Genomic DNA, 61742 nt, shown 5'->3' on the forward strand with positions numbered 1-61742 from the left:
GACCTGGTCTTCAAAGGACCCGGCGGGCTTCGCTGAGACCCTCTTAGCGGGACCGATTTCCCCGCTGGGGACTACACTTCCCAGCGGGCCTTGCGTGCAAGCAAAGTCCACTTCCGGTGCGTTCAGGCTGAACAGCCAAAGAGTCAGATCCTTCAGGGCGAGGTTAGGCAGGGCGAGGGCGTGGCCGTTGGGGCGTGGCCTGTCGGGTGCGGGCGTGGCCGGGGGTGTGTCGGTCTTCAGTGGCCTGGGAGGGCGTCTGCGGCCTGGCAGGGAGAGCGTGCGCCCCTCGCGTGACATGCGGGGGGTGGCTGGTGCGGGGCCACGCGAGCCCCGGGCCCTCCTGGGGCGTGGCGCTCTCTGCACAAAGCCCGGGCCTGGGGGACGTCCGGCGGCAGGGACTCCAGCTGCTCGTGGGCGCCCTGCCCGGGGAAGGCCGCGCTCCAGGAATGGCCTGGCCTCCCAGGGCGGCCAAGGAGGGGTGACCTCACGGCCAGGGCACAAAGGTGAGTGACATGTGTCCGAGCTGAGTGGACAAAGATGGATCTGTTTTGAGTGTGAGGGAAGGCTAAGGTCCGAGGGTTCTAGAGGCCTTGCTGCTGGAGATGGCGTTTCTGAGCTCTGAGAGTCATGGTTAAGTGGGAGTCAATCCTTGAAAGCTCAACTTGAGCCAGCAGTCAAGCAAGAGTTTCTGGAAGGATCTGGAAGTCTCCAGGATCAACTTAGTTTAGACTTGTCTCCGTGTCCATGCTTCAAGAGATTGGGGGCGGGGTGGGGGACTAGAGATGGCGCAGCCCTTGAGAGCATTTTGTTGAGGACCCAGATTTGGTTCCTAGCACCCACTTGGTGGGTCACACCCATCCCTGACTCCTAATTGCGGGGATAGAACATCTTCTGGACTTCATGGGCACTAGGCACACACGTGGTACACATATATACATGCAAGCAAGACAGAAAAAAGAGACACCGTCTTCCCCAACCCCCACGTCCCAACCCACCGTCAACGTACTCCCGCACAAGGTTACTAGGGCATCTCATCTCTCTTTTTAAAATAGTCCCACTCAGCTCACTCTGGGTGCAGTCTTGGGTAGACTTGGCGTCCAGCCCTTCCTTTTCCCCAGCTCTGCTTTCCAGAGAAACCAACTTCCTCCAGGAGCTAAGCCGCAGACAGGAAGCTGCCCCTACAGGGACTAAACCTAAAGCCAAGTCTCAGGTGAGTCCATTTCCACTCTGCCTCGTGAAATAAGCCTTGCTTTTTCAACACTTAATGATGTTTATTTTCTCTGACAAGTTTTCAGTTTAAGAGACCTGTCCTGGGTGCTGTTTCCTCATACTTCGGTGAGTGATGGGCTACAGAGATAGCCTCAAACTAATCAGGCCTCCTCTTCTTCCTTTTTCATCCCAACTATTCTTTCGGGCTTGAAGAAATCATTCACTTCCCTTGATTGTTCCACTTATCTCAGAAGGATTGTTTGTGTTTGTTTGTTTGTTTGTTTGGGGGAAAGGTCTATCTACAAAGCCCTGTGGGCACTGGAACTCACAGAGATCTGCCTGCCTCTCCTGAGTGCTGGGCTTAAAAATGTGTATGTCACCACCATGCCCTGTTTCAAAAGGCTTCTTAGGTTCAGAAATGCAGCCAGTTCTTCTGCCTGGTTTCTATGATGCCCAACAATGTAGGAGAACTATATTGTGGCTAAGCCTTGTTTAGGGAGTTGAGGAGAGGGCTCAGTGGGTAAGAGCACTTGATCGGTAAGCATGAGTACCTGAGTTCGAATCCCCAGTACCTATGTAAGGAGGCAAGTGTGTTCCTGTAGACTGGACTTTCCAGGCAGAGTCAGATATAATTCTAGAACTCTCTGGCCAGTCAGCCTAGCCAAAAAGGTCAGCTTCTTATTGAAGGAGAAAATGTATCTCAAAGCAATAAAGGAAGAAGCTAGCTCGGGCTGGGGCACAGGAACCTGGACACTCAAGGGCATGTAACACGCACGCACGCGCGCACACACACACACACACACACACACACACACACACACACACACAATGTTTAACTGGGTTGGTGAGATGGCTCAGTAAGTAAAGGTACTTTTGCTGCTAAGCCTGACCTGGGAGCCACAGGAAGGAGGGAGGAAACCTGAAAAAGTTGTCTTCTGACATTCACATGTGTGCTCGTACATAAACACATAAGTGTAATAAAATGTTTTAAAAAATAATTTTAGATTAAAAAACATTTCTTGATCTCTAGGAGCTCACGACCTGTTGACCGGAAGTCAAGGAAGCGAGAGTGCAAGCGTCCAGATTCCCTACCTTGAGTCAGGGACACCCCCTTTCTCTTATTGCTTTGATTTTGAGACACGGTCTCGCAATGTAGCCTTGGCTAAGCAGGAAACTCGCTGTGTAGACAGCCTTGAACTCATGGAGATCCTGCTTGCCCCTGCCTCCTGAATGACAGGATTAAGCCTGTACACAGACACGCCTGGCCTTAACCTTCTCTCTCACTCTTGGCCTCATGGCTCTGTGCTTCTGTGGCCTCTGCTTCTGCCCCTTTCTCTTCTGAATGCCAGAGAGTTCTCTGCGTGTCAGCTCCTGCCACGCTCTGCTCTGAACTCTCTAAGGCGTCAGGAAGAAAAGCCTTTTACCTAACTAAGGTGACTGAGAAGATGTCAGAGACATGGGTCCTCATTACCTCCTACGTCAGCTCATCACCTTCACTCTCTTTGTTTCTGGAAAAGTGCCTTCTCATTTCATGGCCGGACCCTGTGAAAAATCTCAGGTCTTGGGGGCTGGAGAGATAGGTCAGTGGTTAAGAGCACTTCCTGGTCTACCAGAGGACCAGAGTTTGGAGCTCAACACGGAAATCAGGAAGCTCAAAGCTACCCTGTAATTCCAGGGGATCCGATGCCTAGCATACTAAGCCTTACACACACACACACACACACAAACACACCACACCCCCCCCCACACACACATACACACACACACACACATACACACACACACACACACACATACACACACACACACACACATACACACACACACACACACACACACACACACACACACACCCCACACACACACATACACACACACACACACACACATACACACACACACACACATACACACACACACACACACACATACACACACACACACACACACACACCCCACACACACACATACACACACACACACACACACACACATACACACACACACACACATACACACACACACACACACACATACACACAAACACCCCACACCCCACACACACACACACACACACATACACACACACACACACACACACACACAAACACACCACACCCCCCCCCACACACACACACATACACACACACACCCCCCCCCCCCCCCACACACACACACACACGGCAGAGGTGGGGGCGGGGAGAGGATGAGAAGGAAGGAATGTAAAGGAATGACAAGGGAGGAAGGAGGGACCAGGGGTGGTGGCATGCTCTTGTCACTTCAGGTACTCAGGATGCTGCCGTATGTTTTCTCAGCACCGTCCCAAGCCCAGGAGTCTGAGATAAGCCAGGGGCATCAGACTGAGATTTTGTTTCAAAAAGTCAAAACAAGTTATTGCCAGTTATAAGAGAACATCTGAGTGCTTTCCTTTCTTTTGGGAGTCTCCAAAGTGTAGTCTCCTCAGTGGTGACAAGGTAGTAACAAACGAATGCAGCAGGATTTGGACATGACTAGACACCGAGCATATTTGTCACATTGGCCCACTTAGAAAAAGGGATTTTTAAAAATTTGTTTTAGGAGGAGTTTCCTTTTTTTTTTTCTTTTTAAATTTCTGTTTTAAAACTATAAAACCATTCAATTGTGGTTCCACTTAATACGTAAACTATGTTGTATACATAATATGGTTTTTTTCATAGTCTGAAAAGTAGGCATTACTTTCTTCACATTCAAAAAATTTTTTTAAATGTACAGATTTTAAAAACATAAACTTGATTTGGTTTGGTTAGAAAAGCATATCAGAAAAATGTATGAAAATCTGAAGAGAAAAAAATAAGTGTAAGACTGAGCATCCAGAGTCGTGAAGTTGGAACTCCAGGACTGGGCCCTGTAAAAAGCCTGTGGGAGCCAGGCGAGGTAGCACACACCTTTAGTCCCAGCACTCGGGAGGCAGAGGCAGGCGGATCGCTGTGAGTTCGAGGCCAGCCTGGTCTACAAAGTGAGTCCAGGACAGCCAAGGCTACACAAAGAAACTCTTGTCTTGAAAAACCAAACAAAGACCAAAAAGCTTCTGGGGGATGCTGGGAGACTGTCCCTGTACAAAGTCAGATGGTCTGAGAACCGTAATCTGTCTTGCTTTCTTTCTCTAGTTTGAGAGAGATTATCTTTTACTTATTCTTTGTCAATTGTGTGTGTGTAAACAATGCATCTTTGATGACAGGGACCTCGGCTCCTTCCTCCCACTCTCCCCACAGGCATCTCTCACACACCCTCTCCCCACTTCTGGTTATTTCCTTTTTGATGTGAATAACCCACTGAATCCAGTTACTGCGGGAGTGCTGACTGCTCTTCTCTGCGTGATCTGTGCAGGTGACCTCAGCTGCTGTAGGCCATGAATGTAACAGCCACGTCCCGTCCAGTAGGCAGCACGTCTGCCTATAGCACTTCTCCCTGTCCTCTGGCTTTTACACTCTTTCCACCTCCCTTTTCATGATGTCCCCTGAGCCTTTGCGGTATGGGACTGATGTAGATGTCCCATATTGGGCTAAGCACTGCACACTCAATTATTCTCAGCACTTAGATTAGTTATGGGTCTTTTTCTTAGCTGCTGCCCACTAATTCTCTCTCCACACTATTTGAAATACTGTGTCTGCACTGAAAGGTTTGGATATTAGGATACTTGAGGCTTTCTATTGCCGAATCCTGCTGAGTTCTCAGAATTCAAGGCGTTAGCTTCTGATCAGCTGACGAGACTACAGTTGATCCTTTCTGGCTAGATGAAGCTGCCTACCTAAAAGCAGTCCGTCCTGCTCTTTGTGATAGGATTCAGGCAGAATGTTGAGAGCCGAGCAGCATTCGTTTTTTAGGCCAGATGGCTCAGGCAGGCATGCTAGGTCAAGTTTAAGCTCAGGGGGCAGTTCTCAGCTCTGCAAGCGCTGCCGGGTGAGGTTCACTGCCTAGGCCCTTTCAGTCTTCTGCTTAGGAAAGCTCCCCATCGGGGGCTTACTAACACTGGGGCTGGGGAGGGGGCTCAGTCGGTAAAGTGTTTGCTGGGTAAGCTCGAGGCCCTGAGTTCACGCCAATACACACACACACACACACACACACACACACACACACACACACACACACAGAGTCACACTTAAGATTCATTTGGTCTTGGCTTTCCATGATTGGCCTAACGCGCCTGCAGAGTTTGGCTGCAGGCTAAAGTTACGAATGTGCCTCACTCACCGGCTGTGCCGCTCAATGGGAACTCGGGTTTCTGGCACGCAGACCTTCTCGCAGAAGAGCTCAGCTGTTGGTCACTCTTGTGATCTGCTGAGGGAGTGTTTAGGTTTGTTGTCATCAGCCTTGGTACAGTGAGGGGTGCTCAGATCAGATGGCGGAAAAGATTGCTTTATCTATCCTTCTGGGGTCGTGTGTGTGTGTGTGTGTGTGTGTGTGTGTGTGTGTGTGTGTTCCACACTAGCCTCAAAATTGGAGTCGTCCTGTTTCTGCCTCCCAAGTGCTGGAATAATAGGCCTGCACTACCACGCCAGCACCTGAAGAAGGCATTATATTAATTAAAGAATAAACTGATAATGGATTTCATTCTTCTTGCACACTTATGGGTTTCTTTGTTTTGTTTTGTTTGTTTTTTGTTTTTTTAATGGTAATTCTTGTTTTCATATTACTGAACCTCCAATGAAGATGGTAGGCAATAGCAACCCTCAGACCCCAGCTGGGGCATGGGCTATTTGGATCTTTGCATCCTGGTTTCTCTCCTGGTCCTTGGGCTGGTCCAGGCTGCCCATGTGAAACAAGGTTGAGACAGTAAGGACCTGTTTTATTTAGGACAAGTCAGTTTTCGTTATGTATTGTTAGAAATTGACGACAAATATTTTATATGATTACGTGCCTAGTTTTATGTCAACTTGACACAAGCGGTAGTCATCTGAGAGGAGGGAACCTCAAGAAAATGTCTCTCTAAGATCAGGCTGTATGCAAGCCTGTAGGTTTTCTTAACCTACTGATGGATGAGGGAGGGCCCATAGTAAGTGTGGTCATTCTTGGGCAAGTGGTCCTGGGTTCTATAAGAAAACTGAGTAAGCCATGAGAAGCAAGCCAGCAAGTAAGCAGCATCTCTCGATGGCCTCTGCATCAGCTCCTGCCTCTGGGTACCTGCCCTACTTGAGTTCCTGTCCTGACTCCCTTCAGTGATGGACTACAGTGTGGAAGTGTAAACCAAGTAAACCTTTTCTTCCCAACCTGCTTTTGGTCATGGTGTTTCATCATAGCAGTGGCAACCCTAACTATCGCAGTCCCCAAATGCATCTCCACTCTAAGGGACTAGGGTGAGGACGTGAACACAGGGTGGGAGGACACAGTTTGTTTAAGAATCCCCTGGTTACCTGTGCCGGCTGAGCGACAGTGTGTTTTTGTCATTGCAGGGCCTGGTGACATTTGGGGATGTGGCTGTAGTTTTCTCCCAGGAGGAGTGGGAATGGCTGAACCCGGAGCAGAGGAGCCTGTACTGGAAGGTGATGCTGGACAATTACAGGAACCTGGCATCGCTGGGTGAGGAAATCCCTACTCCTGCCCTGCCTCTCCTCCCAACTAAGCCTGCGGTGGTGGTGCACTCTTTCATTCGGTCTCCCTGGATCCCTGCAGCGCCCCCTTCTGTGACCCAAGGGAGCTGCAGCCCATGTCAAACCTGGCCCCCCAGCTTGACCACATCCTCTTTTTCTTTTTTCTATTTTCCTTGTGGATCTAGGACTCTGTACTTCTAAGCCAGACATGATAGCCTTGTTGGAACAAGGGAAAGATCCCTTCATGATGAAAAGAAAGATGACCAGAGGCCGGTGCGCAGGTGAGTGTGAGGAAGTGGCTCTCACAGGGAGGCTCGGTCCCTCAGACGCAGAATCTCTTCAGCAGGTGCTGTGGCCTCTTAAGCATGGCCTTTGCTGTTGTCTCACCCGCTCTTCTCTCCAGCATGGCTCCATGCCCTCTAGATAGATTCCTTTCCTCGGCATCCCTCCTTTGCCTTTCAGCCTTACAGACTCATCTTTGGTTTATATTATTTTTTAATGTATATATGGGGTATATACATATGTGTTTATATGTATGCACACATGTGTGTGTTTAGGTGAACATATCCATCAGCCAGAGGTCAGAGGCTGATGTTGGATGCCTTCCTTTAATCACTCTAGGTCTTTTTTTTTTTTCTTCTTTATATAACTTCATTTTATGTATGTGGATTTTTGCCTGTGCATATGTCTGGGTGACTGCAGCATATCATGCCTGCTGCCTAAAAAGGCTATAAGAGGAGGTAGATTTCCTGGAACTGTAGTTAAACAGTTGTGAGCCATCATTCAGGTATTGGGAATTGAACCTGCGTCCCCTGGAAGAGCAGCAAGTGCTCTTAACAGCTGAGCCCTCTTTCCTGCTCCATCTACCTTATTTTTAGTTTTTAAAAATTATCTTGTGTGTATGGGTATTTTGCCTGTATATGTGCAACCCCCCCCCATGCAACACATAATAAGAGCCATTTGCTTTGTTAATATCTTTTAGACTTAAAGGCTGCACAGGACACCAAGGAGTTCCCTCCAAAGGAAGAAAAGTTATCCCAGGCAGTGCTGAGAAAACAGCTCCTGCATTACAGACCCAAGTGTTCCACGTTAGCGGAAAACTGGGATGGTGATGCTGTGTTTGAGCCACAGAGGGTGAGTTGAGGTAAACTTCAGGCAGCATTCATGACTCCTGGGACAGTGGAGAAATTCCTGTGGACAGATTGTGACTCAGGAGCAAAGAGTTACCTGGGTAACTGGAGACGCACAGTGGAAGTGTGTGGGGGCTGAGGGGGGGGGTGTAGAGGGAGGTGGAGGTGTGAGTCACAAACAAGTTGTTAAGGTGTCGATAGCTGACCTAGAGTGAATGTCTGAAAACGCTGAGCAGGACTGTAGTAGTTCCTCCTGCTGCTTCGCTGAGAAGATGAACACATTTACCCCTCCTCACAAGGTCCTTATGGCCACATGTCTTCCTTAGGTTTCCTTTGATGTAATGAAACATCATGACCAAAAGCAATGTGAGGAGGAAAGGGTTTATTCCATACAACACACTATAGCCCATCATCCAAGGAAGTCAGGGCAGGCACTCAGGCGAGCCAGGGAACCCGGAGGCAGGAGCTGATGCAGAGGACATAGAGAAATGCTGCTTATTGGCTTGTTCCTCGTGGCTTGGTCAGCCTGTCTTTTTATATCTAGGACCAACGGGTCCAGGGGTGGCACCACTCACAGTGGGTTGGGCCTTCTTCCATCCATCCCTAATTAAGAAAACACCCTGTAGGTTTGCCTATAGGCCAGTCTGGTGGGAGTATTTTCTCAACTGAGGCTCACGCTTCTCAAATGACTCCAGCCGCTATCAGCTTGATATAAAACTAGCCAGCACGTGAAAGTACAGTTCATCCAGGGGAACTGAGCCCAATAAGCATTTTTTTTTTACTCCCTGAAACTCACGCACATGCACATGCACATGCACGCGCGCACACGCATGCAAAGGCCATTCACAATATAACCTCAACTGCTGAGCATCCAAGCAGCACAGAGTACTGTTACCGTGTGTGGACACATTCCAGCCATCCTGGCCACCCAGGTTCATGAGTGTGTTTGTACCTTTTCAGGGCGTGAAGACCATCATAGGTATGGCCAGAGACAATCCTCCACAGCTTGTGTCAGCTCAGAAGGGTTTCTGTGAGCATGTGACATGGAAGCACTGTGGTGACCTGGAGCCCTTGGGTAAGGCGCCTCCATCCCAGATCTGAGTCTGTTTTCAAGAGCCCTTACTTTTTGGGGTTTTGTTTGTTTGATATATGTATGTATGTATGTATGTATGTATATGTATATGTATATATATTTATATATTATTGAGATAATATATATATTTCAAAGTGTGTGTGTGTGTGTTTGTTTGTTTGTTACCACGCATGTACGCACACACATGAAATGAAGTTTGAAAATTGTGACTCAGATATTGCAGAGAAACAAAGCTCTTATTCCCAGTGGCTCCTTTGCACTAGCAGGGCAGGGTAAACAGAGGTTACAGTGCAGGAGATAGAAGCATGACTCTACCTCTTGATCCGTAATGTAACGTCTTTGTGATCTGTTTCAGGCCAGCACGAAGCCCAGGGTTTGTTTCCAAAGCACGACTCAGCTGCCGAAAGGCTAACAGACAGAACTTCGAGCACTAAGCTTGAATGCTGCTCTACCTTCAGAGGAGATTGGGATTCCGAGTGTGTGTTTGAAAGAAGTGGTCAAGCCACACCATTTGAGCAAGGGTCAGTTACTCAGAACAAAGCCTTCTCAGAGGAGAGAGATGGTGTGTATGTCAAATCTGGAAGATGGTTTCATTTGAACAGTTTAGAAGAAAGAAATCTCAACTGTGACTCAGGTCAAAGTTTTCCCCCAAATTCAATAGTCCTAAAAGAAACAGGAATCTATGCAGGAAAAAAACTTTTCAAATGTAACGAATGTAAGAAAACTTTTACGCAGAGCTCATCCCTTACTGTTCACCAGAGAATTCATACTGGAGAGAAGCCTTACAAATGCGATGAGTGTGGGAAGGCCTTCAGCGACGGTTCCTCTTTCGCACGACACCAGAGGTGCCACACAGGCAAGAAGCCATATGAGTGCACGGAGTGTGGCAAAGCATTCATACAGAACACCTCCCTTGTCCGTCACTGGAGGTACTATCACACTGGGGAGAAGCCCTTTGACTGTGTCGACTGTGGTAAAGCCTTCAGTGACCACATAGGCCTTAACCAACATAGGAGGATTCACACTGGAGAGAAACCCTACAAGTGCGAAGTGTGTCACAAGTCCTTCAGATATGGCTCATCCCTCACGGTGCACCAGCGAATTCATACTGGAGAGAAACCATACGAGTGTGATGTTTGCAGAAAGGCTTTCAGCCACCATGCATCCCTCACTCAGCATCAAAGGGTGCATTCGGGAGAAAAGCCCTTTAAGTGTAAAGAATGCGGGAAAGCCTTTAGGCAGAACATACACCTTGCCAGTCATTTGAGGATCCATACCGGGGAGAAGCCCTTTGAGTGTGGGCAATGTGGGAAATCTTTCAGCATCAGCTCACAGCTTGCCACGCACCAGAGAATTCATACAGGAGAGAAGCCCTATGGCTGTGAGGTTTGTAATAAAGCCTTTACTCAGAAGGCTCACCTCGCACAACATCAAAAAACTCACACGGGAGAGAAGCCGTACGAGTGTAAGGAATGCGGCAAGGCCTTCAGCCAGACCACTCACCTCATTCAGCACCAGAGGGTCCATACTGGGGAGAAGCCCTATAAGTGTGTGGAATGTGGCAAGGCCTTTGGCGACAACTCATCCTGCGCTCAACACCAGAGGCTTCACACTGGCCAGAGGCCTTACGAGTGTGTGCAGTGTGGGAAGGCATTCAAGACCAAGTCATCCCTCATTTGTCATCGCAGGTGTCACACTGGGGAGAAACCCTACGAGTGTAGTGCCTGTGGCAAAGCCTTCAGCCATCGGCAGTCCCTCAGTGTGCATCAGAGAATTCATTCTGGGAAGAAGCCGTATGAATGTAAGGAATGTCGGAAGACCTTCATCCAGATTGGACACCTTAACCAACATAAGAGAGTCCATACTGGAGAGAGGACGTGTAACTACAAGAAAGGCAGAAGGGCCTTCAGGCCGACTGCACACCTGGCTCACCATCAGCGGATTCATCCCGGAGAGGCATCCACTCACCCTCCTTTGCCCTCCACGTCGTCGAATCCTGTGGATTTCTTCTCCAAACTCGCCTGGAGCGCACCCCCACTTTCATCATCATCATAATCTCTAAACATTGCTGTTTCCGCTACACTCGTTTAACAGCTCATCTCTCTGCCCCTTTATGAATTTTTTTGTCCCTCACAAGGTCTTCATGTTACAATCAGGTTGGGTTGTTTCTGGAGTGGAAATGTAATTAATATTCTCATATAAAATTTATATTCTTTGGTTAATGCCTAAGATGTGCCTGGTCCATACCGAGTGCTCAGCAGACTTGGGTCTTTTAAAAGTTTCTTTTTGAAAGTGGAGTGGAACATTTATTGTAGTCAGCTCTGATGAAGACGATGCAGTAGAATGGGGTTCGGGGAAGCCAGGTTTTAGAACAGGAAGTGCTCTGAGTTGTTGATGCGGCTTGCTGCTTTGCCTTGAAAACTTGGTACAGTAGGCTCACCTGTAACCCTATCGTTCATGAATTCAAGGCTAGCCCTGGGCAACTTAGTGAGACTCTATCTCAGAATCAAAACAAAACAGTCGATCCTAAACTGCTGATTTGTACCACGGCTTTGAATCTGAACTAGGGAACGTAAGGAAATAGAATGTTTAGTGAGGAAGCTCTACAATACGCTTGACAGTAGCCTTAGTATAGCCTAAGTGTGTAGCTACCTGGAGCAAATGAATTAGATTAATTGGAGAAGTGCATGAAGTTAAAACTCCCAACAAGTAAGAATGAGAAAAATCTGGAGGATTTGATCTATTTAAAGTCACTGGTTTATGAATGTATTCTTGGTAAAACTTCCAAGGAAGTATTAACGCTGGGGTAAACCGATGTCCAGTAGGGGGCAGCAAACTGACATAGAATCAGTCTCACTGAGTATTTTTGTAGGGCTCATCATCTAAATTTCTGAAAATATGTACAAGTGTTTTTAAACACCGGACGAATATTTTCAATGGGATAATTATGTGAGATTTACATTTCAGGGTGTGAAGGTGAAGTGTTCACACGAAGCCACATGCTCACCTTCATACTGTTTGTGGTGCTTCTGTCTACAAAGGGAAAATTGTTCCGTGATGAAGACTGTTTGACTCAGAGAGGAAAACAACAAATGATGCCAGAACCTTTATAGAAGAAGTTTGCTCAATTGTGCAAAAACAGTTGAGCTGGATTTTTTTGTAAATAGAGTTTTATTGAGCCACAGCCGTGGTCATTGGTTGATCTTCGGCTGTTTTTTTTTTTTTAAACAGGGGCAGAATTGAGTAGCTGCACTGGAGACTGTATGGCCCCATTAAGCCACAGATATTTACAACTGAGGAGGAGAGGAGAACATAAAAAAGTCTCTAACCTTATGGCAATAATAAACCCTGACCAAAACCAAAACAACAACAACAAGCCAAAGAATATTGGGCCAGGGTGATGACCCAGCAGGTGTCTGTTGTCAGTCCTGAGGACCCGAGTTTGATCTTTGGAGCTCCTGTGGCAGATGGAGAGGGCTCACTGGAGAGAATTCTCCAACCTTCGCACAAGTGCTATCACATGCGTACCTCAAACACAAACAGTAGTTTTTTTGGGTTTTGTTTGTTTTTTCAAGACAGGGTTTCTCTGTGTAGCCTTGGCTGTCTTGAACTCACTTTGTAGATCTGCCTGCCTCTGCCTCCCTGAGTGCTGGGATTACGGGCATGTGCCAGAGCACCTGGATAACAATTAGATATTTTAAAAATACAACTTATAATTTAATGAAGAGATGAAATTATCAAGTGAAATAAAAGTCTATAAAAGAGAAATATATTTAGAGAAAGTATTATTAAAATGCTTACGGATTATCTTTCCAAAACAGTCTTATGAGGCTATGTGAAAAACCCCAGGAAACAATTAGACAAGAATATGAAGGTTTGGTTTTGTTTGTTTTTAGATTTGTTGGTTTTGAGGCAGGGTCTCTCTGTGTAGCCTTGGGTGTCCTGGAATTTGCTATGTGGACTAGGCTATCTTTGAATTCACAGAGATCTGTCTGCCTGCCTCCCAAGTACTAGGATTAAAGGTATGTGTGCCATGTGTGTTCGTGTACCCACAGAAGCTAGAAGAGAGCACCAGGTCCCCAAATGAGCAGCTCAGATTAGGAGTCAAATGAATACATACATACATACATACATACATACATACATACATACATACATACTAATTTGATACATGCTGAGGAATGAGGGAGGAAAATATTCAAAGTCTCATTTCATGCGACTTTTAAGAGCAGCAAGGTTTGTATCTGTAGTATAGTCACTGCAGTACGTAACGTAAAGGTCTCGGATCTCAGTTGAGGTGATCCAGGGGACCTTTGTTGGCACCCACATGGTGTAGCAACACCCACAGAAAGAAGTACACAAGTTACGTTTTCAAAGCCAGGGCTGCAGTGGAGCCATGCGATGCATGGGAGGTTGCTGCCAGAGAGGCCTCTGTTAGTTACATGTTGAATTCTGAGCTTTTAGTTGTGTATTCAGAAGCCTATTGTTGCTTTCAGCTTTTTCAGTGTTTACATTCAGTTATGAAACGTAAGAAGCTGGGATTTAGAGTTCCCTGAGGCTGGTGGCATGGAGTGTATGTGCCTTTAGGGACCAGAGAAGTCACCTACCATAACTGAACACTTGAAGGATGCTTATGAGTGTTCAAAATGGCCCACGTTTGCACAAAGGAACTCTATTTGGCTGTTTTGACTGGCAGTCCTTTTGCTTAAAGTAGCCAGGCAGCAAGAAAGAGTCCCATAGCTGCAAACTGGAGGCTCAAATTGCCCCATCTGACATCTTTGCCTATTAAGAAAATGAACAACCTTACCTTACAAATGTAAACAACTATATTAAAGTAGTAGATCCTTTGTTTGTTTGTTTTTGTCTTTGAGACAGAGTCTCTACATAGTCGTGGCTGTCCTGGAACTCACTATGTAGACCAGGCTGGTCTTGAACTCACAGAGATCCACTTGCCTTTTCCTATTGAGTGCTGGGATTAATGGTGTGCACCACCATGCCCGGCTAGTGCCTTTTTTTTTTTTAAAGAGTACTTTAATTATGCTCAACACCTGCCTGGGTCATAAGGGAGGCATGGGTCTCCCCTATCTGTTTCGCAGCTCCTATGTACCAAACACTCTTGTCACCAAAAATAAAGCCCTGATCAGGATGATGTGCAGTCTTGGAATGTTCGGCCTTATAGGGAGAGGTGAACCCACGGGTACCTCAGGGAGCAACAACCAAAGCATGAAATTGGTTACACATAGAAATCACAAGGACACAAGTCAAAAATATTTTTCTCCTTTTAGTCTGTGTGCCTGATGCCTTCTAAATCTCACCGATTGCCCACAGCTGTCTTCTACTGCAGAAGCCACAGCTGCGTCTTTGGCATCTTGGGTCTGTCTGGTCCTCATCTTTCCAAGCTGATAGTCACGCCTGAGCGGGTGCTGTATGGTCGGCCTGTACTTCTGGACCGAAACACGGGGCTGAGATGTTTCTAGTGACTATTCTAAATTGGGAGTCGTCAACTAGGGAAAAGAGGGGAGAGGAATTGGCCTACTGCAGAGGCTCCTTGTCGTCCTGGTATAATGTTCCACGCTCGTCTGGGCGAGGACTACATATCCCAGGTGTCATTGCGGTGGGCCGCTAGACCACCTCCGGTAGAAACCGGAAGTCACTGACGCTCAAACCAGGCAAGTTCAGAGGTGGAATTATTGATGGTTATGCACTGGAAGTTAGACGTGATCTGGGAAAACTGCTGGTGGGAGTGGTGTCCAGGTCGGGGAGAGTGTGGTCAGGCCTCTGTGGAACTGATGCGGTGTGTTTGTGTGAATGTGGTGTTGTGGGACTGACTGCAGGGAAGTGTGGTGCAGGACGCGTGCTGGGCGGGGCGTGTGTGGAGTTGTGTCTCCCTGCTTGCTTTCACATCCCAGCGGCTTGTGAGGGACGACTGTGTGTACTGGAACGAGCGAAACACTTCGAAGTGGTTGAGGTGATACCTTCTCACCATCAGATGCGTGGTCTCAGGTGGCAAACTCAAATGTGCACCCTGTGAGTTTGGTTTGTTTTTTTTTGGGGGGGGGCGGGCGTGTCCTAGCACCCATATGGTGGCTCACAGCCATCTGTAACTTCAGGAGATTCAGTGCTCTCTTCAGACATCCTCAGGCTTCTCCATGCATGTGACCCACATCCATGCATTCAGGTAAACACATGTACACACACAGTGAAATAAATATTTTTTTAAAAAAGTTCAGTATTAAATTCAGCTACATGCCCCTTCATAATTAAAGGAGTGAGTCAGAGCAGGTGAAAAGGAACTTCATCAAAACTTATTTGTCATCATTGGGAACTGAGTCTCATGACAGTTCCCTGAAATCCACAAGGGCTGTTTGTTGTATCAAAGTGACAGCCTTTGGGGAACGTGGCTTCTGCTGGAGTTCACCTCACCAAATCTTGACTAGTTAGTTTCACAAAGACATATATTTTGTGGTATCTACTTGAACAATAACAGCACTCAGGAGATGGAGGCGGGGGTGGGGGCGGGCAGAGGCAAAGGCAGGCAGATCTCTAAGTTTGAGGCCAGCCTGGTCAACAGAGTGAGTTGCTCCAGGACAGCCAGAGCTGTTACACAGAGAGACCCTGTCTCTTGGGGTGGAGGATGGAGATTGGGGGAGGGGGGAGGGGAATAATGGAGTCAGGCAGACCTAGCTTGGTGACTATTTCTCATTTCCTACAGGCTTCTTGATTTCATGGAAAAGCCTGAGATTTCATATGTAAAATGGCAATGCTATTCCCTATTTTCTTTGAAGACTGTGGAGTATTAAAGAGCATTAAGAAGGATTGGGAAGAGGTTTCAGTGGTTAGAGCACTGGCCGCTCCTGCAGAGGACCTGGCTTCTATTATCAGCTCACAACGGTCTGACTCCTGTCTCAGGGAATCCAGTGTCCTTCTCTGGCCCTCCTTGGGCCAGGCATCCATGTAGTACGCAGACATGCATGTAGGCAAAACATCCATGCATATAAAATAAGATAATTTTTTTTAAATTAGAAAAAAGAATATTAAGTATGCAACAGTCCCTATACATCTCTTTTAATGAGTAGAAATCTAGAGTGGAAGGGACCTCTCACCTATGTTTTAGATTTGCCTCAGTCTCATCTCTTCTCTCCTTTCCTCTTTTCTTCTTCTTCTTCTTCTTCTTCTTCTTCTTCTTCTTCTTCTTCCTCCTCCTCCTCCTCCTCCTCCTCCTCCTCCTCCTCCTCCTCTTCCTCCTCTTCCTCCTCCTCCTTCTTCTTTTCCCTCTCTCTCTCTCTCTCTCTCTCTCTTTCTCTCGCTCTCTCTCTCTCTCCTTCTCTCTCTGTTGTTGGTGTGTTTTGCAGTTTGTTCTCCACAACTTATTTTTCCTCCATCAGTTGTATGCTCTCAGGGTGAAGTCCTTCTACAAGTGAAAAACCAGGAGAAACTAAAAGTGACCAGAATCAAGTTTGTTAAAGCCATGTCCCCAGGGAGGGAATTGGTATGTGGTGGCGCACGCCTTTAATCCCAGCACTCCAAGAGGCAGAGGCAGGCGGATCGCTGTGAGTTCGAGGCCAGGCTGGTCTACAAAGCAAGTCTAGGACAGCCAAGGCTACACAGAGAGACCCTGTCTCCAAAAACCAAGTGGGGGAGGTGCAAAGAAGCAATATAGGAAGCCGTAAAGAGAATAAGCCACAGTGTAAATAGCTTCACAAATCTATCCATAAAACGTTAATGGAAAAATGTCCTCACGTTATTTACATTGAAATTTGTGGTAAATAATAAGAAAGAAAGCTGTGGTCAGAAAGATAATTCAGTGGTTACAAGCACTTGCTCTTGAATTGAGTTTGGTTCTCAGCCCCCACTTGGTGGCTCACAACCGTCTGTAACCCCAGTTATGATGTACTCTTTTGGCCTCCTCAGGTACCAGGCACACATGTGCTACAAATATGTAAATGCAGGTAAAACACACACACTCATAAAACTTTTAAAAATATTTTGAAATAAAATGAGAGGGAGAGCTTATGAAATCATTGTTGATGAAGACAGCATGTTGCTTGACAACAGAGTTTACCAAAAAACACCAAGAAAAATGTTAAGTACAGATAAATCCCAACTACAAATATTGGTGCAAAGAAAAGGCGGTATATATAATATTGGTTCATGGCCAATGAGGGCTTATTCCAGGTGTGCATGGGTGGTGGCAGCATCTAATTTTATTTAAGAAATAGTTAGAATCACAGACCTCTTCTGAGCTTCAGTGACTATTTGATTCGCAGGGTTTCTTTTTTTTAAAGATTTATTTATTGTATTTATTGTATATGAGTATTTTATCTGCAGAAGAGGGCATCAGATAACATTATAGATGGCTGTGAGCCACCATGTGGTTGCTGGGAATTGAACTCAGGACTCCTGGAAGAGCAGATGGTGCCTTTAACCACTGAGCCATTTCTCCAGCCCCTCGCAGGGTTTCTTTCTGGCATTTAGTAAAGGAAATGTCTGTCAATATCTTTTAGACCTGTAGTACGTAGGGGTGACTGAGGAACTGCATCTAAATCAAGACATGTATGAAGAGAAATTTTCCAAGGCAACAACTGTGGAAAGACTTCCAAAGTATGCCCTGCAATTTTCCACAGTAGGTGAAAACTGGAGATGTAAAGACTGACTAGTCAGTCAGTCAGTCAGTCAGTCAGAAAACACATTTTAGGCATGAGATGGTCACTCATGTAGATCCTGCTATTGTGAACAGAGATCACTCTACCACATCTGGGGCAAATATCCATCTGGATACATTATCTTCTCTAAAGACAGACTTTTCCCATGGAAGATAGAATACATAATTTTGGTACAGATAATAAAATACATTCCGTGAACAGATGCATACAAGACTTAGAAAAACACATAAAGTGTAAAGACAGTGAGAAAACATTCAACAAAATATTGACCCTTACTCTCCACCAGAGAATTCTTACTGGACAGAAGCCCTATGAATGTGCTGACTGTGAGAAAGCCTTTAGCCAGAGTGCCTATCCTGCTCAGCATCTGAGAATACACACAGGAGAAAAACCCCTTCGTATGTGCTGATTCTGAGAAGACATTCAGTCTGAATGCTCATCTTATTCAACAGCAGAGAGTTCAAACTGAGGAGAAATCTTATCAATGTAAGCAGTGTAATAAAAACCTTCAGCCACCTTGTACATCTTTCTCAACACCATAGAGTCCATACTGGAGAGAAACCCTGTGAATGTGGGAAGGCTTTCAGTGACTGTTCAAACCCTAGCACATCATCACAGTAGAATTCACACTGGGGGAAAGGCCCTATGAATGGATTGACTGTGGGAAAGCTTTCAGGCAGAATGCTTCTCTCGAATGACATCTCTAGAAGGAAATGAAGGAGGATGTACACTTGAGACCACGTGATATGGTCTCAATACTACAATACTATGAGATAGATACTCAAAACTGCAGTACTATGTGATAGATAAATACTGTGTACCATAAAGAAAAATTGGGTGTGTGTGTGGGGGGGCTATAGAAATGGCTCAGAGGTTAAGAGCACTGGCTCCAAAGGTCCTGAGTTCAATTCCCAGTAACCACATGGTGGCTCACAACCATCTAGGCAGAACACTGTGTATATATGATAAATAAATCATTTTTAAAAAATTTGAAGGAGGCTGTAGGCAACCTCCAAATGGACATTGGAGGCAGAGGATGAGGGAGAGATCAGAGCTTCAGAAGGGAAGGATGCAATGGGAACATGATAGTCCCAGTGTACATGTGTATGATATGGTGTCTAACAGAGAATTGGTGGCTTAGCCGGAATCATGAGAGTTATGTCACTCATAGTGATTAAAGACCGGAAGGTAGAGTTTAGTTTTTATATTTTGTTTTTTTTTGTGTGTGTATGTCTTGTTGAGATATGGTTGACCAACCATGGAATTTCAGATAAGCCTCCTCTCATCTTATACTCTAATGTGAAAGGGGAGCATAAGGCTCCACTTAAAGACACGCAGTTCCATGGCTCTTAGTGTGCTCATAAGCATTGCACAACCTTTCCTACAGTCAGTTTGAGAATATTTTTATCCAAGTAGTACCATGTCCTGGCAATTATCCCGCCCTTAGATAAGTTTCATTTATATGTGGTGTGTGTGTGTATGTGTGTGTTGTGTACATATGTATAAATGGTGCATGCGTGAAGGTGTATGTGTGGCAGCATCTGTGGAAGGTCAGAGGACAGTGCTCATGAGTTGACTTTCTACTGCCACCTTGTGAGATCTGGGGATCATCAACCTCAGGTTTGCCCCTTTGCACAGCCGCCATCTCACTCCCCAAATTGTCTAGGGTACGGGCAGTCTTACCCAGGGTGTTTGGAGAGCTTTCAGATTTTCCTATGTTTAATGCCAGCTTTTTCTATTGCAGAAGGAAAGAGATGGGCTGGCCAAATGCCATTGGGGCACTTACCTCCCTAGGGAAAAAAAAACCCCACAGATCTGTGCTTTCATACTCATGGACGCCTAAGAGACTGAAGAGTTAAATATAGAAGTACAAGGAAAATTGACAGTACTGCAACCTTGGCTTGAGATGAACCAAGAAGATGACAGGTTCTTTGAAATTGACGTGAACACACACACACACACACACACACACACAGAGAGAGAGAGAGAGAGAGAGAGAGAGAGAGAGAGAGAGAGAGATGATAAAGATGAGTCTGAAGAAAACAAATGTAACAAAGAAGTATAGTCCTTGATACTCAAAGTAGCGTTACAGGGCTGGGGATTAAGTTCAAACGCAGAGCATTTATCTAGATTGGGCTAGGGCCGCCCTAGCAGCAACATTGGCAACTAAAGTGGGAAAATGCAGTATGAATATAAGAAATTAGCGGGAAATTTCCAGGATTATTTCCTGGAAATGACAATTCATTGGTAGCCAAGGAAATGCATACTAAAGTGATGATGTATATAGCACTCCCCCAAAGGATTCAATTTGAATTGTAGCGATATGACAATTTTCAGTATTAGTGACTGCATGGAAAATAAGAATGTAAAAAAATGTTGGTTATATGTACTACTTTGTTATAAGCCATTTGAATCAGAATTATTTAGAAAATGCACAAAGGTAGGTGGGATAGTTTTTTTTTTCCTTCAAGTTGATACAATCTTGAATTACCTGGGAAGAAAGTCCCAATGAGGTAATGTCTGCATTGGGTTGGCTCACAGGTCAAACCAATGCATGTATGTGGGGGCTTGTCTCAATTGTATTAATTGATGCGGAAAAATCTAGCCCACTGTGGAAGGCACCATTTTCTGAGCTTGGGTCCCAAACTGCTTACATTTGGAGAAAGAGAGCTGGACAGTAGGCATGTTTGCAGTCCTGTTTACTTTTGACTAAGGATGTGATGTGCCCAACTGTTTTAGGTTCCTGCCACCTTGAGATGCCTGCTATGACTCTGTGGTTTCTGGTGGTGTGACCCAGAGAATCTGTGGCCTAGAGTTCAGTATCCTGAGTAATATTTTAATATGCACCCCTAGCAGTGCTAGTGCTTTGAGAACTGCTGCAATTGTTAAAACCTCATATCTTTGTTCCTTCTGCAGAACACAATGATGCTGAGGTCAGTTGTGTGGAGGGATGGGGTACAGTAGGGACTTTAAACTCATCATGACTAGAGTTTCCATTGCCATGCGGAAGCTGTTATGCCAACCCGCGCAAATTTGAAGTGTGTTTGAACAAGAAGTGAGATGGGGAAGATTCTGAGCTCAGTTCAGTGGCTCTGAGTAAGTTCTATTTGATCCCTCTGCCCTTCCGGTTCCTCATTCTGGAAATGGGAAAATAGTGACAGACACGAGGCAGTTTAGTTGATGGGTTAGTCAGGAGAAGAAAATGATTCAAGGGATGGTCAGATGGCTCAGTACTTGCTATCAATATTGATGACTTGAGTTCAAACCCTGGGACCCACATAGTGGAAGAAGAGAACTGACTCCCTCAAGATGCCCTCTGACCTCCACAATATAAATTAAAAATAATAATTTAAAAGCATTAATGCTGCATTACAGGTGGGTTCTGCTCCCGGTGCATTTTAGGACCACAGGCTCTTTATATCTTTGCTGTTGGATCTCTCCTCAGGGACACTTCTGATGACCAAATCTTTGTTCATTTGTTCATTCATTCATTCATTATCAGTTTTCAGTGCAGGGGTAGATCTTATTCCAAAGACTTATTCTTAAAGAGCCTGCACAATTACAAAGCCACATAATTCAAGACTAATTCTGACAGAAGATAGTGTGTCTATTTTTCACCTAAGAGGACACAAAAGATAACAGAGGTGCTTTGCAAGATAATTCTGGTTACAAGTACAGCTAGCTTTTTTTTTTTTTTTTGGTTTTTTGAGACAGGGTCTCTCTGTGTTAGCCTTGGCTGTCCTGGGCTCACTTTGTAGACCAGGCTGGCCTCGAACTCACAGCGATCTGCCCACCTCTGCCTCCTGAGTGCTGGGATTAAAGGCGTGCGCCACCACGCCCGGCCATAGCTAGCTTTTACCTGAAGCATCTTTAAACTGTAAACCTTTTTAATCATTAAGAGAATACTGCTCAAAGCTCTTGTTTTCAAATGTTCAGAGTAATATGTAGCCATGACATACCTCTATAAATTTGAATGTGTACATGTGTTGTATGTGTGTTTGACTTGCGTGGGTGCAGGTATATGTGATGGTGCACATGAGTGTGCAGGACCAAAGTTGATGTCAGATGTGTCTTCCTCAAATGCCCTCCACCTTTATAGATCATGGCGGGCCTCTCATACACACACCTACACATTCAAAAACGAGAGGGAGGTGATTGTCAATCTATATAGAGGTGTATAGAGGACTGCATATTAACTTGGAACATTTGAAAACATGAACCCAGAACTCACCATTTTGGATAGTCTGGCTAGCCTGCTTGCTCTGGGGAATGCCTGTCTCCACTTCCCACACCACTGAGAATGCAGGCATGCTGCCACACTCACCCGACATTCCCATGGGTGCTTGGGATCTGAATAGCAGTCCTCACATTGGCATTGCAGGCATTTTTATCTTTTGAGTCACTTCCATAGTTCTCAGAAACCACATCTCCTTTGTGAACCAACCTTACAATATTAAAAAAAAAATTAAGAATTCATGAGTGCATTTTATTACACCCAAGATCATTAGCAGCCCCAACCTGGGGAAAGTCATTCTGTTAGTTTTATTTTCTGTATGCCAAGGATGTTTTGTTAAAAAGTTTTACAGAGGGTATAGCAAGGGCCTACTCTTTTTAGAACTAAGTCTGCCTCTTTAAACTGACTGCAGGTTTTGTTTTAATTAACCTCCATCCCACACTCTCCACAGTCCCCAAAGAAGCTGTGTTTCCAAGCAACAGTAGGGGTTTTTCCTACACAGGTAATTACTTGAGATGTCTGTATGGGAGGGCGAGGAAGCCTCTCTGTTACGCTGTATAAAATCAGTACCAAAGTCAGATCAGGTAGTAACCAATCTGAGGTTAGAGGCAATTTATGGCGCCGTGAGTCAGCACCGCGGACAGCGCACGGCGGCAAATGTATTTCAGTACCCGTCGTCCACTGCTCTGTGGTTCAGCACCGCGGATAGCGCACAGCCGCAGGAGCCTCGGGTAATGGCCCGTGGTTCAGCACCACGGACAGCGCTTTGCCGCAGAGTTGCTTTGTTTCAGAACCACAGAGGTTTTAGCTCTGACACAATGCCTTGTGACTGTTTGTTCAACACTGCGGGACAGAGTTTGCTGCAGTGGTTGAGTGGAAGGCTGGCTCTTCCCTCCCAGCACCCAAACAGGCTACAAACAGAGACATTTCACCTGCAAATAGTTTATCAGGACAGACAGCGCATATTCCACTGGCTTAACACAGGGGTCTTCCAGCATCAGAGATTATATTGCAGCATTTTTAAAGGTTTATTTATTATTTATTTATTTATTGCATATGAGTGCTTTATCTGCAGAAGAGGGCATCAGATCACGTTATAGATGGTTTTGAGCCACCATGTGGTTTCTGGGAATTGAACTCAGGACCTCTGGAAGAGTGGACAGTGCTCTTAAATGCTGAGTCATTTCTCCAGCCCTGGGCAAAGTTTCATAATGTAAATTAGAGTCCATCTAAACACTCCTCCTCGGTGCTCTCCTAATGCTTCCCAAGCAGCCCACAATCAAATCCAACGACCTTTCAAGAGCCTGGATGCCTTTCTGAATTTATATCTCATTTCTGTCTCTTGTCTAGCCAGCCTGCCCATATTGGCCTCTTTATTGATTCTTTTGTAGCTTTATTGAGTCATTCTGCAATGGCTTTTTGTTATTGAACCATTCTGCAATGGCTTTTTTGTTTGTTTGTTTGTTTGGTTGGTTGTTTTTCAAGACAAGGTTTCTGTGTACAGCCCTGGCTATCCTAGACTCACTTTTGTAGACCAGACTGGTCTTGAATCACAGAGATCTGCCTGTCTCTGCCTCCTGAGTGCTGGGACTAAAGGCGTGTGCCACCATGCTCCACCCTTGCCATGGATTCTTTGTTAACTGTGTCCTTCCCATCTTTTAGGTCTCAGTTCAAAGTGTCACTTGTATCTTCTCTGGATTGTGGTAGCTCCGTGGAAGAACACTTGACTAGAATGCTTTAGGCCCTCGTTCCCATCTCTAATACTCCTACCCCAAGTGAGAAAAAGATGACACATAGATACTCGTAGAGTTGCCATTACATCTACCCATTTCATGGACTTTATATGAGTTACACTTTATTGCTTTATGTGTTTCTTGTATCCTTTAATCATTAGAATGTGCCTTTCTAGCACAGGAAGATGACTCAGTGGGTAAAGGTTATTACTGCCAAGACCGATGACCTGAGTTCAATCCCTGAAACTCATATGCTGGAAAGAGAGAACCAACTCTAGCAAGTTGCCCCTCTGACTTTCACAAGCATACCATTTCATGCGCATGTGTCCATTCACACACTCAATAAATAAAATAAGTATAATATATATTTTAAAAACATATACTTCATAGTTGGGCCACAGACACTCATTGTCCTGATCACCAGGAACAGAATCTACATATCAATTGCTTAATAAGTATTTGCTGAATGAACGGCTTAAATGAGTTGAAACTCTAGTCTTATGTTAATCAGCCTTTTGTTAGTTAAGCATGGAGCCCCAACAAGATGCCACAGGACCCACAACTTGGTCCAGTCACAGCCCAACGTTTGAGGTTTCTTTTGTTTCCAAGATAAAGCCATCCTCCTGACTTGATAACTTACTGGAAAGACTTAAGGACTCAGCGTCATGTCAGTGATCTTTTATTGCAGTGGAAAGAGTGCCACAGCCACCAAAAGGAAAAGGCTCACGGGAGTAAGATGTTCTTGCTTTAGCGCTTGATACTCTGTGAATCCATTCATGGTACATTATGTAACAGCAGGGCAATGAAGAGTAGAGAACTGCTAGGCACGACAGTGCACATCTTTAACTCCAGCACTTGGGAGGGAGAGGTAGGCTGATCTCAGTGTGCTTGAGGCTAGCCTGGTCTACAAAGTTTCAGGCTAGCCAAGGCTTCTTGGTGAGACACTGACTCAGAGAGATGGAGGAGGGAAGGGAAGGAAAGGGAAGAGGAGAAGGAGGTGCAGAAGGAGGAAGAGGAGGAAGAGGAGGAGGAGAAGAAGAAGAAGAAGAAGAAGAAGAAGAAGAAGAAGAGCACCCCAATGATGGGCTCTATCATATCAAGTTATGGCTAATCAATCTTCCTTTCATTTCCCTCCAGGCCATGGCATGAAGTCCCTTTCTGCACAGTGGAATGCTGTCTGTTTTCCCTTTAAAGGCATTTCTGGCTGGTCCTGGTGGGAGGTGTCTGAAATGGAGGTGATTTGGGGAGCTGAGGCAAGAAGGTAACAGATTCAAGCCCTTCCTGGGCTACAGAGTTAGTTCAAAGCCAGCCTGGGCAACTTAATGAGACCACATCTCAGCAAGTTAGAAAGGGGGTTGAAGATACTCAGTAGCAGAGTGCTTACCATACCATGCTATCATTACGCGTGAGATCCTAGGTTCAATCCCCACAACCACAAATAAATGAATAGACTTCTTGGCTTAGGGTTTCTATTGCTGTGAAGAGACACCATGACCACGGCAACTCTTATAAAGGGAACAGGCTTACAGTTTAGAGGTTGAGCACATTATCATCATGGCAGGAAGCATGGCAGCATGCAGGCAGACATGGCGCTGGGAAAGGAGGCAGTAATTCTACATCTGTATATGCAGGCAGCCTAACAAGAGAGTAACACTGGGCCTGGCTTGAGCATTTGAAACCTCAGAACCTATCCCAATGACATATCATCCAACAAGGCCACACTCTAATAAGGCCAAACCTCCTAACGCAACTCCTTAAGCATTCAAACCTATGAACCTAAAGGAGCTAATCTTATTCAGACTACTACACTTCTGAAAAGGTTTTTAGGAAAGTGAATTAATTTACAATAAAAATACTAAGTAAGTTAGAAATGGTAAGACGCACCTGTAATCCTAGCTCTTGGGAGGCGAAGGCAGGAAGTTAGTTCGCGGCCAGCTTCAGTTATATAGCAAGCTTGAGGTTAACTCGGGCTATATGACGTCTTCTCTCGAGAAAAACAAAGATTAAAATAAAAAAAAAAGTGGAATAAACAGTATGATGTTCCTGAGAAGTGTAAGCAGCCAGGAGTTGGCGGTGTCTACTGCCAGTGGAGAAACATGCCTAAAGGCAAGGAAGGAAGCATGAAAGACTGAAGTTTGCATAAAGTTAAAACAGTGGAGTAAGATTACAGACACACTCTTCACTGTTTTTATTTGGACCCCCGCCCCCCATCCCCAGCAAAAGACATGGTTTTTCTGTGTAGCTCTGGCTGTCCTGGAACTCTCTCTGTGTGGACCACGCTGGCCTTGAACTCATAGAGATCTGTCTACTTCTACCTCCCAAATGTTAGGACTAAAGGCATATGATACTACCACATATTTTATCTATCTATATATCTTGGTGTTTTGTCTACATGTGTGGCTATATGAGGGGCCGCATCCTCTGGAACTGGAGCTACAGACAGTTGTGAGATGTCGTGTGTGTGTGTGTGTGTGTGTGTGTGTGTGTGTGTGTGTGTGTGTGTGTGTGTGTGTGTGTGTGTTTGTGCTGGGAATTGAACCTGGGTCCTCTGGAAAAGCAGTACTCTTAACTGCTGAGCCATCTCTTCAGCCCTCTTATCTATCTGAAGGAACACTTGCTGTGCAAGCATAAGGACCTGAGTGCAGATCTTCATCATTCAAAATCCTGTGACCCCAGTGTTGGCAGGGAGGGTTTGGTAGGATGGATGGATTCTAGGGACTTCCCCTCCACAAGTACATGTATATACCTACCTCCAAATGCATACACCACACACCCAAAGAAACATTAAAATAATGATAATTTGATGGAAACTTGTTTGCTTGTTAGGATGTGTGTGTGTGTGTGTGTGTGTGTGTGTGTGTGTGTGTGTGTGTGTGTGTGTGCCATGTATGGAGAGTCAGAGGATCTTTCCTTTCCTCATGCGGGTCCTAGGGATTGAACTCGGGTCTTAGCAGCAAGTGCCTTTCCCTGTTGAGCCATCTTGCTGGGCCCTGAAAGAGTGCTTTCCTAAGCATTCCTTTTTGCATGAGAAATGAGGACTAACTTATTTAACCCTCCGAGGCAGGAACTCCTCGTTTTCTCACCGTTTTCAAAAGTCACCCTTCTAAAGTTTATACTGATACATGCTTTGATCTGCACTTGGGGACCTCACAACATCACGAACTAGGCTTCTCCCCTCATCTGTCCTTTCCCTAACGTCTTGATACCAAAGGAGTTGGTGAGGACTGGATGTGGTGGGTTTTTTTGTTTTTGTTTTTTGTTTTTGTTTTTGTTTTTTTGCAATTCGCAGTTCACATTTGGAGCTGCCCGTGGAATGCCTGGAGACTCCCTTCCTAATTTTCAAAACACGAAGTGTCTACCAACAACGGATGGGACAATGCAATGTAATAAATGCTGGCAAATTGTCCTGTGTCTCAAAAATTATTTTTGATTTATGACAATTTCATGCACGCATGTAATATGTTCTATTACTCTCTCCCCCTTACCCTCTCTTATCTCCCTCCTGTGCCTATCAAGCAGCCCTGCCCCATGCCCAACAATTCCCAGGTTCATGACTTTTGGTTTTGTTTTGTGAGCCATTATTTTAACCATGGAAGTATCCACTGGAGCCCCAGGGAGGATCATTAGGGGAGACACAGAGAAGGCAATGACTTCCCCGTTCTCTGAATGTATTGGTGGTCATGATTAATCTGTGAGAGGTAGTACCCTGTGTGTCCCTTCTCCATCCAATACTTGCTGTCCTTGCTGGTTAAAACTGTGCTCTGTGAGCTAAGCAGGCTATTTGTCTCACATTCCATTCATTTATTTCAAGCGCCCTCCAGGGCTTCCCATTCTGGGGCAGGCTTGGCCCCCTGGCTCTGTAACAGGATGCAGAAGAGCAAACAGCTGAGAGTATTAAAAACACAACATCCCGGGCTGGAGAGATGGCTCAGAGGTTAAAGCCACTGACTGCTCCTCCAGAGGTCTTGAGTTCAATTCCCACCAACCACATGGTGGCTCAGAACCATCAATAATGTGATCCGATGCCCTCTTCTGGCCTTCAAGTGAACATGCAGGCAGAGCACTGTATTCCTAATAATAAATAAATAAATCTTTAAAAAACAAAAACAAAACCCCACAACATCCATCAGGCAGTGGTGGGGCACGACTTCAGTTCCATCACACAAGAGGCAGAGGCAGAGGTAGAGGCAGGATGATCTCTGTGAGTTCAAGGCCAGCCTGATCGACAGAGCAAGTTCCAGGACATGGCAAAGCTACACAGAGAGACCCTGTCACAAAACAAAACAAAACAAAACAATCCAGCCAGGCAGCCAGCCAACCAACCAACCAACCAACCAACCAACCAAACTGCACTGTCTTTTAAAAGAGCCAGCAGGCAAACCATTACCGATAGATGTTACTGTTGTTTATTCCGTGGCATAAGAATGCCTGTAGTGGGAAAGAGATGCAGGAAGGTCGTCTACGGAGCGAACTCTGTGCTCTCCGTGAGATTCTCAATCAGTGGCTACAGTATGACCGTTAAAGCAGGGCTCCCCACGTCATTTCTGCTGCATGTTAGATGCCGCTCTTGCCCGGTGGATGCTGTAAGCTCCTGATGCGATGATGTTTTGCTATCTGTTTTCCTAAGTGTCCCGGTCAGCTTTCACTTGTGTCAACTTGACACAGCCTAGAGTTATCTGAGAGGAAAACTCTGATTGAGGAATTCTCTAGACCAGTGGTTGCCCAACCTTCCTAATGCCGAGACCCTCTAACACAGTTAGTTCCTCGTGTTGTGGTGACCCCCTCTGCCTCTCCCCAGCTACCACCACAAAATTATTTTTTGCTGCTATTTGTTTCATAGCTGTGATTTTGCTACTGTTATGAATTGTAATGTAAATACCTGTTTTTTTTTTTCTGATGGTCTTAAGGGGATCCCAGTGAAAGGGGTTGGGACCCCACAGGGTGATAACCACCAATCTAGGTCATATTAATCTGTGGGTCTCTCTCTCTCTCTCTCTCTCTCTCTCTCTCTCTCTCTCTCTCTCTCTGCCTTAATTGTGAACTGATTGAGAAGAACCCCCCCCCCCATGGGTGGTGTCATTCCCTGCACAGGTGCTACCGGGCTGTATAGGAAAGCTAGCTAAGCATGAACCTGGGTGTGAGCCAGCAAGTAGTGATCCTCCAACGTTACTGCCCTAGATTCCTGTCCCGATGTTCCTCCCGTGATGGTGACCTAGAACTATAAGCCAAGGTAATCCTTCCCTCATGTATTCTCTTTTTCCTTATAGTGTTCTCAGTTTCAGAGAAAACCAATCTGATTGACAGTCCCATTCATTCTACTAACTAAAGAAATGAAAATAAATTGATCAGGGAAATAAGCGAAGATACGTTTCTTCACCTACAGCTCAGTCAACACTTTAAGAACATTTTTAAAGATTAAAAAAAAACAAAACTATTGATATGTGTATGTGTGCACCTTCGTGCATGGGGTGTCAAATGCCCTGGAGCCAGAGTTCCAGGTGGTTGTGTGTGGGCACCCTTAATTGCTGAGCCGTCTCTCCAGCCACTTAAAATTAAAAAGAAAGAAATAAAAATTGATGTGCCTTTCTGAGAATGACTTGGCAACGGTCTCTGTTGTAAAACTTGAATGACGGCGATCATGGCACCATTAACAGTTATTGGACACTTTTTAAGAACTCTGCATGTTAAATGGGGCGTGGTGGCGCGAGGCCCACGCCTATAACTCCAGCACTAGGGAGTTAGAGAGGCAGGAGGATCCGAAGGCCAAGGTCAACCTCGGCCACGTAGTGAGTTCAGAGTCAGCCTGGGCTCTAGACTTCACCTCAGGAAAACAAGACAACAACAAACAGCTCTGCATGTATTCCTTCTCATTTTTACCTTCCCAGAAATCCTAAGGGTGGCAGTAGTTATTATTCCCACTTAGCAGAATGGGAAACTGAGGCACAGAAATGTTGTTATACCCCTAGATGGCAAAGTCAGTCCTTAACTCCGGCTATGGGACCTCAGGGTCTCCAGGCTGCCACATCCCTGCCTCAGCTTCTTTAGGTTTCCACTCTGAAAGAGGCATGTGCATAATAATAATAATAATAATAATAATAATAATAATAATAATAATAATAATAATAATAACAACAACAACAACAACAACAACAACAATATTGACCTTAGCAAATATCTGCACGCTGGACTGTGACATAACTTAATTGGGGATGGGGGGCCTCACCCCACTTTGGCTGGCCCCTCAGCCTGTACTACATTCGTTCTCCTGCAACGACACAGGTCACCGGTCTGTATACCGCCCCAATCTGTCTCCAGTTCGCTCCAAAAGCAGGCTCCCGGCGGGGAGGAGGAGGAAGAGAGAAGTCCGCCTCCTCCTCTTCCCCTCAACATCCCCCTCCCACCCGCAACCTCCGCGTCTGCGCAACCGCAATCCTTTCAGCTCCAGCTCTGCAGTGCCTCACAGGGTCTGGTTGGGGAGGGTGAGTGCTTAGAGGGACCCCCGCGGGCGGGAAGAGGGCGGGAGATTGGGCGTGTGTGGGGGGCGTGGGCAGTGATGGGGAGGGGCATTCACGTGTGACAGTGCATTCAAGTGCATGCGTGTGTTCGGGGTGGGCGGGTTCACAGCACAGCTGCTCTAGGTCTGGGGTCTGGGAAGGGAGGGTCCCCAAAGCCAGGACTAATCCAATTGAGTCCGTTTTTTTTCTGCTAAACTCGATCATCAGGAATTTCAGCAACCCAGGAGAAGGGACCCCTTGCAGGGAACTTGCACTCAGGCGGCTGTGTTCCGGGGTCTGCGCACGTGCACACTGTCTCCTCCCCGTAGGGGAGTGGTCCCCAGTCTCTGTGTTGGGCTTGCTGCACTCGTGAATCTGTCCGAGCGTGTACCTACCTGCGCATGTATGTATTATGTCTTTCGTGGGCTCGGTGTGTGGTATCCTGCCACAGGCCAGGGGCACAGGTTGTGAGGTCCCACAGGTGCGGGGGATTTAAGGGTCAGCCTCAGCTCTCCCCAGCTCTGAGGCTGTGATGGAGAGACCCTGGCCCATCTGTGCAATGGAGCCATAAGGGTAACTACTCAGCAAGGCCTGCAATCAGAATGTTCACCCCAGGAAACTGTGCCTCTGGTACTGTTGTCGTCGACATCATTATCTCATCATATCATCATCATCATCATCATCATCATCATCATCATCATCATCATCACCACCACCACCACCACCAGGATGATTTTTCTTGCTCTCATTGCCTGTCTTTCATCCTTTCGCCTCAGTGGGTGATACTTTTTCTAATTCACCAAGAACCTCAGGGACTGTGAGATGTGAATCCTCTAGGGTCCCGCCTCTCTTCCTCAGCCCTTCCACTCACTGCCCCTGCGGGGGTCTTTTAATCCTGCCTCTCCCTGTGCCACTGGCTCCTACCTGTCTTTTGTTGTTTCCTTTAGACATTAGTTTGTTTGTTTTTTTTTAAAATAACATTTATTTGTGCAGGACACAGAGTTCGGAAGACAGCTTGCGGGAGTCGGTTCTCCTGGGAATTGAACTCATGTGGTCAGGCTTGGCGTCGAGCGCCTTTTACCCATGGAGCCATATTGCCACCCTCCCCACCTCACCTCTGCAGTTTTCTCCTCTAGCTACCTGCTTCTCCGCTTAAGTCCATGATCAATCATGCTTTTCACACTGAAGGGAAAACAAACAAACAAACAAACCGAGCTCTCAGGATACTCTTTTCCATCAACCTACACCACAAAGCCCATTTTATTTTATTAATTAATTAACTAATTAATTAATTAATTTGGTATCTCAAGCTGGTCTCAAAACTCATTATGTAGGTGAGAATGATCTTGCTGCCTCTATTTCTATCTACGTGCTGGGCTTGTGGGGAGCATCCCGGTGCCTGGTTTATGCAGTGCTGGAGACAGAGTGCTAGGCAAGCACTGTACATCCCAGATGCACCCCACTAGCCCTGTTATCTGCCCATGCGGGCAGTCTTGTCTTTTTACACACCACCCCCCTAGCACATACCCCCCAACCCTCACTGAGCTTGTAAACTGTCAGCCCTTAGGGTCTACCCTAGGTCTCACATTGCTATTTGGCTCATGCAGGTTTGTGCAAAAAAAAAAAAAAAAAAATATATATATATATATATTGGCTGTAGCAAGTATCTGCATGTTGGACTGTGACATAACTTAATTGGGGGTGGTGGGGTGTTACCACCTCACTGTGACTGGACTCTCAGGGTTTGCATTACATCTGTCCTGCACCCACGCCACAGGCTGGGCACGTGTTTCCTTTCTTAAACGTTTGAAACAACGGGCGCTGTAAATTGCAGGCCCCGTCTCAGGAATAAATAAATGAAAAGCAGAAGAACGGAGATCAAGAGAGGGTACTAGCAGGTGATGGGGGAACCGTGGAATGTAGGCGAAGGGACGTGAGGTAGAGAGATGTTTACAAAGCTATTTTTCCCCCTTAGTTAAAAAAATTTTTTTTTGTATTTTTTTCCCCCCCATGGCGGATAAGTGAATTCCATCTTTCCGGGTGTTAAAGGAGTAAGGAGTAGAGCCTAAGTAACTAAACCAACAACTAACTAAAGTAAGTGTTAGTAGCAAGTGCAATGTCGTAAGTGACACCCTTCAGAACACTACTTCCTGTGAGCAAGAATGATGTCACTGAGACATATAGGGTTGGAGGCTGGGCACGTGTCTGGGTGGCTTCCTTAACCCAGCCGTGTGATGGTTTTTTTTTTGTGTGTGATTCCATTAGAAGAAAGCGATTTTTATTTAAAAATTTAAAAAGTGCAAATGACATCATCCGAGAAAATAATTTTCCGGGCTTCTAAGAAACCAGAAGGTGACAGCCATGTGTCCAGGTGTGTTTTCCCAAGCTGAAGAGGCAGCTCCTCCTGAAAGGACACTTGATCCATCTTTTGCTACCATCCTCAGTACCCACCCCCCCCCCCATTGTTTCTCCCATGCTACATAGTGCCTTTTGTTCATATTTCCTTTGTGATGCAGAAGTATCCCTCTGGACTTGCATTTCATTTTTCATTGCAGGGATGATGCAGGAGTGAGAGCCATAGGGAGCCTTTTGATTGGTTGATTTATTTCATCCTTGCTCTGTTTCTGATGTGCCCTGGAGGTGTGTGTGTTCTGAACCTTGGCGCTAGCATTTCTGTTGGGTTGCGCAGCCACCTTGGCTGCCCTGTTTGGTCCTGCCTGCTTACCTCCAGGATGTCAGTTGCTATTGAGGGGGCATCTAGTTCACCCATAGGGTCTTGAGACTCCCCAGGGCCTGGCCCAAAGCTCTGTTGAGAAATCTTTTGGGGGGGGAATTTTATATCCGCGGGTGGCAAGTATTTAAAGTATTTATGGAGAGGGGTGGTGTTTAAATTGAGGTTAGTGTGGTGGTGTGAACAGGAATGGCTCCCATAGACTTATGTCTTTGGATGCTTAGCCCATGGGGAGGGGTGCTATTAGGGGGTGTGGCCACGTTGGAGGAAGTGTGTCGCTGTGGGGGCAGGCTATGCTCAGCCTCCACCCAGTGTGGTACCCAGTTTCCTTCCGCTGCCTGTAGATCAAGATTTAGAACTCTCACCTCCTCCAGCACCACGTCTGCCTGCACACTGATGTGTTTCTCACCATGATGATAACAGACTGAACCTCTGAAACTAAACTAACTGTTTTCCTTTTATAAGAGTTGCCCTGGTTAGAGTGTCTCTTTACAGCAATGGAAACCCTAACTAGGACATCCTTGAAGGAAGGGTGGGGCTTCAAGCCAACAAAGCCAGGAGAAGGAGAAGGTGTTCTGTCCCTGCAGGAATCTCAAAATGCCTCTGTGAGGTGGCTGCTGGTGTCACCAGCATCTTTCGTGGATGAGCAAGCTGAAGCTCAGAGAGGCCGTGTGCCCCTGGACACACAGCAAGTGCGTGGCAGGGGTTACATTCAAGGTCACGCAGTTAGCTCCATGCTTGCTTTACCTGCCACTGGTGATGGTCAGCCTCCTGAAAGTTGCAGCCATTTTCTCCTTACTGTACTGGAAGTTTTTAAAAAAAAATGTCGGTGCTTGGGATTTTAACTCAGGTCTGCATATATTTAGTTACAAATATGTATAATACACATTTGTGTCTATACATACACATATGCATGTATAGGTATATACAGTTTATATGTGTGTAGATATGCATTTCAAGTTAATCTGCACCTGTCTCCATTGTATAAATGAACGGCAACTTGCTTAACCTTATCCTCTTGTTGGGTAGACATCAACAAGTTATAATGGCTTTGTTTGACCTTTTTGAGACACAACGCACATAGTCTAAGCTGCCCTCAAGTCTGAGACAAACCCTGTCTTGGCCTTCAGAATGCTGAGGTTACAGGTGCTCCTGACCACACTCAGTGGTTGTTTTTATTTTTCGGTCTCATGTAGCTCCAGCCTGGTGCATCGATCTCACAGTGTAGCTGGGCTTGTCTTCCGCCTGCTTCCACTTCCAAAGTCCTGGGATTGGATGTCTGTGCTACCACAGTTTATGCCCTGTTGTTTGTGTAGTATTGGGGCTTTGCACACGCTAGGCAAGTATTCTAGCAATAAGCTACATGCCCAATAAGCTACGTGTGTGCGCATGTGTGTGTGTGTGTGTGTGTGTGTGTGTGTGTGCGCGCGCGCGTGTGTGTGTGTGTGTGTGTGTGTGTGCGCGCGCACGCGCACGTACCCTCAGAGGCTAGAAGAGGATGTTAGATCCCCTGGAAGTGGAGTTACATAATGTTATGATCTGTCTGATGTGGGTGCTGGGAACTGTAACCACTGAACCATCTCTCCAGTTCCGGCGACCTTTAAAGGTGCATATAGTAGCTCCAACTACGAACATAAAAAGCTTCGTGTTCTTTTCCTGTGTCTGTGTGTGGCATGTGCACATGTGTGCACAAAGGAGCCCATGCTGGCACACACAAAGGCCAAAAGATGTTTTCCTCAATTCTTTTTTTTAAACCTTATTTTGAGGCAGGGCCTCTTTGCTGAGTGGCTAGTGAGTGCTTCCTGTTTGGGATGCTCTGGCTGGCTGTCAGGCTGCTGGAATTTTGTCTCTGCCTCTCCTCCAGTGATGGGGTTACAGATGTGTGCTGCTTGGCATTATTAGTATTTTTTGCATTATTTTTTTTAAATGTGGGCGCTTGGGATTTGAACTCAAGTCTACATGCTTGTACAGCATGTTCTACCCATGGGGCCATGTACCAGGCTTCTGAATAGCTTTGTTTTTTTTTTTTAAAATACAGAGGCGTAGTGGCTTCCACAAACATGTGGGCACAGGAGAGTTTGCCTCTGTGTTGCGTAGGTGCCCAGGATAGGAACATTGCTCTCACCGAGGGTGCATGTGTTCGGCTTTGGCAGACGCTGGGGTTTCACTAAGTGGTTGTTGGGCTAACAGACACTCCCACCAGCACCCTGTGAGTCAGCTTGCTTTTTAAAAATCTACCGACAGTGAGGATTTCCCAGGGAGGCTTTCTATCACAGTGGGAGAGGGAATGCCAGCATCTCATTTCATTCTTAGGTTTTTTTTTTTTTTTACAGTTTTATTGAGAATAACTATGAAGACAGAGTGGAAGTAAGCAGGTACCAGACTGAGTTGTGAGCATTCTGACTAGGGCTTCTCCCCGCTGTCACCTGAAGTTGCCCCCTGCTTCATAACTAAGGGGCAGCCCCGATGGGAAAGAGACTCATGTCACAGCTGCAGAGCGTGGCAACTCACGCTTGCCACCTCAGTGTCCAGGAGGTAATGGCAAGAGGATCAGGAGCTTAAGGCCGGTTTTGGATATATAGAGAGTTCAAGGCTACCCTGAGATACCTAGGCATGTCTGAAACAAGGGGCAGAGAGATGGTTTAGGGAGTGAAAGTGCATGCCACACAAGCCTGGTGACCTGAGTTTCCTGGAAACCATGGAAAAAGGAAAGAGCTGACTCCTGAAAGTTGTCATCTGATGCTCTCTCTCTCTCTCTCTCTCTCTCTCTCTCTCTCTATCTCACACACACACACACACACACACACACACACACACGTGGGCACACGAATACACACTTGCACACATGCATGCACACACACACAAATTTAAAAAAATATAAAACCAATCAACTAGACAACAGATACATTGACAGCAAGCTAACACATTCTCTCTGGTGCTTGTTGAGAGCAAGTGTTTTTCTTCTAGGAATTCTTAGGTGGGTCTAAAGTCTTGGCCTGTGCTTCTTTGGATGTTAGGGTTAAGGGGATGGTGCCTTTTGCCCTTGACTAAAAATCTAGATCCTTGTAACCATCCAGAAGAGTGAATGGCAACGCTAGTTGGCATTTTACATTCAGTCATTTATGTGTGTGTGTGTGTGTGTGTGTGTGTGTGTGTGTGTGTGTGTGTGCGTGTGTGTGTATTTGTGTGTGTGTGTTTGTGTGTGGAGGTGGGGGTGGGTGGGGTGGGGCATGGTGCACAGATGGAGGTCAGAAGACAACTTCTGGGGGTCAGTTCTCTCCTTCCACCATGTGGGTTCCGGCATCAAACTCAGAGTGCCAGGCCTGGCAGCAGCCATCTTTACTCCCTGAGCTGTGCTGCCAGCCCAAAGCTAATGAATAGACAGGGAAGTAGGTTCAGGGGTCGGCATCATCTAGGTGAAAAGATGAATGTCTCCCCAGGAGACAGAGAGATCATGACAAAAGCTTCTGGATCCTGGGGACCAAAATCTCATACAAAGGTGAAGGCTGGGACAGCAGGCGGAGAGCAAGGTGCTTTGGGACAGAAGAGCAGACGGGCCTGCTAATTGGTTGGGTGTGATGTGAGGCAAAGAAAAGGCAAAAGCAGCATTGTTGGAGCTTCTGGGCAGGATGAAGGGTCCTGACCAAGAGTGGAGGACCTGGGAGGAAAACTAAGTTGCCTCAGAGAAATGATGCATTTCATTGTGGGTTTCAGAGGCCTTTGAGACTTTTTCGAGAGGGACACATGATGCTTGGTGGGCTGGGGTGGGAGGTGGGCGACATAGTCACATCAGTTAGAAAAGGCACACTGCTCTTGCAGGGGACCTAAGTTGGATTTCCAGAACCCATGTTGGGCACCTCACAACCTTTTGTAACTCCATCTCCAGAAGAACCCGATGCCCTCTTGTGGCCTCCAAGGGTACTGCAATCAGGTATATATACCCAAACACAGACAACCATGCCTACATATAATTTAAAGCAATGAACACAAATCTTTAAGTGACTGTCTTAGTTTGGGTTTTATTGCTGTGAAGAGACCCCATGGCCACGGCAACTCTTAGAAAGGAAAATATTTGCTTGGGGCTGGCTTCCGGTTTCAGAGGGTTAGTCCATTTGTCATATTGGGAAAGATGACATCTTGCAGGCAGACATGGTGTTCGAGAAAGAGCTGAGAGGTCTAGATCTTGATCCACAAGAAGCAGCAGAGAGAGGCTGTGAGCTACATCTTGTGTAGCCTGAGCATATGAGACCTCAGACCCTATCACTATAGTAACACATCTACTCCAACAAAGCCACACCTCCTAATAGAGCCACTCCCTATGGGCCAAGTATTCAAACACATGAGTCTCAACACATAAATGACATCATGTGATGTCTATCTTTGCAAACGCATTTTAAAGCGTTTTCAGGCATCACACCAAGTTTCCTCTATCTACTTCGAGACCACCTCTAAAACAAAGATGGGTGTGCCCGACGTGGTGTCCCACATTTTGTAACCATACATAGCATTTTCTGGGCTGAGATGGGAGTATTGTTGAGTTGAAGTTAAGCCTGGGCTACACAGTAAGTTGAGGCTAGCCTGGGCTATATAGCAAGGCCTTGTCACAGACAGACAGAAAGTCAGGCAGACAAACGGCTTTTTACATTTCCATACGCCATCCCTAACAATCAATAAAGCCAGTAGCAAATATTTGGTTTCATTACAACCCCGGCCCACATACATTTTCTAGATTTTCTTCAATAAATATTTTTGTTTCACGGCATGCTGCTCAGAATCTGCATCTACGTTGATTAAACTTGTCATCTAAATTGCCGTCCTTGATGGCAGTTTAGGATTACCATGGAAACCCCCTTGGCACGTCTATGAGGATGTTTCGAGACAGGTTTAACTGACTAGGAAAACCCGCCTTGAATGACACCTGCAGTCTATGGAGTAGGATACTGGGCTGAATAAAAAGGAGCTAAGCATGGGCACCGGTTTCTCCCCGCTCCCTGACTGTGCTGCATCCAATGTGAGCTGCTGCTTCCTGCTCCTGCAGCCACACCCCCGCTGGTGATAGGTCATATCCTCGAACTGGGATTAAAAACTCCTCATTTTTAATGGCTGAACCATCTCTCCGGCAACCCGCCGTCTTTCTAGCATTCAGCAGCACGCCTCGCGCCGTTCACTGGATGACAATGTTTCCTCTGTCAGTCCTTAGGTTTTTGAATCCTGTGCCTGGGGAACCTCTGCCGGACTTTGGAAGTAAAAGCCTGCCTTGGAAGCCCCGCCCCCTCCTGAGGAGATGCCAAGCCTTAGAACTGAGCAGACACAGGGACTGCTGCCTCGGGACAGCAGGGCCTGGGAGAAGCCATGCCACCCCACCTTCCCCAAGGACTGGGAGGCTGTGGAGGTCGGGGCCTCCAGCTGTGACAGCGATGAGAAAGGTGAGAAGGTTCTCGGGGAGGTGGGCGAGGGAGATACTGTCGCCAGAACTTAGGGAGAAGCTGAGCATCCATTCTGTCACTCACTGACTTGTGCAATGTTGAAATGGTCATTTCCCCTCTCCCCCCACCCCGTCTCCCCCCCCCCCCCACATAACGTTTAGTCACTTTAACGCAACTGGCATGTAATGCATGTAGGTCAGCGGTTTGACGTGATGTCAGGGGACATTTCTCCTGTTGTCTGTTTTGGCCCTTGCCTGTGAGGTCATAGGGAGCTGGCAGAGCTGTTTCTTAGATGGCTTCACTCACACATCGGGATGATTGATTAACCTGAGAGCTGTGATCATGAGCCTCGAGTCTCCAAGAAGTTTATTCTCATGGGTCCTTGGAGGCTAGCGAGGAACCTACTCACTACTGATGCTGGGCTGCTTAAGCGTTTAAATGTAAAAAAAAAAAAACCTGTGTGTGTGTGTGTGTGTGTGTGTGTGTGTGTGTGTGTGTGTGTATAAACAAGTGCATGCAGGTACTCACAGAAGCCAGAAGAAGGCATATGATCCTTGGGAGCTGGAGTTACAGGTAATTGTGAGCTGTGTGTTATGGTTGCTGGGAACTGAACTTGTGTTCCCAAGAGCAAGCCTAATGGGCAGTAGACAGACCACTGAGCATCTGTCCAGCTCTCCCAGGCACTGAGCATCTCTCTCCAGCCCTCCCAGGCACTGAGCATCTCTCCAGCTCTCCCAGGCACTGAGCATCTCTCTCCAGCTCTCCCAGGCACTGAGCATCTCTCCTGCCCTCCCAGGCACTGAGCATCTCTCCAGCTCTCCCAGGCACTGAGGATCTCTCTCCTGCTCTCCCAGGCACTGAGCATCTCTCCTGCTCTCCCAGGCACTGAGGATCTCTCTCCTGCCCTCCCAGGCACTGAGCATCTCTCTCCTGCTCTCCCAGGCACTGAGCATCTCTCTCCAGCCTTCCCAGGCACTGAGCATCTCTCTCCAGCTCTCCCAGGCACTGAGCATCTCTCTCCTGCTCTCCCAGGCACTGAGCATCTCTCTCCTGCTCTCCCAGGCACTGAGCATCTCTCTCCAGCTCTCCCAGGCACTGAGCATCTCTCTCCAGCTCTCCCAGGCACTGAGCATCTCTCTCCAGCTCTCCCAGGCACTGAGCATCTCTCTCTTGCTCTCCCAGGCACTGAGCATCTCTCTCCAGCTCTCCCAGGCACTGAGCATCTCTCTCCTGCTCTCCCAGGCGCTGAGCATCTCTCTCCAGCCCTCCCAGGCACTGAGCATCTCTCTCCTGCTCTCCCAGGCACTAAGCATCTCTCTCCAGCCCTCCCAGGCACTGAGCATCTCTCTCCAGCCCTCCCAGGCACTGAGCATCTCTCTCCAGCCCTCCCAGGCACTGTCTCTCTCCAGCCCTCCCAGGCACCGAGCATCTCTCTCCTGCCCTCCCAGGCACTGAGCATCTCTCTCCTGCCCTCCCAGGCAAGAGCATCTCTCTCCAGCCCTCCCAGGCACTGTCTCTCTCCAGCCCTCCCAGGCACTGAGCATCTCTCTCCTGCCCTCCCAGGCAAGAGCATCTCTCTCCAGCCCTCCCAGGCACTGAGCATCTCTCTCCAGCTCTCCCAGGCACTGAGCATCTCTCTCTTGCTCTCCCAGGCACTGAGCATCTCTCTCCAGCCCTCCCAGGCACTGAGCATCTCTCTCCTGCTCTCCCAGGCACTGAGCATCTCTCTCCAGCCTTCCCAGGCACTGAGCATCTCTCTCCAGCTCTCCCAGGCACTGAGCATCTCTCTCCAGCTCTCCCAGGCACTGAGCATCTCTCTCCAGCTCTCCCAGGCGCTGAGCATCTCTCTCCAGCCCTCCCAGGCACTGAGCATCTCTCTCCTGCCCTCCCAGGCACTGAGCATCTCTCTCCTGCCCTCCCAGGCAAGAGCATCTCTCTCCAGCCCTCCCAGGCACTGTCTCTCTCCAGCCCTCCCAGGCACTGAGCATCTCTCTCCAGCTCTCCCAGGCACTGAGCATCTCTCTCCTGCTCTCCCAGGCACTAAGCATCTCTCTCCTGCCCTCCCAGGCACTGAGCATCTCGCTCCAGCTCTCCTAGGCACTGAGCATCTCTTTCCTGCTCTCCCAGGCACTGAGCATCTCTCCAGCTCTCCTAGGCACTTTAAAAACCTTTGCCAGTAACTTGATGATCTTTGTGATATGGTGTGGTGAAAGCCAGCATCAGTGAGGGAGGGGGTTGTTGTAAGACTTTTCCTGGGGAGAACACACACACACACACACACACACACACACACACACACACACACACACACACACACCCTACTCTCCTCAGATAAGGAACCCACCATTGAGTTACTAACAAAGAGATCACGATGTGTTGTTAAGCCCACAATGAACAACTCAGGCCATCATCCCTCTCTAATATTTACGAAGCTCAAATGTCAGAGCTGCCGAGCACATGAAGCCTGTTTGCAGCTGTTTTCCACAACAAATGTTGGTTTAGGAAGTGAAAGGCCAAGAGGTCAGTTAAGAAAACGCTGGACCAGCATGGTGCATAGGTGGATAAGGGTGCTCGCTGCCAAGGCTGATAGCCTGAGTTTGATCTCCACAGAACAGAAGGAGATAACGGATTCCCAGGACTTTCCTCTGACCTACACACGTGTGCTATGGTGTGCATCTCCTCTCACTCCTCAAAGTGTTAAGATAAAAAGAAAGCAGAGTTTAAGCTGGGAATGGTGTCTGATCCTTGTATTCAATCCAGCACTTGGAGGGGGGGTGAGGCAGGAGAATTGCTCATGGGTCTGAGGCTAACCTGGGCTAGAGAGCGATTTCCAGGCCAACCTGAGTTACATCTCTGCCACCTTTAGTGAGCTCAGGGTTGAAAGGATGCATAGGTGGTAACTGCATGGAAAGTTTGTCCCTGGAAGCTTCAGTCGTGGAAGGTAGGAGAATCCTGGAATAATTCTTTCTGCTCCGCGCTCAGATCATGCCTGGAAGCCCAGCAGGGGACCCTGTACCTCTGGACAGGTGGACAGAGGAGCCCATAAGATGGCACAGTTTTAGTCATGTAGTCAGCTGCAGGATCAGAATCCAGGCCTGAAATGTTATCAGCCCCACATGAACCCTGTGTGTGTGTGTGTGTGTGTGTGTGTGTGTGTATGTGTGTACGTACACATGTATATCTGTATATGTATTTGTGTTTGTATGTGTATGCTTGTATATGTTTGTATAGGTGGGTATATATATATATGTATGTATCTGTATACCTGTGTGTATGTGCATTTGTATGTGTTATATACATGTTATCTCTGTGTGTGCATACATGTGTATCTGTGTATTTGTATGTATATGGATTTTGTTTGTATATGTGTGTATATACATATGTATAACTGTATGTATGTGTATTTGGTTTTACATGTATATGTGTATGTGTTTTTGTTTGCATATGTGTGTATATACATATATATCTGTGTGTGTTTGTGGGGATGGCTGGGCAGCTAATGGCACTAGGGAGAGCTGGCCTGGAGTAAGAGTTGAGGTGTTGTCTAAATCCTGGAAATCTCATCCTGAGATGGGTAGGACTGCTCTTCCCTTCCCTGGGCCTACATGTCCTGGGGCACGATGCCCTGTGCCCCCTACCTTTGCCCTCATGGAGGAGGTAGCCTGGTAGGCAGGTTAAACTTCCTCTCCCCTGGTAAGGTCATGTGCAGAAGCACCCGGAATTCCTCCTTATGCAAATGGAGCATCCCTATGGCCAATGATGTATACTTACCCTGAAAGTACCGACCCACCTCTTCAAGGTTTAAATAGCCTTTGTCTCACCCCCTCCCCCGACTAATCAAACTGTCTCACTGAAGAAGTCTGTTTCTCGTTGTACTCACAGCCGCCTGAGGTCTCTTTCCCCCCCTGGCCATTTCTGCCTCTGTTTCCCCTCTCAGGAAACTATGCCTTAATGTGGGGAAGTGAAACTTGAACAGCATGTATATGTGTGTGTGTAATGTACATATATATGTATGGATCTCTCTGTCTCTCTGTCTCTCAGTGTGTGTGTGTGTGTGTGTGTGTGTGTGTGTGTGTGTGTTATATGTGTTAGGTCATTAGTAGAGAAGGGACAGCATGCCGTGGAGAAGCAAGGAGAGGCTAGCACAAGTGTTTTGGCTGCTCACTCACAGCTCTTTTCTCCTCTGTTCCTTTGCCTTTTACAGATCTGTCTTCTCAGGAGACGGGGCTGTCTCAGGAATGGAGCTCAGTAGAAGAAGATGATGAGTCAGAGGACTCCCAGGTACGTGTCGGGGTTATTTCCTTTATTATAAATGTTACTCTGAAGATCCCTCCTCAGCCGTGAATGACTTCACTGCTCAGAAGTTCCAAGTGCTCTGTTGTGGGAGATGTGGCACATTCCTGTGGTGGTCAGACACAGCGGAGGGTTCCCACATGGTATGTGTGTATCTCTCTGCACACAATCCGTCCATAGCTCTGCATTCATAATCAGTCCACCCATCCATCCATCCACTCCCTCATCCATCCATCCATCCACCCACTCATCCACCCATCCATGCATCCATGTATCCATCCATGCATCCATCCATCCATCCATCCATTCATCCATCCATCCATGCATCTATGCATGCATCCATTCATCCACCCACTCCACATCCATCCATGTATCCATCCGTCCACCCCCTCATCCATCCATCCATGCATCCATGTATCCATCCATGCATCCATCCATCCATCCATCCACTCACCCATCCATCCATGCATCTATGCATGCATCCATCCATCTGCCCACTCCACATCCATCCATGTATCCATCTGTCCACCCCTTCATCCATCCATCCATCCACCCACTCATCCATCCATCCATGCATCCATCCATCCATCCATCCACTCACCCATCCATCCATGCATCTATGCATGCATCCATCCATCTGCCCACTCCACATCCATCCATGTATCCATCTGTCCACCCCCTCATCCATCCATCCATCCACCCACTCATCCATCCATCCATGCATCCATGTATCCATCCATGCATCCATCCATCCATCCACCCACTCATCCATTCATCCATGCATCCATCCATCCATCCACCCATCAATCCATGCATCCATTCATTCATCCATCATCCGTCCACCCCCTCATCCATCCATCCATGTATCCATCCATCCACCCACTCATCCATGCACCCATCCATCATCCACCCATCCACCCACTCATCCATGCATCCATCCATCTATCATCCATCCACCCACCCACTCATCCATGCACGCACCCATCCATCCATCAATACGTGCATGCGTCCATCCACCCACCCACTCATCTATCACCTATCCATCCATCCACGCACTCATCTATCCATCCATCCACGCACACGCCTAACTCTTCACCTGCTCCTACTCATTCACCCATGCTACTTATCTGTTCATCCACACGCTCCTCTACCCACTCATCCATCCATCCATCCACTCTACCATCATCCGCTCATCTATCCACCAATTCGCCCACTCGTCTACCTGCCTGCCAACCTGCCTAAAATACTGTGCATGCATCCATCCACCCAGCCACCCATCCCCTTTCATCTAGTAAAAGGCACTGGCTGCTCTTCCCGAGGACCAGGGTTCAATCCCCAGATCCCGCACGGCATCTCACAACCATCTGTAACTCAGGTTCCAGGGAACCGAACTTCCTCCTCAGCCCTCCAAGGCCATCAGGCACGCACACGGGACACAGACAAACATGTAGGCGAAATGCCCATATGTAAAAATAAAATTTAAAGTAAAAGTTTTTAAAAGTTAAAGAAAAAAAAAAGAAACAGTTGTTTTTAGCAAAAAACAAAGACAAAAACAAAAACAAAAACAAAAAACAATGCAGCTATAATGTCTTTGGCCAGAGTGGAAATAGTTCGAGGGCAAAGCACTGTGCAATGCTTTAGAACTCAAGGGGTCTAAAGGAAGGATATATGGAGAGACCTATGCCACAATTTTCTTAATGAGGGGCAGATATTAAAATATGTGGTGATGGTGGTGGTGGTGAGCCATGAAAAGCTTAAAATGCCAGGTTTGGGGGATGGCTCACTGGAGAAAGCACTTGGTATGTGGAGGCGTGGACCTTTGCATTCCTAGACTCCATGTAAATGCCGGGTAGGTGTGGCAGCCTGCATGTAATTCTAGCACTCTCAATGTGGAAGGTGGAGACTGGGGATCCCTACCGCAAGCAGGCTGACTACACTAGCCTGGGTCACCAAGCTCTGGGTTCAATTGAGAGACCCTGCCCCAGTGGTATAAGATGGAGATCAAGTAAGGAAGGTTGCTGACATTAGCTCCAGGCTTCCACATGCGTGCTAATGCACGTGAGCGTGCACACACATGGGCATATACGAATGTGTGCCCATATACATGTGAACCTGCATGCACACATTTCCCAAAATCATGTGGGGAAAAAAGTTTAAGGAGGATATTATATTTACAAGTGAATATGTTCGCACAATGAGATAGGCAGATGGGCATTTAAAAGCTGGGTTGAGCAAAGAACCACACGCCTGTGGCACAAAGCTAAGGCTTTCTATACCGTGATAGTTTGAAAATTTCACCCCTTTATTGTGAAAATTCTTATCTCCCCCCCCCCCAAACACAGGTGTGTTGCTTGCTTCTGTATATCTATCTAACGTCTGGTTATTCTGTCATGCAGTTTTAAACTCAAACAACTTCTCTGCTGGTAGATTCCTATTAACAGGCTCATGTTTTCCTGTAATTAATGATGCCAACTTCCTTCCTTTTCCAGTATTGATATTCTCTCTCTCTCTCTCTCTCTCTCTCTCTCTCTCTCTCTCTCTCTCTCTCTCAGGGTTTTGTGGAGTGGTCCAAAGCTCCACAGCAAACAACCATCGTGTTGGTTGTGTGTGTGCTGTTCTTATTCTTGGTTTTGACTGGGATGCCCATGATGCTCCACATCTAATGACCACAGTAGCTGCTGTACGAAGACACAAGTCCTGTGTCACACTAAGAAATGCTCCTTGGCTAGAAACCAGGAGTGTGTACTGAACATTGTGAAATGCCTTCCAAACATCCACTGAGATGAGCTTATTATTTTGTTTAATTTATTTATTTTGAAGATTTATTTTTAATTATGTGTATGTGTGTGTCTCTGTGTGTTTATGTGCTATTGTGAGTGCAGTGCCTGCAGAGGCCAGCAGGGGGAGTTTGAGTCCCTGGAGCTGGAGTTGTAAGCAGTTGTGAGCTGCCTGATTTGGATGCTGGGAGCAGAACTCCGGTCCTTTGCAAGAGCAATAAGTACCCTTAACTGCTGAGCTGTCTCTCTAGCTTCATGACTTTGTTTGTTTGTTCCCCCTTCCCCCCTGGGAACTTTTTAGCACGAGGTTTCTGAATTGCTGAACTCTATTTAAATGAACACATCATTGATTATAAATCACATTATTTTGTACACTGGTGAGAGAAATTTTGTGTGCTGCTGAGAAAGAAAAAAAAGTGGATTAATGGAAAGTTATTTTGAATGGCAAAACACTTCTTCAGAGGAGCTGAAACACGCGCAACTTGGGGTGGAACCGTTGCTGAACACAGGTGTCTGGCTGTTATACAGTTGGGGTTTATTAGCTGTAAACAAGAGGCGCTCAATTCAAATGTGCTTAAGAGAACACTTATTATGAGTTCATGTTGCATCAAAACTTGAGATAGAATCAACATCAGGTTTGTCTTTTAAAAAATATGATTTTACGATTTAACACTTTGCCTGAGTCTGTATCTGTGTAACTGCATATGTGCCCGGTGCCTTGTGGAGACCAGAAGAAGGTGCTGGATCTCTTACAACTGGAGTTACAGATGTGGGTGCTGAGAATTGAACCTGGGTCTTTTGGAAGAGTAACCAGTGCTCTTAACTGGGGAGCCATCTTCCCGGCCCCAGTATCGTAGCATCTGCAGTGTGTACAGTCTTTCCATATAGACCTTTCTTTTCTGTTATTTCATGTAAGGACTCTTGTCTCTATCTCGATGTGTTAAGTTGGTGCTACTTTTGTGAAATTTTGGTCTCATGGCTTAAGTTTGCCTCATTGAGAGATCTGAGTAATTTTTTTTTTTTAATTTTACACTTTTTTACGCTTTTGAGTAATTTCTGTAGCTTGGGAAATATCAGGGTTTTTTTTTTTTTTTTTGACAGCTTAAGAGGATTTACTGTGATTGGAGAGATAGCTCCATGGTTTGGCGTGCCTATCACTCTTACAGTTTTCTTCCTGGCATCCGTACCAGGCGGCCCACAACTGCATGTAACTCCGGCTCTAGGGATTTCAGACTCCCTCTGCTGGCCTCTGGGGGACACAGCACTCATGTGCACATACCCACCCACGTCCCCGCACACATACAAACAATTAAAAATTAGTCTTCGCCATTTTTAAAGAATTCATCGGTAATTAGTTCTGAGGTGTGTGAGGGGGAGATCTCAGGCAATGTTTGGATAGTGGTTTGAGTTATCATCACTCACCTTACAAGTCACTACTATGATAATTCTATATTGGTAGCTTGTGAATACTTTTTTACTTCTTGGATTCACTTTGGTTATTTATAGTACTCTTTTATCCTTAGAGAGTTCTTCATTCTGTAGACGTTTTGAGATTATAAGCTTAATTATGAACACTATTTTTATAATTAAACAAAAGGATTTTCTGCATTTTCCCCCCCTACCGCTGTTCTCCTTTCAACTTGTCTTTGCGGCTTACTTGTTATTTTGTTTTACCAAACACTTATCTGGTTTTTATTATTGTTTTCCCAAAGATCTAGGGTTTGGCTTTACTTATACTCATTATTTCTTTTATCTGTTATTTATAATTTAATATGTTAAGTTATAAAGTATATTTATTGTGCTTAGTCCTGACTACTTTTGTTTTTGTGTCATATTTTAAGCTGAATATTTAATTTAATTGTTCTCTGTACTTGCAAAAATAACATACTTAATAATAGAAATGTCCTTCTGGATATAACTGTGGCCACATCGTAACATCATATAGTCTACATCCTTGCTTATCGTGACATTTTTTTGGGTAGCAGTCCTACTAGATGCTTCCGAGTCCGGTGGTTTAGTTTGGTTTTTCTTTAAAAGCACTTTTTCAGGGCTGCGGGCCTGTGGGGATGGCTCAGTGGGTCAGAGTTCTTGTCCTACAGACATAGGGCTGAGTTTGAGCCCCTGTATCCATATAATGCATGGCTGTCTGGGCTGTAATCTCAGCATTGGGAGGTGGGGTCTGGTGGAGACAGTACCCAGAGCTCACCGGCTGGCCCTCCAGCCTAGCCCAAAAGGCAAGCTTCTGGTTCAGTGAGAGACCCTGCCTCGTGGCAATAACATGAAAAGCGATGGAGGAACACATCCTATGTCTTGCTCTGATTTCCACAAGCACCTGCGTGCTCACATGCGCGCAACCGACCCACCCGTGCCCAAAGCATACACAAAAGGAATTGTCTAAGTTTTCTGTTCTGTGAATGTAACCTATAATATTATATTTGCTTCCAAATCATTTTTCAACGCTTCAACTGTGGCCAAGAACATGTCCAGTCCTCGGAACTGTCTCATGGATGTTTATGATGAACACCTGCTCTTGGTAGACTGGAGGATCGTGTCTGTCTGTCCGTCAGCTCAGCCTCATCAATTCACCTGCTCCTTCACTTTGGACCACTGCATCTGTTAATTCAATTCACCGGTGTGTTTTTTAAAAGTAATATTTACTTTGTGTGCCTACTAACTGTATAATTCAGTATAAACAAATACAGAACTAGTATATCTTGCTGGTTAAATGACACTTGTAAAACACCAAGCACATCAGGCATATAATAATCACTCAATAAATGCCGCTAAAACCTGGTCCAGACTCTTTTATGACATAGAAATTTATTGCCTTTAGCCAGTTCAGCCATTTGAAATTTTCCTTGTCAGCCATAAATTGGTATGCGTGTCCTTCTCTTTTTTAAAAAAATCCTCAGCGGGTATTCACAGAATATTTCCACTTGCACCATTTTGCTTTAAAAGGATTTGCTTTTTCTTATTATTTTTTAAAAAAAATTCTAGATGTATTTATTTTATTTTGTGTGTGTGAGTGTTTTGCCTGAATGTATGTATGTGTGCCACATGCATGCCGGGTGCCCACAGAGGCCAAAAGAGGGTGTTAGGTCCCCTGGAACTGGAGTTGTTCATGGCTGTCAGCCACTCTGTGTGTTCTGGGTACCAAACCGAGGTCCCCGCAGGGGCAGCCAGTGCTGTTAACTGCCATGGTGTCTCCAGCATCCAGACACGTCTTTCTTTGTTTAAAATGTGTGTGTGTGTGTGTGTGTGTGTGTGTGTGTGTGTGTGGTCATCCCCCGAGGATGCGTGGGAAACCTACCAATAGTCATCCCTTCCAAAGAAAAATAACTCTCCTTCCCCCAGTAGCTTGCCTCAGCCTCCCGAATGCTGAGATTTAATGCTGAGATTTAAGCGCCACCACTGCTCAGGCGAAGCTGGAATTCGTCATGGGCTTGATCTTTTACACCAGTAACCACAGCTGCTGAGTTCGTGGGTACAATAACCATTTCTATGTAAAAGGCAACCTTTAACACCGTTCCCGTCATGGGCCCTTGAATTCCCTCTATCTCCCTCCTCCCCCGCCCCCCTCCCGCGCACCCCCATGATCCTTGAGCCTTTGGGAGGAGGGTTGGTATACACGTCCCAGCTATGGCTAAGCACGCATGGTTGCTTATTCTTAGCCCTTGGCCTAGTTATGAGCCTCTGCACCAACCACTACCCTCCGCAAACAGAAGCTTCTCTGGCCAAGGTTGAGAGCAGCGCTAATCTGCTCCTAGAGCTGGGAGGGAGAAGTGAGAAAAACCATATTCAACCTTTTTGCCCTTTGTGCCACTAGATGGCAGTGTTGCACGAGGGCCAAGGAAGCAGGCACACTGTTTAAAATTAAATCTAATGTGGAAACATTACAACACAAACGGTTACCTGGTGACGGCTTTTAAACATTTCTAGATGCAATGCTTGATCACAGATGTTAAATTTTATTTTTGAAGTGCAATTTTTTTACCCAACAGTTAATATTTATCATTCTAATAATTTAAAAATTAAAAAAATTTTTTTGAAGGGCCTCATACTATTTCCCCAGTGAATGTAACATGTCACATTCCCACCAACAGTGCAGTTTATCAAAATCCTGATAGCATGCTAATCTATTATTTATTTATTTATTTATTTATTTATGGGTGTGTGCGTGCAGTTGGGGGAGGGATGGGGGAGGGGAAGGGGGAAGGGGGCGCAAATATATTTGGAGGTCAGAGGACAACTTGTGGATCCTGGGAATCGAACTCAGGTAGTTAACCATGGCAACAAACCCCTGTCCCTACTGAACCATCTTGCTGCCTTATTATTTTTGGGCTACAGGTGTGTATGGGTGTGCAACAGATTTTTTTTTTTTTTTTTTTGTCTTTTGAACAGGAGAGATATTTTATTTCCATTTTTCATTAATGTACGTTATGAAACGGTGCACTGGCCCAGAGCTCTCTCTCAAGCCTTGGATTGACGGCCTTACTTTCTCCTGAACACCGGTAATCATCTTGCTTCTGCTGTAAAGGGCCTAGGTCCCTCGGCAGAGGACAGGAGAGAATGGAGGAACCGGTCTGGTTACCTAGCAACGCTTGCCCAGGATCCGGGAGATGAATCATCAAGAATGAGTCTTGCGGGTGGGGGAGGGATGCTCGCCTCAGCTCCTTGCAGCTGCACAGACTAAGGGACAGCGGTGTGCATGTCCCTTGGTTTCATCAACAACTTCTCAGTTGTATATTCAGATGGTTTATGTTTACAATTCCATGCTTATTATTTGCATAAGTTAGGCCGGTAATTAGCTTAGGGATTCCCTGGGAGAAATCAAGAGCTTTTCAGAAACTAACAGATTCCAACTCCCCCCTTTTCCTTCTAAGAACGTTTAAGAATTTTTTTTTTTTGGAAAGGGTTATTTCTTTTTTCCACATGGCCTCCGTCAATCCCATCTAACAGTGTGGATCTCTTCCCGTCACATGGAGCCAACCTCAGGGCAACAGGCTTGACGGCAAGCTCCTTTAACCGCTGAGCCCTCTTGGTGGCCCAGGATTTGCAGATGTTTGACACTTGACTGGTAAATGAAATTAGCCTGTTGTGAAGTTATGGGATTGTCTGGGTGGTTCCAAATCTTCACAGGGAACGTAATCCAGGTCTGACTTTTCTTTTCTTTTTTTCCCTTTTATTGAAAATAGATTAAAAAAAATTCCTCTGAAGGAAAGCTCAAATTGATAGGATATAGGAGACTGGGGTAGTTTGCATCTTCTGAAATTTTGGAATTTTTCACCATTGTAGTATATCACATAGTCTACAATGTATTAATGGAGTAAAATTTTACTCATAATGATGAAAGTTTGATTATTAAACAGATGATAATATTGGCCAAAAAAAAAAAAAAAAAAAAAAAAAGAAAGAAAGAAAGAAAGAAAATAGGTTTTTTTTTTCTCTCACATAATATGTCCTGATTACAGTTTCTCTTTCCTCTACTTTCCCCAGTTCTTCCACTCCTTTCCTTCCATCCGGATCTCCCCTTTCAATCTCTCGTTAGAAAACAAACAGGTTTCTAAGCGATAATAACAAAATAAAATAAGATAAAACAACAACAACAACAACAACAACAAAAATAACACACCAGAATTGGGCAAAACAAGCAAATAGAAGGAAAAGAGCCCAAGAGCAGGAAGAAGAAGCACGTACCAACTCATTCATTAAATCCCATTAAAAAAAATTAAACTGGAAGCCATAATACATACATGAAGTACCTATAGGACAAAATGAGAAAAAAAATATATGAATGAAAGGAGAAAACCCTGAAATATGACACATGGAACCCCTAATGACGCCATTGAGTTCATTGTTTGGACTGAGGATAACAGCTACACAACTGACTGAACTCGGAGAAGCCAAGCTGGTGTCCACATAGAGCCTTCACCCCTGCTTCCCAACGTCTTTGGTACAGGGAGGTATCCAGCACACTATCAAAGGAGAAGTGTGACCAACCCTGCCACAGACCCTTTATCTCCAATGATGTCTGCACTTTGAGATAACGCTAGTGCAACGGTGGTGCAAAGCTTGCAGGAGGAACCAAGCTACATCTGATTTGACTTAAAGGCCTACTTCATGAGGTGGAACCCATAGCCAACACTGCTTGGGTGGCCAAGAACCTAAGGTAAGGTAGCCTAGACACCCAGGGTAAAACCAAATACTACTGTTTTTAAAAAGTAGTAATAGATAACTCCTAATGATATTCTGCTGTACTCATAGATCAGTGCCTTGGTCACCCATCACCAGAGAAGATTCCTCCTGCAGCACATGGGAACAAATACAAGAGACAGTATATACACAGCCAGACAGTATATACAGAGACACCTTGAAACACTCAGTCCTATGTAAGATGTCTTTATCTAATCCCTCCCCTCAGGGCTCAGGGAACCCCACTGAAGAGGAAGAGGAAAGAGTGTAAGAGCCAGAGGGGTTGGAGGACACCAAGAAAACAAGGCCCTCTGAATCAGCAAGATCAACAGACATACGAACTCACAGACATGTGGCAGCCTGCACAGGTGGGTCCGCATCGGGTAGGTCTGCACCAGGTGGGCCTGCACAGGTGGGTCTGCACCAGGTAGGTCAGTACCAGGTGGGCCTGTACCAGGTGGGCCTGCACAGGTGGGTCTGCACCAGGTTGGCCTGCACAGGTGGGCCTGCACCAGGTAGATCTGCACCAGGTGGGCCTGTACCAGGTGGGCCTGCACAGGTGGGTCTGCACCAGGTAGGTCTGCACCAGGTGGGCCTGCACAGGTGAGCCTGCACCAGGTGGGTCTGCACCAGGTGGGCCTGCACAGGTGGGTCTGCACCAGGTAGGTCTGTACCAGGTGGGCCTGCACCAGGTGGGTCTGCACCAGGTGGGCCTGCACCAGGTAGATCTGCACCAGGTGGGCCTGTACCAGGTGGGCCTGCACAGGTGGGTCTGCACCAGGTAGATCTGCACCAGGTGGGCCTGCACAGGTAGGTCTGCACCAGGTGGGCCTGCACAGGTGAGCCTGCACAGGTGGGTCTGCACCAGGTGGGGTCCTGGAAGGAAGTGGACATATGCGCCATCCCTAACCCAGAAGTGAGCTCCAATTGATAACCACTCACAAATTAACATTTAGTTTCCTCCAAGGAATCTCAATGGGGAAACCAACCACTCTTACAGGGAGGCTGTGTGCAGGCCTGGCCTTTGTTATCCTTCCAGTTAGCTTGTTGTGCTAAAGACAGTGGAGGAACTCCTGCGCACAACGTGCTCTGGGTCTTTCCAAGTGTCTCCTCCGTACCAGTAGATTTAGAGTTGTCAAAAGAGAAGGCTGAATGTAGGTTCTTGCATTTAGCACCGCAATACCCTAGAAGCTGTTATCTGGGTTTTAATAATCAAAGCATAGGGCCCCTCCAAAGCTACTTTCCTCAGACTAGGGCATATACCTCAGCCTGCCGGGATTCGACTAACGCTCGGGAGGAGAATTTTCCTGTATAGGGACAGAACACAAGACACGAAGAAGGGGGCAAGTCTACATTCTGACCAAACCCCGTTTATTGAAAAAATTTCACAGAGTTTATATAGGCACAGAGGCATGGGTATTTGCGTAAGCAAGGGTTGCTATGGATACCTAACTCTGGAATGCTCCAGCAGGTGTCTACCTTTACAGCTGCTGTAATTACAGAAGAGAAATTTCAGGGAAGTTGGGAAGGATCTGGTTAGTCAGGAAAAAGCTCCCGGAACTGCTGCTCGCAGGCAGCTAGCCTTTAATCTGATCTTATCAGTAGTCTTACTGGAAAAGGAATAGCTCGGGGGTCTAGAATGACCAGCCCCCACAATAAACCACAACAGGTGTCTAACTGCCGACCTACGACAAGGTCAGCTGGTTTCTGGTAAATGGCAGACTGCTGGAGAAATAGGAACCTAGGCTCTGACAAGATGGCTGAACATTGGCCATGTAGCCTGTCCCCTACAGGCATAGATTAAAAACTTGAGGTTTTATTTTCTTATAATTAATTAATTTATTGTTACTGTTGTTGCTTTTTTTTTTTTTTTGAGACAGGGTTTCTATGCAGCCCTGACTTTCCTGGAACTTGCTCTATAGACCAGGCTGGCCTTGGACTCAGAGATCCCTCTGTCTCTGCCTCTCGGGTGTTGGGAATAAAGGAGTGTATCACCACCACCCTTCTATTTTTTTTTTATTACTTTAACAATAAAACGGGAAATACACTTTTCATTTGATGCTGTGATGAGGAACTGAGAACACAGGTCTTCGTGATTATGCTCAGTCACCGTGTTCACAGTGTACAGATAATCTTTCCTCCACCTTGTCAGAGCTCTGAGCCAGATTTCTGTCTGTCTTTGGTTTTTTCAGACAGGGGTTCTTTGTGTAGTATTGGCTGTCCTGGACTTACTTTGTAGACCAGGCTGGCCTCGAATTCACAGAGATCCACCTGCCTCTTTCTCCCAGAGTACTGGGATTAAAGGCGTGGACCACCAAGCCTGGCTGTACCTGATTTCTTTATCCCCAACTCTTCTGGTTTCAGATGCTAATCTTTCCCATCTATAAGACCATGAGCCCCTTTGGGTTTGTCTGCTTATCTGAGGTAATGGCTGTGTTAGGTACTGCTCTCTTGCTGTGAAGAGACACCATGACTGAGGCAGTTCTTATAAAGAAATCATCAACTGGGACTAGCTTACAGTTTCGGAGGGTGAATCCACGGTCATTATGGAAGGAAGCAGGGAGCAGTAGCTAGGGGCCTTTCATCCTGATCTGCAGGCAACAGGCAGAGAGAGGGAGGGAGGGAGGGAGGGGGAGAGAGAGAGAAGGAGAGAGAGAGAGAGAGAGAGAGAGAGAGAGAGAGAGAGAGGGAAGAGACAGAGACAGGAGAGAGAGAGACAGAGAGAGAGACAGAGAGACAGAGACAGAGAGACAGAGAAACAGAGAGAGAAAGAGAGAGAGAGAAAGAGAGAGAGAGAGAGAGAAAGAGAGAGAGAGAGAGAGAGAGAGAGAGAGAGAGAGAGAGAGAGAGAGAGAGAGAGAGAGTGCCTGGATTGTGGCTTCTGGCCACTGAGCAAAACTGCTCCCAACACCTCGCCCTCTGCTATGGATCAGCCCAACTGTGGACAAACTGGACACCCAGACAGTCATTGTCTCATATTGCTAAACACAAGGTGAGGTCAGTCTCTTCCGTGTTCACCTTCCACAGAAACAGCCTCTCATCCTCTGTGCCTGATGCAAGACTCTCTGCCCATGGTGCCATGCTGACAGAGGAGGCAACTGGGGCAACGTATGTTTACTGGGATGTGACTAACTAGTCATCCCTGTCATGTTTCATTAATACATAGACTCCTTTAGGTTACGATTTATCCTCCTCAGGTCTCTGATCACGTTGATGGCTAAGCTGATGTTATCTTGGTAGCTACAAATCAGACAATGAGCTCATTAGCCCAAAGTAATCTGCCATCTTAGTTCATTGCTCAACTCATTAGCTAGTCAAGACTACTAGCTACTAAATCTCTATTTTAAAAGGACAAACAGGTTTGCCTCACTCACAGACCGCAGGCTAAAGATAAACAGGCTTCAGATACCAACAATTTCACCTATAGCTTAAAGCTTCCAAAAAGGTGTTTTGTGAATGCTAGGAGGTCTAGGAGAATATTTTCAGGTTGGTATAAATGCAAGTTATGAATGTTAGAAGGTCTAAGTTGGTAGATGCAAGTTGTAAAGGTTAAAACGTCCAAAAGACACTTTATTCATGCTGTTGCTATGCTATTGTTGTATTAATTATTCGGAGTGTTGATGCTGCTCAGTGGAGCTCTGATTTATTGATCTAACTATGGTAAAACATTCCACTATATATATACACGATCCAAGCGCCGGATTTTCTAATTTCCTTTTGTTTGTCTTTTGAAGGAGAGAAACCTGTTCTTTAGGATCCCAAGTGTGGGATCGAACGGTCTAGTAAGGGCAACCACCTCGTGCAGGAGCTTAATTGCTACCAGATGAAAAAGATCCTGTGAACAGACTCTGGGAGGAGCTATATAAATGAGCCCAGAACTGGCGGCAGGGCATATTGGAGACTTGGGATAGATTTGGCTGTTCATCGCTGCCCTTCAAGACGCTCCTAGAGAAATCTGCCTGATGTTGGGTGTAATGTGATCAGCTGTTTGAAGTTCCTGCCTTGACTTCCCCTCATGACTATAACCCAGTTGTAAGCTGAGACAACCCCTTTGCCCCCAAGTTGCTTTTTGTCATGTTATTTTATTACAATGACAGGGGAAGTTAGGACTCTAAGTAAGCACTTTGCAACTGGGCTATGTATACCCCCAGCTCTGTTTTATGCATTTTGTGTGCATAACTCAGTGGTGTTAACTACATTCACTTTGTTTTCCAACCAATGCTAAGTTTTAGCTCCAAGACTCTTCATATTACAAAAATGGATTCTGCATCCACAAAACTCTCACATTCTCCTCCCCTTCCCAGCCTTTATCAACCTACATCGCAGCAGCTCCTCTCTCTCTGTCTCTCTTTCTCTCTGTCTGTCTGTCTCTCTCTGTCTCTCTCTGTCTCTATCTCTGTCTCTGTCTCTCTCTGTCTCTGTCTCTCTCTCTCTCTGTCTCTCTCTCTCTCTCTCTCTCTCTGAATGAAAGCTGGATACACAGCTTGTGGAAGCGGAACCAGGCAGTACTCAGCCTGCTGTGAGCTCTTTTTCTCACTTGGCCTAACGTCCTCAGTGTGCATCCTTGCACAGCAAAGGTCAGGGACTGCCTTCTTTGTGGGGCTAAGCATCCAATTGCCAGTGAGCACCACACTTTCTTTGTTATTTATGCATCTGTCGATGGGCACAGGTTGCTCCACCTTTGTCTGAAATATCACTTCTGTGAATATGTGCTCTGCACGTAGCTCCAAAGGCCTCCTTTCAGGTCTTTAGTTATTTTAGTTTCATCCCCGTTGCTGTGATAAAATAGCCCAACAAAGAGGCCATCTAAGGAAGGAAAATATTCGCTTGGCTTATGATTTCATGTTGCAGTCCATATTTATGGGGGAACTCAAGGTAGGCATTTACAACATGAAGCCAGCAGCCAAGAGCAGAAAATGAATAAATGTTTAAATGCTTTCTCTCAGTTGGTTTTCTCTTCTTCCATACTATTCATGACCCCTATGCCTAAGGCATGGTGCCACCCACAATGGGCGGCCTCCTTTTATATCAATTAAAAATCAAGATAGTCTTCCACCTCCTTAAGACTCTTCTCAGGGCCAGGAGAGATGGTTCAGAGGTTAAGAGCACTGACTGCTCTTCCAAAGGATCTGCGTTCAGTTCCCAGGACCCACATGGCAGCTCACAGCTCTCTCTAACTCTGAGATCTAACTCCCTCCCAGGTCACTCTAGGTTGGGTTAAGTTGACAGTTACAATGAACTGGCAGCATGAGTCAAATGTGTAATTGTTGGCTCGTGTGGAAATTCTGTGGTTTTTTTTCTTATGTCAGACCCGGTCAGAATTAATGTTCTGCAATGTATAAAGTCCCAGGCTACCCACAGTACAGAAGTGGTCTAGTTTTTCCAAGACATACCAGTGTTCATTTTTTCCCCCTGGTTTATGGATACTGTACTGGCTCGTTTTTGTCAACTTGACGCAAGCCAGGGGGCATCTGGGAAAAGGGAACTCCAACTGAGGAAAAAAAAATGCTTCCGTCATGTCTGCTTGTGGCTGAGTGAGTGAGGTCATTTTCTTGACTGGTTATTGATATGGAAAGGCACATCTCAGTGTGGGAGGTACCACCCCTGGGCAGGTGGTCCTGGGTTGTAATAAAAAACAGGTTGAACAAGCCATAAGAGGAAGGCCAGTAAGCAGCATTCCTCCATGGCCTCTGCTTGAGGTCCTTCTTCCAGGTTCCTGCCCTGTTTGAGTTCTTGTCCTGACTTCCCTCCATGATGGACTGTCACTTGACTATTTAAGCCACGCACGTCCTTTTCCCACTCAAGGTGGTTTTGGTCCTGGTCGTTTGTCACAGCAATAGAAAGCAAGCTGGAAGACATACTAACCACGATAGAGTATTATGTGGTGGTTTCCTCTTTTTTTTCTCTTTGTGTGCATATGTGTCTGTGAGTGTGTGGGTGTGCCTGCTCGTGTGCACACAGAGGCCATGTTGATTATTCTTTTTTTAAAAAAATTTACTTATTTATGTATGAGTATTCTATCTGCATGTACACTTACATGCCAGAAGAGGGCGCCAGATCACACTACAGATGGTCGTGAGGCACCATGTGGTTGCTGGGAATTGAACTCAGGACCTCTGGAAGAGCTGACAGTGCTCTTAACCTCTGAGCCATCTCTCCAGCTCCCATGTTGATTATTCTACTCTGTCACTCGCCATCTTATTCCTTCAAGGCAGGGTCTCTCAGTGAAGTCAGAGCTAAGCCTGTGGCCAGGAACCCCCAACAACTGTCCTGCCTCTGCTCCCTATAGCTATGTATGTGGGTGTTTGGAACCTGGACTCTGGTTCTTCTTCCTGAACAGATGTGGTGATACAATTTTATGAAACATCTCTTGACCCCTCATGAATACTCATATAAGACACCCCACTGAAACTCATCGGTTCACCAACGTGGACTTGGGCGTTGTCCTTAATTTGGTCTGTTACTGGTTTCCTATCTGGGGTCAGAACACAGTTGTTCACATCGCTCCAGGACTGGTCATACAACAGGGTGTCTTGTGGGTTATGATAGCTCAACCCAGAAGGAATAGCTACATTACCTCCTGACATGGAGTTGCTGGTTCACTCAGAGATTTTGTTTTTAATACTGTGAGAAAGAGCTGTGATGTTTGCCACAGTGGCTGCATCCTTTACATGACCGCCAACAATAAAAGAGTGATGGGGGGAATGGAGAGATGGCTCAGCCATTAAAGGCTAGGCTCACAAGCAAAACAAAAGAGTGATGGACGTGAGGCTGGATGTGTGAATGTTCTTGGGATATCTGCACTTAAAGTTAAAATGAGCGAGATGCCAGCGTGTCACACGAATCTTGCTACAGTGGAAGGAAAGGAAGTACTGATGTGTGCTACAGTGAAGAAGATTTACCTTGGAAACATGCAAGGGGAAGAGGTGCCAACCACAGAAGGCCACGCATATCACACCCACACTAGGTCAACACATAAGGCAGAAAGATGAGGGGATGGGGGCATAGCTCAGTTGGTAAGGCACTTGCTTTGCTTTAGCATGAGAAACTGAGTCTGAGCTATGAGAACCCATGAGGTTCCTCCGTGATTAAAGCTCTTGTGTGGCATGTAAATGTCATGGGCCATATAGGCATGCAATTCCAGTCTTGGAAGGCAGAGACAGGGTTTCCCCAGAGCTATCTGGCTAGTGAGAATAGGTGAGCCCTGGGCTTCACGGAAAGACCCTACATCAGTGAACTAGGTGGGAGAGCAATTGGGGATGTTTCCTTATGTCAACCTTGGGTCTCCATTATGCGTAGGTGCGCGCGCACACACACACCATATACTGAAATGGGAAAAGAAACAAGAAGAGTGAAATATTCCTCCAAGTTCAGAATGCCATGCTGAGAGCACGGACCCATTCGAAAAATAAGGGAAGGCTGTTGATGGTGACTTACAGGCTACAGCCGTGGCCTCAAAGCACATTCGTGTAATGGTCTGAGACCAAGCCTCACTGTTTTGTAAACAAAGAGACCCACTGAAAGGCTCCTTACAGATAATCCCACCACCACACCCTCACTTAGCTTATGGCATGTGTTATCTACAGTGATGGGTACACGGAACTCTGAGCAGAGACAAAGATGAGATGCCTGCATTCAAAAACGGCTAGAGTCCCTTGGGTTTTCTGAAGGGAAAAAGATGAAAATGTTTGGATTCTTGGTTTTCCAAGTGTCCAGAACAGGGTTTGTGTGTACAACGTGTTGATTAATGCAGGAGCACGCTTTTTTTGGGAATCATGAAACCATGCATGATAAGATGGAGCCGGGGTGGTGGTGGTGGCGCACGCCTTTAATCCCAGCACTCAGGAGGCAAAGGAAGGCAGATCTCTGTGAGTTCAAGGCCAGCCTGGTCTACAAAGTGAGTCCAGGACAGCCAAGGCTACACAGAGAGACCCTGTCTGGAAAAACAGTAAAGAAACAAATAAATAAAAGAGTGAAGGATTGAGCTGGGACTGGAGAGATGAGGCTAAAGAGTGTTGGAGGGGAGAGACTGAGAGGGGGAAACTGCGGTTGAGGTATAGTATATGAATGAAGAATTAAATAAAAACAAAACAAACAAGCAAACACAAAAAGAGGGTACTGTCTTTGCGTAGAACCAGAGTTGGATTCCCAACACCCACGCGGGGCATCTCAATGGCCTTTCACTCCAGTTCCAGGGCATCTAACGTTCTGTCTAGCCTTGGTAGGCACTGCACTCATGTGCACGTATTCTTCCACCCCTGCAACAGACATAAATAAAAATAAAATAAACATGAGAGATAGAACTAGGAGAGGAGAGGAGAGGAGAGAGAGGAAAAGAGAAACAGAGAGGTATAATTGTATATTCAGCCAGAATAAGATTCTAGGAGAGAAACAGGAAAGAAAGAAAGAAAGAAAGAGAGAAAGAAAGAAAGACAGAAAGAAAGCTGAATAGGGTAGAATAAACCAAGGGAGATGCAAAGACTGAGCAAGTCCATGGTGGAGAGAGAGGAAGCTGAGGAAGGGATGGGAATATGGTGGCAGGCAGCCAGCAGACATCTGAAAGAAAGGACCGCAGCAGAGGAATAATAGGCGAGATAAGACAAAGACCCAGAGATAAGAGAGGAGAGCGATTCGAGTGCTGTGGAGAGGGAGGAGACCTCCTGAGGGTTGGGTTGAGAGATGCTTACAGAGTTACAAAGGCACAGGAGACAAGAGGCGGGAGCACAGGTGCCTCTGCTGACCAGAGTTCCATTCCCAGGTTCCATACCATGGAAGGAAAGACTTGACTCTTAAAAAAAAAAAAGTGTCCTCTGGCCCCTTTACCTCTCATCAGACAAGTCAACAACAACAACAACAACAAACAACAACAACAACAACAACAACAACAAAAACAACAACAACAAAAGTAATGTAAAAAGAAGAAAGAGGAGGCAAAGGAGAGATTGAGACAATGATAGGACAGAGAGAAACTATCCTAGCTTTCATGTCAGGGCGGCTTCCACCTCACATCTAGGAAAGCTAGATGGGGACCCATGGGGAACCGGGGCGAAGAGCAATCCACTGAAGCATCATTACTGATGGCCAATAATGGGTCCTTGTGGGAGCCGAGAGTGGTCCCAGTGTCCTGACCCGGGGAGAGATCAAAGTGGGGAGTCTTGTAATTGCTCCCCGAGTCCCTCTGTGTCAGAGCTCTCTACGGATCTGGCTAGACGGCTTTAACTCATCCCACACAGAACAAAGTCTGGATGATTTGCTGTCTCCCCTCTGTTTCTCATCTCAGGAGCCGCACGCATACTGTGTGCCCTCCGTCGTGGGTAGGACCCACCCACTCTATGATGGGGACGTGTAGCCATGGAGTTGCTGCTATGTGGTAAAGGAGGAGGTGAGGACTTTCTCTGAGGTGAGTCTGTTGAGGTTTCAGATTCTTGAGAGGGACCCACAGGGAGTCAATGAGATGTTCTGTGACTCAGAATACCTGCTGTACAAAGCCATTTGTGTGTGTGTGTGTGTGCGTGTGTGTGTGTGTGTGTGTGTGTGAGAGAGAGAGAGAGAGAGAGAGAGAGAGAGAGAGAGAGAGAGAGAGAGAGAGAACAGAGGGCACAAAAGGTAGCTGGATAGAGAGATAATAAAAAGGCAGAGAGTGACAGAGAAAGTTAGAAAATGGAGGGAAATTAAAGGGAGAAGGAGGGAAGGAAGGAAGGAGGGAGGGACATGAGCGATAGGAATTGGGCATGGGCAGTGTATAGGCAGAGAGGAATGAAGATGTGAGGGAGAGAAGTAAACACTGTGAGAAGCCAGGAGGAAACGTTGGGAGGAGGGGAGGGGAGAGGGAGGGGGAGGGGGCGAGCCTCTGACTTGCCTGTGTTATTGGAATCTTTGTAGCAAATAGTCTTTTTTTTTTTTTTTAAATTCAAAACAGAGAAAGGCCTTTTGTTACTGGAAATCTTGGGGGATTTAATCTTGGAGGCCAAGTGCAGCCTTGGAAGGAGAGGTGGCGGGTGGCGATTTCAGAAGCAGGCCAAAGGAGAAAGGGAGAGGGGCAGCAGAAAGTGGTAGCAGAAGGCTGGGTGTGTGGGTCACCCTGGGGTTATGTGTAGGTGTGGGGGTCGCTTGTCTCCAGAGCTGGCTGAGTCTTACAGCCTCAAACGCAACCAACCACCCCACACCTGCCAGGTGGCACTCCCTACTACGTAAGTTTGA

General features: G+C 46.3%; 2 protein-coding genes across 8 annotated transcripts; both read left to right on the top strand.

Moving 5' to 3' along the window:
* The first annotated feature begins 225 nt into the window (after positions 1 to 225).
* On the top strand, positions 226 to 13957 carry ZFP28 (ZFP28 zinc finger protein). 4 transcript variants are annotated; one of them, XM_084770600.1, is made up of 8 exons: positions 485 to 503; positions 1119 to 1210; positions 1289 to 1335; positions 6639 to 6765; positions 6962 to 7057; positions 7759 to 7910; positions 8867 to 8981; positions 9355 to 13957. In XM_084770600.1, the coding sequence occupies exons 4-8, from the start codon at positions 6732 to 6734 to the stop codon at positions 11052 to 11054; spliced, it is 2097 nt and encodes a 698-aa protein (XP_084626726.1). In that variant the 5' UTR covers positions 485 to 503; positions 1119 to 1210; positions 1289 to 1335; positions 6639 to 6731; the 3' UTR covers positions 11055 to 13957. The 4 variants fall into 4 exon arrangements, with proteins under 4 accessions (XP_084626724.1, XP_084626726.1, XP_084626725.1 ...); XM_084770598.1 differs by lacking the exon at positions 1289 to 1335 and having other exon boundaries at positions 226 to 503; XM_084770599.1 differs by lacking the exon at positions 485 to 503 and having other exon boundaries at positions 1108 to 1210.
* A 16080-nt stretch (positions 13958 to 30037) lies between these two features.
* SMIM17 (small integral membrane protein 17) lies at positions 30038 to 48143 on the top strand. 4 transcript variants are annotated; one of them, XM_084770653.1, is made up of 5 exons: positions 30064 to 30108; positions 30352 to 30526; positions 38048 to 38280; positions 42485 to 42561; positions 45126 to 48143. In XM_084770653.1, the coding sequence occupies exons 3-5, from the start codon at positions 38139 to 38141 to the stop codon at positions 45234 to 45236; spliced, it is 330 nt and encodes a 109-aa protein (XP_084626779.1). In that variant the 5' UTR covers positions 30064 to 30108; positions 30352 to 30526; positions 38048 to 38138; the 3' UTR covers positions 45237 to 48143. The 4 variants fall into 4 exon arrangements, with proteins under 4 accessions (XP_084626782.1, XP_084626780.1, XP_084626779.1 ...); XM_084770655.1 differs by having other exon boundaries at positions 38055 to 38280; XM_084770656.1 differs by lacking the exon at positions 30352 to 30526 and having other exon boundaries at positions 30038 to 30108; positions 38055 to 38280.
* The last annotated feature ends 13599 nt before the right edge of the window (positions 48144 to 61742 follow it).

Source organism: Acomys minous, assembly GCF_964271855.1.
Source record: "Acomys minous genome assembly, chromosome: 20".
Lineage (NCBI taxonomy): Eukaryota > Metazoa > Chordata > Mammalia > Rodentia > Muridae > Acomys > Acomys minous.

Coding starts and splice junctions, on each gene's coding strand:
- ZFP28 (XM_084770598.1), top strand. CDS start 296: ATGCGGGGGGTGGCTGGTGCGGGGCCACGCGAGCCCCGGGCCCTCCTG. Junction 6,766..6,961: donor CAGGAACCTGGCATCGCTGG/GTGAGGAAATCC, acceptor TTGTGGATCTAG/GACTCTGTACTTCTAAGCCA. Junction 7,058..7,758: donor GACCAGAGGCCGGTGCGCAG/GTGAGTGTGAGG, acceptor AATATCTTTTAG/ACTTAAAGGCTGCACAGGAC.
- SMIM17 (XM_084770656.1), top strand. CDS start 38,139: ATGCCAAGCCTTAGAACTGAGCAGACACAGGGACTGCTGCCTCGGGAC. Junction 38,281..42,484: donor CTGTGACAGCGATGAGAAAG/GTGAGAAGGTTC, acceptor TGCCTTTTACAG/ATCTGTCTTCTCAGGAGACG. Junction 42,562..45,125: donor ATGAGTCAGAGGACTCCCAG/GTACGTGTCGGG, acceptor TCTCTCTCTCAG/GGTTTTGTGGAGTGGTCCAA.